Genomic DNA, 71,360 nt, shown 5'->3' on the forward strand with positions numbered 1-71,360 from the left:
TACTGGTGGCCTTCCCTTCATGAGGACGTACAAGAGTTCGTCGGCGTGGGGGCTTATACTACCTCATGGACTGGGAGTTGTATGGCTCGGAGGAACGCAGCTGGGTGCCGGCGCCCAACATCCTCAATCCGTCCCTCATCACCAACTTCCATAGGGACCATTCGAATGGGCCAGCACCCCTTCCCAGAGGCCAACCCCCTTCCAGGGGTCGCAGGACGGCTAGGTAAAGGGTACTGTCACAACCACACCTGCACCTCAACAAGCAGCAATTTGCTCGGATTAAGCACCTAGCATCAATCGGAGCACTCTGCTATAAAAACACATTTCAGCCTCTGCTCAGTTACAGAATCTCATTGAGACAACGATCACATCTGCGTTCTCCAACTTACCTCAACTTGCTTTTTCCCAAGTCCTTTCCCTCATCGTTCCCCAGTCCCGCTCCATATCTCTTTGGAAAATGGCTGCCCACCTTGCCTCCCGACCACAACTTCTGATCCTTGCCTCTGTCCTGTTCGTCAATCGACTGACTCTTTGCCCGTCCCCAACAACGAGAACGCGTCGAATCCCTTGGTTCTAAATAAATGATCCTGCACTTGGGTCCAGCCACCCCTGTGTCCTCTGTTCTCTATGACAGCAGGAACCTTTCAAAATATATTTAAACTAATTAAATGAGTACAAAACCACAAAAACTGTTAGCTTTCTTAGTTTAAAAAAAAAAAAAATCAGTTGCACGTGCTGATATAACACTAAGTGGTCTGAAGGGAAGCAATTTCATGTGTATACTCTGTATCAGAATATAATTTTCTGGTGGCTTTTTGGGGTTTCCTGAAATTTCCTTGTGATTTACTGTAGTAATATAGGTCTTGGGGGTAATCCTATTCGGTCTCTTTTTGGTAGTTTGTGTTTGGGGCTGCCACAGTGCCAATCCACTGCCTCTGAAATCATCTCTCCAGAAATTATTTCTTTGGCATCTAAGTACCTTCACGTTATTCGTACTGAATATTGTGAAATCTTCAAATACATGTCGCTTCCATTTTGACTAAGCATACACTTGTGATTCAGGTGTGTCAAGTAACCCAATCACTAGTCCACAGAGCTGCTCACAGAAACACAGCAGCCTTGTAACATATATGTGGTATCTGGAATAACAGGGTGTTGATGCTTGGCGTCTCCATTTTTCGTTGCAAAACCAATTTGATAAATTGTTCTGTCTAGATTGGTTCAATATTATGTAAATACATTAATGTGTATGTCAATGTGTACTCATAATTCTTTTAAAAAATACGGCAGTCAGTATTCAGTTATTTGATCTGCATTTCAATTTTATCTGATTTTTTTTTTTTTTTTGCTGTGTTAACCAATAACAGTAAACTCTAAGAATGGTGCTGTGGATGTCAACAAAGGGGTGGGAAGCAATAGGTTTTACATGTCAATGAATCTTTCCAAGTATGGCATGATGATGAAATTAAACCTTGTAGTCATAGCCACTGAACTGAAGATCATTGCAATCATGGAAATTTAAGGTATTTTGGTCAGTACACAAAGGTTAAGCTGCTTCCAGTATGTGAAAAACTTAAGACTGTAAATTCTTAGGTTTGTCAAAGTAAAACAAAAATTTTTTAATGATTCTATTTGTTCAGACAGGTTTGTTTTGTCAAATGGCTGAAATATAGTTGAACTGCCAGTATGTCACCCGTGTTGAACTACTGAAGAGTGTGAAAATGGGTTAAACAAAGGCAAAAAAATTAATCTGTAAATTTCACTGTCCAGCTGAAAGAAAACTCTCCTGGACTCCGCCTTCCATCTGTGCAGTTTGTGCAATAGCATGTGCAGGAGTTTAAAACTTGGAGATGTACATGAACTAGGTCCTTATATTAGAAAAATTCAAGTTATGGATTTTAGAAGATTTTCTGTTCATTTTAACACTCTGGAGTACAGCAATCCTGTGTAGAGGAAGCTAATGGTGAAAAATGAATGTCTTATAGTGAATTTTTAATCCAGTGTAGATTTCTATTTATAAAATATAACCTGTGAGTAAACTGGGGGATTTTTGTATTATGAATCTTTTATTGATCATGACATAAGGTGAAAGAGACTTTTGAATAATGAAGAAACTGAGCTGCGAACAGATATCCCGTCCCAGTTCTGTTTGTAAGGTGAGGACCCAACATACATGCAAACTGTTAATAAAACCTCACTGACACGAACATGTTACACAAGTGGCATTTAAAAACAAAAACAACTTGTGACAATGTTCTGTAATTACTCAGTCGTGCAGTGTTAATTAATTAAATGGCATTTTGAAAAATCAGAACCAACTGCACGAAACAGAGACAGCTGTTCCGCAAAATTAAACATATAAGTTCACCCAACAAAATGCAGTCATTGTACAATAAAGGGAAGTCAACAACTTTGACTGCACAAAACGCTCACCATCTGGGCTCTGTCTTTGGCAGTAATGGGTGGAATGTCTACCTTTCCATATTTCCCACTGGGATTTATTCCCTAGATGATTCAGTGACATCATCCACAGCTGATGCATATAAGCCAAAGGTTCATTTTTGGTTCCCTTTGCTGACTGAGATATACAGCCCTACACAAACAGAAGGAAAGATATTTTTTGTCAGATCTTTTTTCTGAATGACTTAATATAATTATACAAATACTGTATTTGAGGGCCCTAATAAAAATGCTTTGTGAGTGGAAAGTGTACTGTACATTAACAAAGAAAAAAAAACATTTAATTTAGTTCATAGGCCTGAAATTCTGCTTTTAACCCTGCGAAATGTCAATATGTATAGTCACTATAATCACAAACTATAGTAATATATAGCTTAATTGGGTGCACAGTTTTAACCTGGGATATTTCAATAGCAAGCAATGTTTCAAATGTCTGTATTAGCAAAATAGTTTCAGCAATGCTCAGAAAAATATTATTCATGTTTCCCACTGAAGAGATTAGTTACTTTAACTACTATTACTACCAAATGTATATGCTTTAACAAACTTTAAAATCTTCTCGACTGATTTTAAGTACAAATACTCTGTTAACCTTCACTTGATTTAATGAGACAGTAAGAGTACAATTGGAGTCACTGAAAACCTCCTCTCTGAACACATAAAACAAAGGTGAATACCTTTCTCTAGAAGAAATCAATTGTTTTGCCAATGAAAAAAGCAATATTTTACAATGACATCACAGACTTGTACACTGAAGGACAAGAGCTGACAACTGACAGTTGTAAAACTATAGCTGCATTATGTCCTTGGTTTCATCTATGGAAATTTCAGCACCTCCAGCTAAGAATAGGCATTTCAAAAGATTGCTTTGATTAGACATATTCCAGACTAAAGCCAGCTGAAAGAGCAATAAGTAATGTTGAATTTACAAACAAAGACCCCTCTGCAGTGGTTCCCCCCCTCTCTCCTTCAGCATAAACTGCCATACAGTCCTTGAAAAGCAAATATCTGTAGGGTATAAAACAGGCTGTTTTTCTGTCATCTCAGACTTGGAAAGATTTCTCAGGCTGCTGACCTTTAATTTTCAGACTAATGGATCTTTACCGGATTTTTAACTGAGCACAGGTCAGACTGTAGATTTAAACTACCATAAGAATATTGCAATAAAATCAAGAGATTCTATTTTTCCCACAAGAGTCCAAAACCAACAGACATTTCTGATAGAATACTGAAAATAAGGACTGAATACTTACCATGAAGGGGGTGCGGTGGCGCAGTGGCGCAGTGGGTTAGACCACAGTCCTGCTGTCTGGTGGGTCTGGGGTTCAAGTCCTGCTTGGGGTGCCTTGCGACGGACTGGCATCCCGTCCTGGGTGTGTTCCCTCCCCCTCTGGCCTTACGCCCCTGTGTTCCCGGGTAGGCTCCGGTTCCCCGTGACCCCCGTATGGGACAAGCGGTTCTGAAAGTGTGTGTGTGTGTGTGTGTGTACTTACCATGACTAAAAAAAGCATAGTGAAGAAAATACATCTACACAATGCAGCTCTTTTTTACTTAAAGTTGTCTTCCACACAAAACAACCTGGTTTTGTTTCAAACTGTGCATACAGACTGTGGGTAGCTCATAACTTCTTTCGGTAAATTTGCATTTACATTACATTTTGCGATTTTATGATACATCGCAATTTTGTGAAAACTGAGTGGTGATTTACTATAAAACATATTAACTGCATTGCATCATACTGAGTTGTTATGGATGTTTATATTACATTTATGTTTATTTATTTACCAGACACTTTTCTTCAAAGCGACTTCCAATGAACACTATGTAATTTTACCAGCCTACACAGCTTATTCACCAAGGTGACTTACACTGCTAGATACACTACGTACAATGAGTCAATCACCCATACATCAGTGAAACACACTCTCTGTCTGTCACTCACACGATACGTGATTTTGCAGTCACCAGTCCACCTGAACAGCATGTCTTTAGATGGTGGGAGGAAACTACCCAGACACTGTGAGGCAGCAACACTACTCGCTTATGCCACCATGCTATGATTTACAACGAGTCATTCATGATGTTGCCTTAAGACTTATGAAGAATCTGTTATTTAATTACTTTAATTAATATGAAATACAGAACAACTTAATCTGCATCTTCTGATAAATTTCCATGGGGAATTACAGCATGGCAATAGACTGCAAAACTTTTGCATCTTCTAGCTCCAAAACAGGGGTGCAGCGGTGCAGCGGGTTGGACCAGGTCCTGCTCTCCGGTGGGTCTGGGGTTCGAGTCCCACTTGGGGTGCCATGCGACAGACTGGCGTCCTGTCCTGGGTGTGTCTCCTCCCCCTCCGGCCTCATGCCCTGAGTTGTCGGGTTAGGCTCCGGTTCCCCGCAACCCCGTATGGGACAAGTGGTTTAGAAAGTGTGTGTGGCTCCACAACCTCATTATGCAGCGAAGCGCACACGTCACATGCAATGCTCCACTCTCACCTGCGGATGGCGCTGTTGCACTACCTGGTCACATTCTCCTTTTCAGTCAGATGCCTGAGTTGTGCGAAACCATATTTCTTAATGCAGCTCACATAATTTCAAGTTTTCACTGTACACAAAAATCATTGGATGAACAACTCAGAGCCCAAATTATAGCAGATTTGTTCGTTTATGTATTTACTTGCTTCTCTGTTTTCTATTGCAAGATCAATTGCGAAATGGATCCAACACTTGTCTTGTCGATGAACTTAATTAATACTTGAAAAAAAAGGAATTCCTGCCACGTAAGAACAAAACTTGGTGTCATACAATACATGTTTTAAAAATGTTTGCAAATGCGTGTACATGACGGTGCTAGTATCAGTGATGTCAGAGAATGTAAAACTGGTGTCTTGACGCTGCAGAAAACGCACTTTCATAACATTTTATTTAGCAAACGCTTTTCCCTCAAAGCGACTTATAATGGATACTAATGTAATGCACACCTTATTAACCGCAGTGACTTGCTAGATTATCCTCATCCGTACGTCAAAGGAACACCCTCACACTTATACACTGGATGAACCTGAGCAGCATGTCTTTGGACAATGAGAGGAAACCAGAGCACCCAGAGGAAACCCACGCAGACACGGGGAGAACATGCAAACTCCGCAGAGACTCGAACCCACGTCCTCACACACCACCCAGGCGATATGAAACAGCAGCGCTACTCGCTGTACTACCAGTCACCCCTTGAAGCAACAATGACAATGCTGACATTTGTTATGGCGTTATACTAGTTATAGGTCCATTTTTTTTTTTTTAGAGTACAGTACTGGGTGTTTTGTTGTCGGTTCCTGCTACTACTAATTCACTTTGCTGCAATCAATGATGGATGTACAGCATTACTATTTATAAAATTTGTAAATTGATTTTTCAAAGAACGAGAATGGGAAGTTATCGAATACAGTTTCGATAAGAACAGTAGTAATATGGAAAAACATTTCTTCCCAGGTCCTCGTTGATTTCGCTCTGCATTGTTACTTGGCAACTTGGTACCCTATGGATTTATTAATTCATTGCGTCCACACTTTTCATATTTCCTCTGTTCATCATTCTAGGACCAGCCCGGTATCTTTAAAAGTTGAGCAAAGTAAATATAAGCATCCCAATAAATAATGATGATGAAAAGCCGAATAGGGCTTTATGCTTTTCAACTGTTTCGTTACGTCACATCGATCCAATACGTCGCCGATAGTTCTTTCTGAGCGAAATATCCCGTATGTACGTTGTTTCAGTCTTTCGCGGAGCAGCAGGATCGAGGAGGGATGAAGATGTCAGGAACCGTTTCCCGCCGGGCCGTTAACATCGTAACACCACCGGTAGTGGAGAAGTCGCGGGACTAAATGAGTTCTGCAGGTTTGAGTGAGCTGTTAGCTAGTGTACAAAATTAAAAAATATATAGTAGCACGGAGCTACTATGGTTTTTTATTTCATAGCTGCAAAGTAAGTCGTTTTGAGTTGCAGAGGAATAAACCGGCGATCAGAATGAATCTCGAGAGGCTGCGGAAACGTGTGCGACATTACATCGATCAGGTACTCAGCTGCTGTTTTTACCATGCACTTTTACCTCGGTAGTCAAAAAAACAATGTACTGTAATGATGGTTATTTAATGTAGTTGATATCGTACTCTCTGCAGTCAAAGCTCAACGACTGGGTTGTTCTTCATTGATCATTAGAAGACATACTTAACCGAGGCCTTAAGTAATAGTTTTGAAACTGATAGACAGCTAAGTATATTTTAAGTGTAAACAGTGCTGTGATTTGTCCTGCTGTTGCATGATTAACACAAAATGTCTGAGCATCTTGTTGCTGGAATATGTGGCAAACTTCCCCTTGCTGTGTAATATGTTGTTATATTATGTCCAGAGAGGAATACAATTTGATTTTATATAAATGTCACATAATCAGGTAGATGAGTGAATCAAGTCTACAAAATATTAAAGGATTGTTGATTTCTGCATATCATCTTCACGTTTGATGGCTTGCCTTTACAGCAACAGTACCAGAGTGCCCTGTTTTGGGCAGATAAAATTGCCTCCTTGTCACATGGTAAGGAATTTTCTCACTTGTTTCTGCACTTGTTTTGTCCCGCTGTCCCTCTTCAGCTTGCACTGAATTGGTGTAATCTTACATTTACATGCTGTTCTGTGAGAAATGGCTGAATGTGAGCAAATGTCCCTATTGCAGAAGATCCCCAGGACGTGTACTGGCTGGCACAGTGCCTTTACCTTACAAACCAGTATCACAGGGCCTCGCATGCACTCCGCTCAAGGAAACTTGACAAGGTACACCAAAATGTGTAGATGGGACCTGTTTGGGTGCTCATAACAAACAGCACTATTTTTTACTATTACTATATGTGTGTTCTGTAACTAGTTTGCTTTGAAGTCTCATGAGACTTTTGTGCTTCTACTGTGGTTAGATTATTTTATGCCATATGCTGCTACTTCATTTTCTTTTGCTTCCTTTTAGTTGTATGGAGCATGCCAGTATCTGGCTGCAAGATGCCATGTGAGTATTTTGCTTTGCCAACTATACCTTTTGACTGTATAGTTGAGTAATGCACATAATGCTAGTCTTTGTTTCTAGAAACATTTTATGTAGTTGTGTGCATCATACTGTTCATATTTCAGTATGCTGCTAAAGAATACCAGCAAGCGCTGGACATTCTGGACATGGAGGAACCTGCCAGCAGGAAGTTGCTTGACAAGAGTATTAAGGAGGATAATGGGATTGGTGAGGGAGCCAAGGACTGGGGAATGTCTAGTGCTTCAGTGAGTCTGCTTTCACTTTTTGTGCACCCATTAGAGCCTAATGTAAGAACTTATTTTTGCAGTTTTTCAAAAATGTTACATTGTCTTCGTTTGCAGTGTCTAAAAAAATTCTTGTGTTGTCATTGTTGTTGTGTTGGATGGCTTGTAAAAGTATATTTTGACCTCTCTCTCACCAATTAAAAAAATTCTGGTTACAGTATCAAGAAAGATTTGGACTAGTTTATCATGATGAGTGAAAGCATGCAAAATTCAATGTGTGCATTAAATAAATGTAACACAAAATCCTTACTAAATAAAATGTTTCTGAATGGTAAAGTTGCAGTTTGCGAGATTAGATATTTGTCAGCACTCAAAATATCTCAAGGTTTTATTGTCTGTCTTGCATGTCATGGTGCTGATGCTCTCTCCAATCTTCTCTTTCAGATCAACAGCTCCATCTGCCTATTGCGGGGGAAAATCTATGATGCTATGGACAATCGACCCCTGGCCACAGCAAGTTATAAAGAGGCCTTGAAGCTTGACGTCTACTGCTTTGAAGCTTTTGATCTCCTAACCTCCTATCATATGTTGACAGCCCAAGAAGGTAAGGCTGAGAAGTGTATATTTGTGATGACTATATCTTTGTCTGATTATGCTTTGAAAACTAATTTAGAATTGGGGGAAATCACCTTGAGATAGTTAGCATAAGTTACCGGACACATGCTCATTCATTGTTTATATTTTTAATGCTTTACATCTTTCTCCATAGTTTTGTCCATTCTTCCATGTTCTGTGTCCCTGCAGAGATTGACTTCCTGGATTCCCTTCCTCTGAGCCAACAGTGTACAGATGAAGAAAAGGAACTTCTCCATTTCCTGTTTGAGAACAAACTGAAAAAGGTGGGCAAAAGACTGTGTCCTGCTGATTGCAAGATTTTTTTTTTTCTTTAATTACAGATTAATCTGTTTCATGATATTTAAAACCAATTTAAGAAATCCATTGTAGAGTATGCTTCCAGATAAAGCAAGCAGAGTGTATTCAAAATGTATTCATAAAAATTGCCTCAAAACAGCAGTTATCAAAGGCTCATGTTCCTATGAGTAGATAATGGCATATTTTAAAAGAAATGGTGTGATAGGTACAGTAATTTTCTTAGCAGTCTAACCAATCTTAGCCTGTATCTCGCCCACAGTATAACAAACCTAGTGAGGTTGTCGTCCCGGATACAGTGAATGGTCTCCAAGACAACTTGGATGTAGTAGTCTCTCTAGCAGAGAGGCATTATTACAACTGTGATTTTAAAACATGCTATCAGTTGACATCAATGTAAGTGACATTCTTCTCTTGATATCTAAAAACATCAGCATAGTAAATACTGAATCTATTTAAAACCAAGTCAGGCAAGCTATTAAAGGTATTTTAATGTGAAATTCATTGTTGTGTAGTTTCAGGAAGATATTTTTAGACCATGCCAAGTTACTTATTAAAGTAACATGATTGTTCAGTAACATTGTAATATATATTTCCTCTTTTTCAACCTTACAGGTTAATCTTACGGCTAATATTTTTTTTGACATTTTTTGTGTTATTCCAAGTAATCTTTTGAGTAGTTTCATTCAGGATTTTTGAATTTCAGTAGAGCTAATGATCAGAACAAGTAATTTTAATGCATCTTTCTCTCTTAAGGGTGATGGTAAAAGATCCATTTCATGCCAACTGTCTTCCAGTACATATAGGAACATTAGTGGAGCTCAGTAAGGCAAATGGTAAGACCAAGTACAACCTTGGTAATTACAAAAAAATAAGTGTGTGTCTATATGTGCACAAGTATGTGTATATGTTTACACCCACATTCTACATATATAGTTTTACCGAGTTATAGTTCCAGGCTGTTGTAATTGTTTACGTTTGCAGTTGTTTCCTCCTTACAGAACTGTTTTACCTCTCTCACAAATTGGTGGATTTGTACCCAAACAGCCCTGTAAGTACTGTTTCTCTTCATAAACATAATGTCTTTGTCACCTACAGAACTAAGTATTTAGACTTCCAAAAAGATCTGCTTTGTGTTGCTGTATTACAGCTACATTCCCTTCTGTGTTCTCACCCAAATGTCCCGTACAGTCTGAGCTTTATTATACATAACTATGGAAATGTTTTTTCCTTCACCCTCAAAACAACATCAGATATTTATCAAACATACAGTGCAAAAGCAGGTGTAAGTATATCAAACATATAGTATAGCATATGGTATAGTTTCACTTCCAGTTTCTCACAGGTCTCCTGGTTTGCTGTTGGATGTTATTACCTAATGGTTGGTCACAAAAATGAACATGCCCGAAGGTACCTTAGGTAAGGACATAAAACAGTAAGCATTCAAGTCCTGCACTTGTTTTTTTTTTCTCTTCGGAAACCTGGAATCAAAATTTATGATTGGATCGGACATGTTCTATTAAATTCTGTTATGATTATGATCATTATGACCACAGTGTGATTGCATGAAACTAATGCAGAGAAAGTCACACACGTAGGCTGCAGTGTTCTTCTAGTGGTCTTAAGTAATAGTAGCAATTTATTCATCCTTTTAGCAAAGCCACCACCCTGGAGAGGAAATATGGACCAGCCTGGATTGCGTACGGTCATTCGTTTGCAGTGGAGAGTGAACATGACCAAGCCATGGCTGCCTATTTTACGGCAGCACAGCTCATGAAAGGGTAAGTAGTGTCTGTGCCAAACTCATTCTTTAATGTTGGCTGTATGTCTGGGACCTAAATACTTACAAAGGTTAGCAGCAGCACCAGAAAAACAGACTGGCTCTTTTTCAGTTGCTTTTTATTCTCAGTGTCCTTTTGAAACCCCTGCTTTCTAGGTGCCACTTGCCCATGCTGTACATCGGCCTGGAGTACGGGCTGACCAACAATTCTAAACTGGCAGAGCGCTTCTTCAGTCAGGCGCTCAGCATTGCACCCGAGGACCCCTTTGTCATGCACGAGGTGGGCGTGGTGGCGTTCCAGAATGGAGAGTGAGTGGAGTTCATCTGCTGCCAATTCGCTGCAGGACACATCTGCACATCAGTATACTGCATGATAGTACATTTAGCCATGTAGAATATTTAGTGTTACATTTTTTTATAGTATTTTTGTTCTCATTGTATAATGCGCCATGTCATTCCAGCTTTAAAGCAGCGGAGAAGCTATTTTTGGATGCCTTGGAAAAAATTAAGGCTATTGGAAATGAGGTAAATATGTCCTTGTGAAAATACTGAGGAATGGCTTAATTACGTAGGTAATAATGGTTTGCCACTACTGAAGTTTGGTGTATTTGCCAATTAACATGGACATTAAAAAGTTGGTGGTACTATTTTTCATTGTGTTGGTTGTGAAGTAAGACTTTTGTATTCTCTCAGGTTACTGTGGATAAGTGGGAGCCGTTGTTGAATAACTTGGGCCATGTTTGTCGGAAACTGAAGTAAGTAACTCTGGATAAAGGACACAGATCTACAGTGTAGTGGGGATTTTGTATTGGTAAAACCTCCAGATATAACTGTGATTGTTTGTCTTACTATGTTTTTTTTGCACCTGCACGTCAACATTATTATTTCCTCATTTAACTTATTCTTTTTTCCAAACTTGTGTTTGTATGCTAAGGTACTTACACTGGTTTACCTAGTTGGACAGCTGGGTCATTTTTACTGGAATAATTCGGACTAAGCGTCTTAATCAAGGGTATGGTAGGAGCAGACACTCAAACTTGGATCCCTTGATTGAAAGGCAACAACTGTACTACATTGTGACACTGTCTGGAGCGTTGGAGAATCGAAGTACCACTCGCCAATCACACATGCACTACACATGTTCATTAAACAGTGCTTCTTTTAATTTCGTTTTTGGTCAGCCCAAATGCATGTTAGCAGTAAATGCTGTTTTTCTACATAACTATGTAAGAAGATGTAACAGTTACAATTCACAAGCACAACAGCTAAACACAATGACAAACTACCCATAATACCAGAGGTAAAAAAGCTACACTCAAATAATTACAAATTACAATTATTAGTCCATTTAAAAAAATGGAACTCAAAGGTCTTCATGGACATCCCTGCTTCTCTGTATTCAACAACTAGCAAGCCCTTAAGTGGTATTATGGAGGCAGATGGCTGTTAGTAAGAAGAACCCAGAAAGGTGTTTATTCAGGTACAGTCTACAAATTATCTGGTGACTAAAGGAACTCGTGGCGATTACATTGTAGAGGGGATGTGAGCCATTGTCCATAATGAACACTAACCACCTCTCCTGAGTCGGGGGTCACACCCTTGACAGAACCTGCTTGCTTTACAAGCTTGTTGAGCCACAGGGTCTCACTAGCAGAGATGTTTCCACGCTGGTAGAATGAGTAGAATTTTTACATACGTGACAGAACCTAACTCTTCTGAGAAAGCGCAGCCTGCTCTGTCCTTTCTTATACAGCTCCTCCAGGTACCTGTGCGGGTGAACAACCTTCATGTCTGCACTCTAGATGGTAATCGGGCACAAAGGCTGTTTAACAATGTGTGATAATACTGTATGGTCTGGAATTAGTTACAGTTGTAGCTATCACCAAGGACTTCAGTTGCAGTGAAATGACTGTATTAATGGTATGGTTTTCCCTGCAGAAAGTATGATCAAGCTCTGGAATACCACCGACAGGCTCTCGTGCTCATTCCCCAGAATGCTTCAACCTATTCTGCCATTGGATACGTGCATAGCCTCATGGGCGATTTTGAGAGTGCCATTGACTACTTTCACACAGTATGGATGTTTTTTCAGTTAGCATGGCATGAGGTGTTTAAAAACACAAAGTATTTTGTTGATTTTTACACTGCAAATCAAATCTAAATGTTTTGTTCAAAACAGGCACTTGGTCTTAAGAGAGATGACACATTTTCTGTGACAATGTTGGGACACTGCATCGAAATGTACATTGGTGACACAGAAGCCTACATAGGTAGGAATGTCATTGATGATTTGTTATGCCATGGCATTTTCTATAAGTATATTCCACTAAAATATCTAGGACATTGAGTGTCAGATTCATTGTTTTTAGGGACAGACATCAAGGACAAGTTGAGGAGCACCCTGAGCACTCCAGCACTGATGAAGCTACTTAACACGTCAGGGGACACCAGTGAGCATCGAGCACAGCCCCTGGAAGAAAGCGGCATCATGGCACTAGAGACCTCCTCGCCCAATTTGGACAAGCCTGCAGAGGCCTCCCTTCGCCGCTCCACACCTCTGGAGTTTGACATGTATGAGAGTGACATGATGCTTGAGACCTCCATGTCTGACACCAGCACGTGATGGCTGTGGGCCAAGATCTGGGCAAACCCAGAATCTGGCCCCTGGGTCAGTGGACTAACTTTAACCGAATTAAGAGGAGTGTAGGAAGACCAACTTGAATCCTGCCTTCATCTAAGTACACATCTGTATTAATAACCTGTGGATTTTTACCTTGAAAAAATAAAGTGAGATGAAATCGAGAAGCACTTTGTAGTTATCCTGATCCCTTCATTAAACAGTACATGCAAATTGTCTTGCATGTTTTTGTTCCTCAAAATTATATATTTGACATTAGACTTGTTTTCATTTCCCTTGTTGTGAATGAAAGGGTCCAGTGAATTTCTTACTAGTGGTCTCGAGAGTAATTGCCTTCCTCTTCTTCCCACCAGTAGCAGGAGGCACAGATGGGCATTTCTGTGACATTATGGATGCACAAAACACAACGTAGATACAGGGGGGTGACTGTGTGGCAAACTAGGAGGTGTGGATCGCTACCACTCTCCAGCATCGCAAGAGTATCGCACCGCATATGGCTTCCCCAGGAAAAAAAAAAAAAAAATCAAAATTCAAAGTACAGTTTCTACTGAATGTCTATCACCAACTCACCATTGTAAGTCGAGGAGCATTTGTATCTACATATTTCACCATTAATTCTTCAAAGCAAATGGCCTACAACACCATTTACATTATTCGCTTAGCAGGTGCTCTTCTTCAAAGCGACTTACAATGGATACTATGTAGTGTTACCAGCCCACACACCTTATTCACCGGGGTGACTTACACTGCTAGATACACTACTTACACTGGGTCACTCATCCATACATCAGTGAAACACACTCTCTGTATCATTTACCAGCAGATGTATTACAAGTTCTCTTGTTGAGGTACCTACACATTTTATTAAAAATATAACATTAATAACTTAAAAATGCCCATTTAACATCACCAACAGGGGACCTACTGTAAAAGCTGAACTCAGAAAGTAACCCTGGAACAGTTGTGCGTTAGGACCCCACATCTTGTCCTATGACCAAACAGCTATGCCATGTACCAGCTGAAAAGTCTGCTGCCTCGGATGTTTCATCACTCAGAATGCTCACCTGTATAAATAGGTGAATGAAAGGCATCAGCTAAATAAAATAAATGGTTCATGGCAGTACCATGTTACAGGACCTAAACCAGTTCACAGGCTCCGCAAACACTTGACCCAGCAGCTCAGTGCACATTCATTTGTGCTTTCAAAATGTAAAGAAAATTTCCTTTAAGAGTTTGTAGTGGGTTGGACCGGGTCCTGCTCTCCAGTGGGTCTGGGGTTCGAGTCCCGTTTGGGGTGCCTTGCGATGGACTGGCGTCCCGTCCTGGGCGTGTCCCCTCCCCCTCCAGCCCTATGCTGCCGGGTTAGGCTCCGGCTCCCCGTGAGCCCGTATGGGAAAAGTAAGTGCGTGCGTGGTGTGCGTAATAGCTCATTGGGTTACAAGGTTCAAAACCACTGAAATTCACCATCCCTTTCAAATTTTTGACAAGTCCCCATGCTGACAATTAAATCAACATCCTCTTCATTTGTTTTTTTTTTTTCCTTTTCTTGTTTTTTTCTTAGATTTTCATTTTAAAAACCTCGTGTCGGAAGCTAACCCCACTGATATTTAGATACAAAGGACAATTGTATCTCACTTCAGACATTTACTAATACAACCATGGAATGCAATTAAAAGTTTGAGAAAAACTGAACAATCATATAGATTTACTTTGGCTGATTCTCTGAACTTGTACAAAAGAGGACAAAAAGCTGACATTTTCTTAAATGAAAATATTTCAACTTGCAGGTGCCTTTTCTCTCAAATGCAAGGTGCCCTTACAGCACAGTACACGAGGGCTGTTTTCCGTTCCATGTCAGTAGCAGGGCCCCTGTGATCTGCGGACAAGTTCCCCTTCCTCCGTCAGAACGAGCCAGGTCCTTCAAGAAGAAACTTCATACCAGCGAAGCTAGTAATTCTTTAATATCACCATGTGTCACACTTTATCATATATGAGCAGAGTAACATGGTCAAACAGCTATAAACAGATGCTATTCTTGCTCTCTACAAATAAAGTAACTGAGTAAGTGGTGACAGAAATGCACTTCCTTCCCACACTTTTGACAGTATGTGAAACCAAGGAATATTTTCAATATATTTCACCTGCTGGTGAGTGTCACTACACACACACTGGTTGAAACCGCTTGTCCCGAACGGGGTTCCGATGAGCCGCAGCCTAACCCGGCAACACAGGGCGCGGGGCTGGAGGGGGAGTGGACACACCCAAGACGGGACACCAGTCTGTTGCAAGGCACCCCAAGCAGGACTCGAAACCCAGACCCATCAGAGAGCACAGCCCCGGCCAAACCTGCCGTGCCACCATGCCCCCCCAGTGTCACTACAGTACTCCCAGAGGTTAGTCTTCTCTAATGTACTTTTCTGACAACACAAAATTCCAAGAAACAAGGTAGGTGTGATTACAAGGAACATCTGGTTGCATAGTGGTTAGAGCTGCTGCCTTTGAACCCACAGGTTTGAGCCCTACCTCTGGCTGTAGTACCCTTGAGCAAGGTCCTTACCCTAAATTACTCCAGTAAAATTACCCAGATGTATAAAGGGGTAAATAACTGTAGGTAGATTACCTTTGTAAATTGCTTTGGAGAAAATCGTACATACATGGCACAGGATTTAAAGCATGTGACAGTGTGTCTCCTTTAGGGTACTGAAGGCTGGTGCCAAATACTGACTTAGATATTTCCAACAGCTTAAGTTAAAAAACTACATTTCAAGGCATTGCCTCAAGTGACAGGAACAGAGCAAGTAGAGGAATCAGAAGCTGGATCCCATTCTTGCTGCCACTGCTGTGTGTTACTTCACGGGTAAGCTTGACACACGTCTGCCGTTTATTGAGCATCACACAGAACTAACACACGATGACTGAAGCACCCAAACATCCCAGCGCAGTAACGCGGTGTCGCCAAAGCATAAACAGGACAGACGTTGGGTGCCAACGTAAGCGTCCTAGCTGTGGACAGCAGATCTGATCCAACCTTAGTGTTCCCACAATAATCGGCAGAACTGGGACGTTGGCTTTTTGCCGTCTGCAAACCGAACCCAAGGGTGTTTGAAGCCAATGTTTTCAACCTGTGAATAAACTCATTTCGTGCAGTGCCAGTAAAGGGAGTGTTTGCAGTGTCTGTCAAGGTTCTGCCGCCGCGCTCACATTCATTGTGCCCAACATCTTGCCCTTGCAGTTTCAGACATGAGAGCGGTAAACAGACCGCCCCGCTATGCTTCAGTCAAAGGAGGCTTTTCTGTGGCTTATCTGAGAAAATAATTCTTTATAATTAGTTGCAAAGTAGCTATTGCAGAGCGGTAGTGCCAACTGACAGCGGTCAAACAGCAGCACCGGCCTTGGCATAAACAAACCACTTTATGTAAGTTTATGAGGCAACAGGTTGCCACTTAAATTAATAAAGGCAACATTTTTTGAAAACACTACATCAATTTGATGTAATTTCTTTACTCTTAATTTTTTTAAAAAATACTCAGTGGTTGAAAACTGGTCATTTCTGTCATGTTTGACACAGCATAAAAACAATTAGCCAGGCAGGGTCGCAGTGGTGCTACGGAGTCTATCGATACTATCCCAGATGCAGAGAAGGTGAAGCAGCCTGCACCTTAGCGGCCTGCTTAAGGCTGGAAGCTATTCACAGATGAAGCATAATTTAGAGTCAACTAGTCGTCTCAAGTGCATATCTCAGAACTGCAGGAGGAAGGAAGCGCAGAACATGGTGAGAACATCAACAACATGTCACTGATCATGTCAGTGTGATGATGAGAACTGAACCGTCACACGGTTCGGTGATGAGACACCAGTGCGTTACCGTGATGCGCCATAAAAAAATATATATATTTTTATTTAGTAATTTGTATTTTAATGGTAACATATCGTCATACTTTGCTATATTTTCAAGCGATGGCCGCGAAATATCAACAAACCAAAGAAAAACCTAAGTGCGTCCCAAAAGTTCCTGCAAGTTGAAACTGCTTCCGGTCACGTGCTTGAGGCGTGCTCCCTGATAGGTGGACGTCGCATCATGGCGTCAAGCTCCCTGCCGACTGGTCCTGACGCTCCCTGGAAATTTGTGTGGATCCCGTACAACATCATGTTAAAAATGATGCATTTTTATTTGCAGTAAGATGCACAGTGCATTCAGTTAACCTTTTGCCTGTACTGAATACAGGGGAGGCTCAGAAGGGGTAGGTAAAGGAAGCACTTCTTGAAGCTATTGGTTCAATTTGTCTGATCTGCAGCTGCTGGTCATCATCAAATCCATCATGAATTAACGGAGTCAGAGCGACGTGTATTATATAAGTGTGGTTCATTCTGTCGACTCTTTATATACGTACTGGCCAACATATCGACTGTTTAATACCTGCTGAAACTAGATAGTCGAGTTCCTGTAGTTCCCCAGTGAGAAGCATGATTAAGTGGTGGTGATGTTAATGCGGATGATGATGATGATGGTGATGGTGGTGGTGGTGGTGGTGTGATTGATGCTGTGTCCTAGCTCCACCGCTTCTTCTTTCTGTTCTTTGTTCTTTAAAGGAGTACAGCACAGTCAAAAGTTTCCCCTTCCTCAGTACTGTATTGGTGTATTTTCTTATACTATAGTTATTTTTATTTATGAATTTTATTGTAAATAAAAACCTTCAGGTGTCTTCACTGATGTCACACCTGAGCCCCTGTGGATGATGATGATGATGATGATGTAAGAGCACTGTGTGTAAAAAGTCACAGGGTACATAAGAAATTAATAAGAATTATTTATGATATGCAGATGTGATGTATTTTAGGGTGAATGGAAAAACTGTACAAATTTGTATCATATCAAACTAGTTAAAATGATTCAGGGGTGGCACAGTGGTGCAGCGAGTACTGCTGTCATCTCAGCACCTGTGAGGGTTCGATCCACACTTGCTCTGTAAGGAGTTTGCGTGTTCTCTGCGTGGGTTTCCTCCCGCAGTCCAAAGTTATGCAGTCCGGATGGATTGGTGACGCTGAGTTGCCTGTAGTGTGGGCGAGTGAATGCATGCATATGTGGCTTCCTTGCAATGGACTGGCATCCCGTCCAGGGTGTAAGCCCTCCAGACCTGTGCCAAGTGCTTCCAGGATATGTTCTGATTCACCGCAACCCTGCTGAGTTCAAGCAATTAATTGAAATTGGATTGATGGATTTCAAACTTAGAAAATCATATCAAAATTGCTGTTGTCTATACTGTATGATGAGCACTCTATAAATCAGGAAATTAGTAGAATAGAGTACAACCTGTAGTTTTCGGGAAGTGAATCCACATGGAACTGTAATGTATCCTCAAATTAATCAATGTCATAGATTCACATCTTATTCTGCCCATTTTTCAGAGCATATCTGGGAAGTCTCCGCAAAAGTGTCGGAAAAGTACCGTAATGGATATCAAGAAGCAAGCGATCAATACCAGTGTGGTGGGACGCCATCTGCAGTGTGCCTTCTGCAGCTACCAGTGCAAAAGCAACGGCACCTACCAAATCCATGTTGGTACCTTTCACCCAGTGCACTGTGAGGAGATGGATCTTGGGCGACTGGGTAAGATAATTTTCTACCAGAGGAGTGCTAAGCTCTTCCACTGCCAGACGTGTTTCTTCACTGGGAAAACCTTTGCTCGTGTGTACGATCATGTCATTGTGAGCCATTGCTTTGCCGGCAAAAGTAAACGGAGTGAGGAGGGAGAACCTAAAGACTATCTTAGCGACAGTAATGACAGCAAGGATGTCCTTGATCACAATGAGGAAGAAAAACTGGGAATAAGCCACAATGAGCAGTTCGATTCAGTAGCTGTGGATGCAGAGTACAGCGAAGCCCCTGCAAAGTTTACTTCCCTGGACAGTGCCAAGACTGAGGAGGAAGAGGGTACTGATGAAGACTTCCGTTACTCGGTCTCCCCCAGTCACACTTTAAAAAGGAAGAGGGAGGTGGGTAGTGATGAAGAGCCCACCCTTGATGATGATGACTTTCCAGACTATTCTCCCTCCAAGGAGGAACATGAGGGGGCGAGACCTGAATCGAGAGCCGATAAGGCAGAGCTCTCTAAGTACTTCCGCCGCAATGGTGGTCGCTACTATTGCAACATCTGCAACTGGCGTGTTAAGATGAAGGGCTTCATGCTCCATCATGTCAGCAAGAAGCACGACATCCCCAAGCCGTATGTCTGCAAGGAGTGTAACAAGTCTTTCCTCCTTGAGAGTATCCTGAACAGTCACATTAGCATGTTCCACAAGCAGGGCATCTACCAGTGCCCCTACTGCTCCTTCAAGACCAACTTCTTGCGTGGCATACGCAGACACCTCAATCACTGCAGCTCCAGCAGGGGGGAAGGGGAGGTATCAGACAGCGATGAGCCCTTAGATGATCAGGACTAGCTTGCAGCTCAGATACCGCCACCTCAGTGTGGCAGCTGCTTGAGTTCCCACCTTCACAGATGTTATCAGCCTCTCGAAGGCCCACGTTTGTTCACTCAGCTGCAGCCCTAGGGGTGACCGTTAAGGCTGGTAAACCATTTCTTGAGGTGAAGAAAATTTACTTGGTCTGTGAGCAAAGGCTTGGAAGCATGAAACCCAGCATGGGTTTGTCTGAATGAAGACCGTAGTGAAAGTAACAGAAGAGTCTGCCTCCCTAAGGAATAAAATGGAATGACTGTAAACCTTATCTTATGAAATTTGTCTTTTTAACTCAGTTTATGTGTTTTAAATATTTACTGTATCGCAAACTGATCATCCTGATATTGTGTTATGTTACTGCATGTAGAGACTGACTTAAATGTATATTTGTCTTTGGAAGCTCAGTTTCATATTGCGACAACTGTACCAGTTTTCTGTGAACTTGTGCCATTTTTTGTCATTTGGATCTACAGCCAGCATTTTAAGTAATTAAACACACACACACACATACACATTTTCAGAACCGCTTGTCCCATACGGGGTCACGGGGAACCGGAGCCTACCCGGTAACACAGGGCGTAAGGCCGGAGGGGGAGGGGACACACCGAGGACGGGACGCCAGTCCGTCGCAAGGCACCCCAAGCGGGACTCGAACCCCAGACCCACCGGAGAGGAGGACTGCAGTCCAACCCACCGCGCCACCGCACCCCCTCACATTTACTAGACAGTACACAATCTCTAGTAAATTCACACTCATGAATTATATGAAGTGGTTGTTTTCTTCTCCGCAGTTTATTATAACTGCTGAAAATGTGTTTTCCACAGCAGACTTGGTTGACTTTAGATGTAAGAAAGCGGTATCACTCCAAAGGTTGGTGTTTCACCGATATAATTAATTGTTTCTAATCAACAGTCTCTGAAATACAGAGACCAACAGCAGTTGGGGGGAAATGAACTTCTTGTAGTTACACTGTGAAAACCTGTAAGACTCCACATCTTGTGTAGTTCCTCGGCATTACGTGTGGTTTCCTGTCCACAAACCAGGCGCTTATTTACCAAATGTTGAAAGATTTTATGATGTGTGATGAGCAAACTGTCTTAACCGTAGCAATTTTAGATGTATGGTAAAAAGGTGCTGCTAAAACGTATTAAACTTTTTCTTTTTCTTTTTTTTTTTTGTGTCCAGGAAAGAAAGAGGCACGGGCTGACTAGACTGCTTTGTTCATTTGTTAAAAGTGTTGTCCACACTGCAGAGGAGAACAATAACAAAAAATGAAAAGAATAAGGAGTGGAAAATGTTGTGTTTTTTTTTTTTTTTTTTTTTTTTTTTTTAAACAAGCATTGTTATTAGCAAGCTTTTACATGTTGCTTTGCAGTTCATCTTCCAGTGGGAATCAAAAAATGGAAATTATGTATTAGAATGCATTAACCTGGAAGTGTCATGTGAAGGAAACCAGTCAAACAGAGCTTTTGACAGATAATGTCTGTTTTCAAGTTCTGATTGAACAGATTCTTCATGGGTTGTGCTCTTCTGAACCCTCTGCACTTCTGCACATCGTGATAAAAATAGAATTGAAGTTGGAGGTGTGTCCCTTGTCTTGCTATATATCTTGTTTTTCAGAATGGAAAAAGGAAGTTGGTACAGAGCACATGGAGGGTGTATTACCGCTTTTGATTTAGTAGTTTTTGTCTTTTGTTTCTCTTCAGAAAAATACAGTGTTCATTGTGTGCCTGTAATTTTACAGGAAACAACTGCAACTTTAAGGTGAGCAGCGTGTCCCTTGTTGAATTTAATAGCGTCAGTACTAGTTCAGTAGATTTACAGCTTTTACTCTTCGTTTGCTGAATTTAAGTCTTAGCAACATTGTGCTTTTCATCAATGTGACTTATGAACTTAGGACAGGAAGATGTGGTTGTGATGTTGTCAGCGTTTGCAAAAAATACTTTTAAACAAGGTGTTTTTCCAGGGGAATTTTACATACTTTAAAAAAAAAAAAAAAACTGTATTATATCAAGCAAATTAAAAAAGTCTAATGAAAGCTTTTCGCTTATGAAATTATGATATTTTTGCTAAAGTTTTGCCAGTTTGATAAAACCAGCAGAAAGTCCACACTGTATAATGTGGATACCTGACAAATTAGAGGTTAGAGAATGCAGTAGTATTTTGGATGACTTATTACAACATTCATTACAACTTTTTTAACTGAAAAGTTTAAAATGTTTTAATTCCTATCATAAAATGTTAGTCTTGTAAGTAAACAACATCGTAGGTTCTCTGTTTTTTTTGTACAAGAGAAATAGATCAGTTTGTGGTATAGCCAAAAAATTTGTACCTTTGAGTTGCAGAATGAGATGGGGGAATTTTCACACATAAACACAGAACGTTAGTCATACGAAGCTAAAGAAGCAGTTTTACATTGTGATTGATGACTGTAACTGTGATTTTTTTTCAAATAAAACAATTTTAATTTCTGTTTTAGTCACTTGACGGTAACTGATCATGCTGGCCTTGTCTGCACTTGAGATTTCACAGTATTTCTTGCCTTACAGCCATAGTCATGACTTCAGGAGTTAGAACTATTACACCGGTTGTGCGTTTGAACGAGTACCTGGTGCACTTTTCATATGGGCTTAGAGTCTTCCGGCTGGCTCATGTTGTTGAGTGAGGTTGTTGAAGTCTATGTTTGGGACCCTTTGTGCAAAGAGAGTGGTGGAGGAGTGGAGGTGGTGGGTTTGCACAACACTAGCACACACAGAGCACGACGGTTAGTGGATGTTGTGCATGACTGGCCAAGGCTTTGGTCTAATATTTCTCTCCTGTAATTTCTCTTCAATGCACTCCATTTTGGGAGTTAGAAGTTTTAGACTGGTTTTATGATTCAGAGTATGCTTAGTGTACTTTCCAGGTTCGCTGTCAAGCGAGGTTGTTGAACACCCCAAAACTTAGTGGCCTTTAAGCAGCTAAAGCTGACGAATTTTTTGACTCTTTACAGGCTGTTAATGTGTGCTTAAAAGCATGGTGAACAGATGATGCAGAAAGTGTTAGGGACTACAGCGTAGTGTATACTGGGAGGCTGTTGAGGGTACGTTAAAGTGTGAACATTGCTTCAACGCAGAACGCATTGAAACACGTATGGTAAATTGCTTTGTGACCCAAACTGGGATACTTTAATTCAGTGAGACTTGTTTGAACACAGCCTTTTTTTTTTCCAGCAGAGTAATGTAGAATATTGAACAATAGACAGTTACTGAAACAGAGGTAGCAGCAGAAGCCACTATGTCAATGACAAGTCATTCACAAAGCGGAGTTGTAACAGACATCGAAAGGAGGCGCGAGTCGAGGGTTCAGACACAGGAATTGCTTGGATTGTTGTTGACGTGCTCATGTTGAAATATGCAGGTGTATTACATTAGTTTTGTTATCATTGTGTTTTAATGTATTTTCTTGCGTTTCAGTAACTGAAATCGACAGAATTTCAGAATGCATCATTTCAAGAACAACACCTCCTCCAACCTCTCTCAGAGTATTTCCAATGGTACTATAGAGATGTTGGGCAGTCCCCTCTTGACTCTTGGAATGCCAATTATCTACCTCCTGGTCTTCATCATAAGCACACCCTGCAACCTGGTTTCCCTCTGGATACTCTCTTGCTACACCACACACAGGAATCCCACAGTTGTTTTCGCCATCAACCTCTCGTTTACGGACCTCCTCTACAGTGCCTTCTTACCTCTTCAGGTAGTCTACCACTTGCGCGGGAACGACTGGCCCTTTGGACAAGTCATGTGCAGTGTGTCCACCTTGGTCTTCTACTGTAATATGAACGGCTCCATTCTGACCACCTGTGCCGTTAGCCTGGAACGTTACTGTGGCATTGTGCGACCACTGCACACCAAGCACTGGAGGACTGGTAGGAATGCAGTCCTCATCTGTTTGTTCATCTGGGCTTTGGTGCTTTTGGTCCACATCCCCGTGTTCCACAAAGACATCACCTTTCCTGTATTGCAGCTTAATGTCACTACATGCTTCGACATTTTCCCTAGACATCTTTTCTCATCGAAGCTCACGGCGTACCTCTACTTTGTCACGGTGCTCTTGTTCTTCTTCATCCTCCCACTTTTAGTGTTGACTGGCTGTTACATTTCCATCATCAGGAGCCTCTGCCATTCTCCACACGATGTCACCAAGGACTCCAAGAAACAGACGATACTTCTCATCCTGCTGGTGATGCTCTGCTTCGTCTTCTGTTACCTGCCCAACATCTTGATTCAGATCATGCACATGATCTACAATGCCAAGGGGAAGACCTTGTATGCCTATTACAAACTTTCTTTGGGCATAAATAGTCTGAGCTGCTGCATTGATCCTTTTATCTATTACTTTGCTTCAAGAGAATTTCGGCAGAAACTCCAGTGGAAACTGTGCTGTGTATCTGAAGAGCATGAAGAGCCATTAAACTCCAATTTCTCAGAGCAAAGGAGTCCGTCTGTGAGACATCCAGACCAAACCAGTACTCTGTTGTAAAATAATCTAGGCTTGCTGTTTTATGTAGGGGGGGTGCTGTGGTGCAGTCGGATTGGCCAGGTCCTGCTCTCTGGTGGGTCATGAGGTACATTATACACTGTTTTATGGAGTGTCAGTCCTGCTTTTTATGATGCACTGAAGGAGATATGAGAACAGGAACTCATCCTTTAGTGATGATGAATGTTCATCTGTATGTGCTACAGTCTTGCCTGTCTGCACCTCTCTACACACCCAGGAACAAACGTTCAAGCTCATTCACAGCTCTACCTCACTCCAGTGTATTTTCATAGGAGCCTCCTGGCATGAAATTTCAGGCACCCTAAGCTTTAGCTTTCTGTGCGACTGTTGCTAGCAGTTGCATAAATGTGTTAGATATATGCAAATTTTTAGGTACTCATAGTTGACTTGGATGTCAACATGGGAGGCGAATGTCAATTTCATTTAGAAATAAGTATGCATGAACTCTAGTAAGGGAGAACAATTACCTAAAAGGAATCATGGGTTACGCTATTCAACCCTGTGAAAAGCAAAAACTGTGAGAAATCAAGCTCTTATAGAAGATCAATGGGAATTGAGTAGTAAATAGATTACTAGTCTTTTTTTAACCAGTGTGGTAGGTAGGTTCAGTGTTATTGGCCTGAAGTATATAGGTGGTCTCCGATTTAAGATGGGGTTACGTTCCCCAAAACCCATCATAAGTCAAAAATATCGTAAGTTGAAAATGCATTTAATACACCTACTACACACCTCTGCATGACAGAATGGGAGATGCGGATTGCTGTCGCTGCCCAGCATCGTGAGAGAGTATCATACCGGGTATCGCTTGCCCGAGAAAACATCAAAATTTGAAGTACGGTTTCTACTGAATGTCTATCGCCAGTTCACCATCGTAAAGTCAAAAAAATCAAACATCAGGGACCACCTGTACTTCTATTTTATTGTGTATGCAGGCCACCACATGTATCTGCGTATTCTAAGCATACAGCCAGTCTGTTTAGAATACACAGACACAACAACATATACACAAAGGGGTCGCTATGGCCAACAAATGTGGCTGCAATGACCCCTTTGTGTGAGTCATCGTATGTGCTTCTGTTAATGAAATGTTGATGGGCTATCCGCTCTACAAGACCTATCAATGTTCTTTGTATCGTGTCCAACAAATATACTGCATGCTTTCCTTTTTCACTTTAGTCTTTTATGTTAGCACCTGTTAACATCTGTGAAAGAATTATGACTTAATATTAATTATATATGTGTCGCATGGCTGATGCTTTTATCAAAGAGCAACATTGACCTGCTGCAACTTTTAAATAATTTTATTTACTAGTAAAATCTATCAATTAACAACTGCGACTGTTACACCATTAGTTTTTCTTGAGTCCATGGTATATCTCATTGGTGTGCTTTTTAATAACAGGAACTGAAAGAAGAAGTTTTATAGCTGGACTGAGTACTTTGCTCATGGGCACTACAGCAGTAGCAGGTCTTGAATTAGAAACCTTCAGGCTGCAAGTCCATGTCCTCATTGCGACCCAAAATCATATTCCAGATGAAAAACAAATAGTCATTTGGCCTTTGACCTTAGAGTCAATGGTTTTGTTTTAATTCCAGTAATAAAGTGTTTTGCACGCTTCAGCTGTAAATGGGATTTATGAAACAGAAAATCGGTGTCTGCCGCACAGGGGAAGCAGGACTACAAGTTAGGGCATGTAATAAGATCTACTATAAAAGCACATGTATTTGTTGTTCAATCTCTGTAAGCAGTGCCTTTATGGAAACAGTCTTCTGCTTTCTAGCCAAACCACTGACTTCCTTTAAAGAGAAGGGTGTTGGTGCTCCCTTTACTGGTGAAACTAGTCATTGCTTGGTTGTATCAGGAGAGGAATAAACAGTGTATTGAACCCAGTCGACCACATTTTGTCATCAGTGAAAAGGAAAAGCTGATGGATGAATTCTCAGGGGCTTCCCCACCACCTTCACTCTGCTGTCAGCTCAAACTTGTTCAATCCACCTGTTGCTCATGCGGCCTGTGAAATGTGTAATGATTCGGTAAATCTCCCATCATCAAGCCCCATTGTACCGGTGACACCCAATTTACATGGCAACTCAATGCAAGCATCGCAGAGGCGTGTTATCAGTGTCTGCTGATTCCTGCAACAGGTTAATGAAAGCAAATCAAATGTCACGTAGCGATTCATCGTGCTTGATGATACGAGACCAGTTGGTAAGATCTTTTAAAAAATGTCACAGGAAATATGGTGCAGCAATCCCATCTGTCTCACTGCTGCAAAAGATTTGGGTAATAATTGCAACAGTCTAATATGGTTTCACTATGATGCTGAGAAAATCCAACCTTGACATGTAAGCGGGCAAAATCACAGCACTTCTGACTAAATTAAATGACACAGAAAAATCAGTTGCAATTGTATTTAGGAATATGCCTGCTGACACACTTATTTCTTTATTTATTACACTTTTTAAGATGTATTCTGAACTTTGAAATTTTCTGATGAAAAGATCTGAGGATATCAGAGGTAATAATCTGCTTGTGATGAGGACTGTAAAATGACGTTCTTCCTCTTACTAGTGAACCGTAATGAAGGCACCATTACTTCCTTATCCGCTACTTTCTTGAACTCTTGTCACATGTAGGTATATATGTGATTGTTAAAGGGTTAGTGTTCAGGATTGTTCAGTTTTTTTCTTAGTAACTTCATTACTATCTGTTACTTACTGTCTCTGGTTGTTGCATCTACATTATTATCAATAGTAAATAAAGCAGCTGAAGACATGAATCACAGAGATTGAGGCATATAAAAGAGACAATTATTTTACATTTACAGAACATGGCTACCTCCTACCAGCTTGTTAAAACTAGACTAGGGACAGGCTTCAGTTCATCGAACGGATCTGTTTTTTGTCTGTGCTATAAATGAAAATGCCATTTGTTTCCTTAAAGGTGATTGCGTTGACAAGACGTGAAGGAAAATACCACGTTGCGAGAAACGTGCGAACAGGAGTGGCCTGCTACACGGCTTGTGTGCGGATGAGATCTTCCAACTTGTAGCTGTGATTCCCTTAGAAAAGCACTTCTCACTCCATTTGTTGAACGAGTCTGTGCGTGTGTGCATTGAAAGGGAGTGAAGAGTGAAAACCATTAGAAACTGTTCACTTTTTAACACACCTCAGCGCTGTGTGTCGGGTCAGCAAACAATTCGGCTTTCTCCCAGTGTGGTTTTTTGTAGAACAAGGTGAAAGTATCACACAGAGCGTAGCATGTGGGTGAGTGATAGTTACATCAAATAACATTTATTTGTTTGATCAGTAAATAACATATAAAGTGAAAGTAAATATTAAAATCAAAGAATAGTAATTAAGAAGTTTTTTCACAGGCTCAAGGGTATTTTGTGGCTTGAGTAAAATTATTTGAAATAAGCGGGTTTGGCCGGGTCCCGCTCTCTGACAGGTCTGGGGTTCGAGTCCCGCTTGGGGTGCCTTGCGATGGACTGGCGTCCCGTCCTAGGGGTGTCCCCTCCCCCTCCAGCCTTGCACCCTGTGTTGGCGGGTTAGGCTCCGGTTCACTGTGACCCCGCCCAGGACAAGTGGTTTGCGTGTGTGTGTGTATTTTTATTCCTGCTTTATGCATGAAGTCATATGCGCTGTTTTCATTGAGCCAAAACCAGAAGACAGAGTTAAAGAAATTAGGTTATTATGGGAAAAATACAGAGGGCACCTAGTTGAATTTTGAATGTACCCATCAAGACTTTTATTCCACTTAACCTCACCAAAGCATTAACTTTATAAGTAATCCAGTCAGCCTCCTTTTGTGACCTCCAAGAAATTCACTGTAATATAGTTAGACTTTATAGTTAATAAGGTAATGGAAAAGCACATATGACAGAAGAAATTAGTAATATTCTATCCTCCAAGTGTCTCGCAACTCCATCTTCTGAACCCCGTGTTTAAAAATGAAAGTGCGTGTTATGAGGACAACATTTTAGTAACTGGGACGTTTGCACTCGTTGTGGTGAAGCTAAACCTCCACAACATTTAGCGTTTCGGGCTTAAGAGAGCTGCATGCTCTGGTTTCCACAGATATCTTCTGCGGTGACAACAGAACTCACCTCTGCAGTCTGAGTTCTGCGTAGACTCTTCCAATTCACCTCTTGTAACGGTAACGGTTGGTCGACTGTGTTTATCTGATATAAAACGTGATCACGTTGAACTTGGGAAGCTGTAACTCAAGCTATAACACTCCCCAGGATGAGACACCAGCAACTAGAACCCAGGGAGATGCTGTAGGTGACCTTAACCCAGGGGATCTCTTCTCTACTGACAAATAAAAACTCATAATATGACAAACATAATTGCTGTAATTTATTCATTCAGCTAACACTTGTCTCCAATCTTAATTACTACGTGAGATCACAGTAATTTACCAGTTTTGCTCTTGGGAGACAATTATGTGTCCACCTCTTTGGTGGACACATAATTCTGATGCATGTGTGTTTTCTGTCATGCATCCCGTACTGTTAGGCTACTTCATTACTCAGCTGTTCACGGGGAGTTTTGGTTTTGTTAAACGTTTTTTTTCTGTCTCGTCTTCTAGTGCTCTTTCCTGCTGAAACAAGTTCTCGGGATTCATTGCTCTGCAATGTTTTTTTTGACTTAAAACCTGGATAGCTTTGCCTTTCTTGCACTCTGATTTTAATATATATGATATGTCAGTCCTGGGGTGGCTGGTGGTGTTGCAGTTAGAGCAGCTTCCTTTGTCTCTGAGGGTTGCTGGTTCGATCGCTGGCTGTGGTGCCCTTGAACATGGTGCCTGCCCTGCAACTGCTCTAGTACCCTCTCCCAGCTGTGTGCCTGGATAACTAGTTGTGGTGCTGTGATGGACTGGTGTCCCATCCAGTGTGTGCCCTCCCCACCCCTTCAGCCTTGCACCCAACATCTCTGGGATAGGGTCTGGCTCTCTACAACCCTGCCTGGAGCAAGCGGTTGTTGAAATCGGTTGGGTTATATGTCAATCTATGCAAAATACATACAAACTTTAAAAAATAAATGGCTGAAGGTAATTAAAATATCAATATAATTTATTTGACCTTATCCAGTATTCTGGATATAACATATGTACAGGGGCAGCTGCTAATGTAGTGGTTATAACTGCTGCCTTTGGATCCAAAAGTTGTAGGTTCAACTCCCACCTCCAGCTGTAGTACCTTTGAGCAAAGTATTTACTTTAAATTACTCAGTGGTCTAAATGGGTCTACAGCTGTAGGTCGCTTAATGTTGTAAGTTGCTTTGGAGAAAAGTGTCAGGTAAATGAGTAACTGTGTAATGTACAGTGTGTATGCATATATAAGAGAGAAGCAAAAAACCTTCAGAGCAGATCTTTTTTTCTCAAATAGAAATCTCTGAATACTTTCTCTTTTAATGAAGCAAATCTGAGCTGTCACTTGGCATTTTGATTTGAGTCATTAAATCTTGAGCTCTACAGGTTAAGAGTTTCAAGAGGACACTGATTTACCATAAATTTAGGTCTGAAGGGACTTTTTAGCAGCTTTTCTCACAGGCAGCCCTTAACAGCAGTGAAGGTACTTAAGCTTCGGCACGAGGCAATGGTTAAACACGTCACACCTACAACATTTCCTTGGCAGTTTCGTGTACCCAACGCTTGCAGCGCCTTACGGACATCGAACGTCCGATCCTATTGTATTCACTTTTGCAGACTTTTTGATGGTTTGAGTTTCATTCACAGGTAAGAAAATGAAATTCTTAAATATTTACATACCAGATGTTTCCTTTTTGCAGAAATTAAGAGAATTCCATTTAGATGAGCAATAAGCATAAATTGGAGCTTCTGCATTCTTTAAATTTTATTTTATTATTGCTCTTGTCTCCCATGATTTTTAATCTGCAAAAAAATTGTAAAATTGATTTTATTTTTTTCTAAACCTGCTTTCCTTGTATGAGCAAAACCAGTAATATTTATTCTTCTTTAACAAAGTATTTGATATTATATTCTGACAACTGAACTGGCCTTTAAAATGTCAGGTAGGTTTTTGATTCTGAAAAGTAACATATAGTAACATATACAGTAACTCATAAATCTGTGTGATTAAAGGTTCACAATAGCATCCCTACCGACCATTCAGTCAATAAAACAAAGAAAGCAGTTGCCGTAGGGTCCGTTATTTGTTTGTTACTGAAAATAATGTTCCAGTGAAATTTCACTTATTTTTTTCTTATTTTAATTAATTATAATTTGGGCGTCTTTCAGGTTTCAGACCTAGTCACAGTGTCAAGATCATAAGTTATATATTTTCATTCTTTAAAAATTAAATTTTTATATTCTGGGTACTGCTGTGGAAAAACTAGAATCGGTGTATGTTTTCTCAATCATTTTCTTATTATTTGAGGCTTAGTAAGTGACTCACTACAGTTTAAGTGGTTTGTGTTTTTCACGGTCGCTCGTATCTGAAAGAAGATGTTATAAATGGACTTGATTTTAAAAGCGCTTCTCATCTAAACCGTGCTTCTGCAAAAATCGTTATAGTCGGCCGAACGTGCATTTTCGAGCGAAACTCCTGAATCTGCGTGATTCCAGATTCACGACGACACCCTTACCGATGATCCTGTCTCTTGTATTTTTTGTAGACTCCAATAGCCTCAGCATGTCCAAGGTTGACAACATTACCTTGGCCATGTTCCAGGACAACACTGCCAGCAGCATAGTGTCTGCTGTGTACATCGTAGTGGCGCTCATCAACTTCCCTGCAAACGGCCTCTGCATGTGGCTGTTGCTCTTCCGCACTTCCCCCAAGACCCCTACCATCATTTTCATGATTAACTTGACCTTCACCGACCTAGTCATTGGCTGCATCCTGCCCTTCCAAATAGTTTATCTGGTCAGAGGCTACAACTGGCCCTTTAGCTCCATGATGTGCAGTTTTACAACAGTCTTGTTTTACGCCAACATGTACTGCTCAATTCTGACCATGACCGCCATAAGCATCGCTCGCTATCTTGGCATCGTGCGGCCGCTGAAGTTCAAAAACATTACGAGAAATAAGGTAGGAGCTGTGCTCATCTGTGGGATCATGTGGGTAATTGTTTTGGCAGTACTGTACCCCCTGGAGAGCACTGACCTCACTTTTCACGTGGTCAGTCTCAACATCACCACGTGTTTTGACATCCTCCAAACGGGCATGTTACCAACACAGACACTCTGGCTCATTTACCTGGTAATCTGGTGCGGTGTTCTCTTCCTGATCCCCTTCATCATTACGCTGTTCTGCTACATCCGTATTATGCGGACCCTGGCCTTGAACAGCAGCGACTCCAAAGGGAGGGCCCTCCGGCTCGCCTTACTCGTCCTCTTCATCTTCATTGTCTGCTTTGCACCCAACAACATTCTCCTTGTGGCCCACAGCCTGCGGAGGCTGCTCTTTCAGGACTCCCTCTACATGGCCTATAAGCTGTCTCTCCTACTCAGCTGCGTAAACAGCTGCCTGGATCCCTTCATTTATTACTTTGCCTCAAAGGAGTTTCGTATGAATCTGAGGGAGGTGCTGGACCTAGATTCCATCAGCAGCCGCAGAGCATCCTTTCACAGAGCGACGTTCTTTTCCGGCCGCTCTATGTCTCAAAGCCGTGCCGACGGCGATGGCCAAGTCGGCTTTTCCGAGCAGGAAGCGACCCGTTGATTTGATCGGTGGAGGGAGGCATTTTCTAAAATTGCCTTGCACGATGCGAGAAATAGCTGAGAATTTCTCTGATTTTTAAATTCTGTGATATTTTACACGAGGTCACCTCATATCATCCGGTTTAATCAAATTTTTGGTGTTTTTTTATTCTCCTTCTTGAGTATTCAAATGTGTATATTTGTACACCATCTACTTTCACACATTTTTACAACCTCATTACTTGTTCTTCATGTGCCTTAAAAAGGTATCAAATGTATTGTTTGGACAGACAATTCTCCACGTGTACAATGAAGCCAAATGATAATAAATACCTGAAAAACTGTATCACTGAGCAAAACATGATGAATTCCTTTAAAACTGCATCACTGAGCCAAAACACTGTAAATGTTCTTCTGGTCAAGTTGAGTATGTGCGCAACAGTAATTTTGTGCTTATAATTTTTTTTTTTTGATTATAATCAAGCCTGCTCATTAGTCTGTGGGAAATTAAAAACGATGTGGATTTAGTGCTTTAGCTGAAAAACAGAGGCAAGTTGACTCATCTGTGCAAGACAACAGGAGCAAAACAACAGCCAAAATGTTCAGTTGGCATTTTTTACTTTCGGTATATGATTTGTTGGTTTCCTTCAGTGCCGTGATATGTCTGAAATTAAATAAAGCCCTGTGAATGAAATGTCCATGTATGAGGCAAATACTGACATATAGAAACTTTATTTTCTTAAGAGCAAAAAATGTAAATGTCTGTTAAATGTTCTTATAGTTTAAACCCAAAATTCCAAAAAAAAAAAAAAAAATTAAACTTCCTCCTTTAAATTAAAATTTCTGCAATCACTGTGTTTTTTTTTTCTCCCAGACTGCAGACCTGCTAGGGCAAATTTAATGTTAGTTTTCTTTTGTCTTGTGCCATTAAAATTAGTTCTAAAATTTGTTTTATTTTTTTTTGTTGCAAAATATTAAACACATTTATATGATATTTCTGAGACATTATATCTTGCTATAGCTTTCCTACCACTACCTTAGCTTTACATTGGGAGTATATGTTTTTATACCAACACGAAACAGGAATTTGCCATTGCATTCACTCATATGCATCTCAGTAATTTGTTTTCAATAAAGCACAAAACAATTCTGTAATTTAATACCTTATTTCTGTCACTATTTCTTAAATAGTGTAATTCTCTCTTTCTCTACATGGATATGGTGTGTCATAATAAGCCTGTAGGACCTCATTACATGCATCATTTATATATTGCTATTAAAGATCAGTTTAAGTTGGATGAGTGGAAGGAACAGAATCAATAAATAAAAAAAAACTGACATTGAGGATCAGTCAACACTCACTTTGACAGTTGATGTAGGTTTGGCGATGACACATTTGCTGAGTTTCAGTGTGATGACAGTCTTTCTCATCTCTGTCACAAATGTCTATATTTTGCTCTCAGACTCAATAATAACTAGTTTATTACAAAAATCTCTTCAAAGATATTGATTAGCATTTTTAAATGGAAATTCACTTTTTTTCCGTGCTGAGGCTCCTCACATCCTCACGCATGTTGCTGCTCTATGTCATTTTTATCATACAGTGTTTCTCTATTGCCCTAAACTAAAGCACCACAAACCCTGCATGACTGTAGTGTCAATGTTAGTGCCAGGTATCTGATTGCAGTTAAAAAGATATAACCTGTCTATTATTATACACATTTACTCACTGCAGTAACCAAGCTATTATACTGTGATATAAAGCAATATGCACATATCAAACATTCACTGTTGGATTATATCACTTTATGTTCTTTTAATAGTGGAAAAAGTGTGCCCCTTTAACAATTTCATATACTTTTTATCATTGTGATTATTTTGAATGTAATAATACTTTTGCATTTGCCTTTGCATTTGAACTGAAATCATTATAACTTGTCAAGGAGGTTTTTTAGGGTAAGTACACTGAAAATTTGAATAAAATTATTACATTTGAATTAAATTTACATTTACATTTATTCATTTAGCAGATGCTTTAGTCCAAAGCGACGTACATCTCAGCAAGAGTACAATTCATGCATTAAAGTAAGAGAAAAAGACATGGCTGCAGACATGAAAGTCTCAAGCAAACCTAATTTGTTACCTATCACTTGCTGCACCGAGGTTTATCATTGCAGCAAGTCATAGGTAACAAACTAGGTTTGCTTGAGACTTTATGAAGTTACGGTGCATGAATAACACCGTACATGAGCTGGAGAGATCTTGGGCGAAATGGGTACAGAAAAGGTGAGTTTTCAGACCCTTCTTGAATGTAGACAGAGCTTCAGCAGTTCTGAGTGAGAGGGGGAGGTTGTTCCACCACATCAGAGCCAGAACTGAGAGGCTTTGGGCTTTTGCTTTTGGATCTTTCATGCGCGGGATCACCAAGCGAGCAGAAGTAGACGAGCAAAGGGGTCTAGTTGCGGTGTCGCGGTTCATCAAGACCCGTAAATAGCTGGGAGCAGTTCTATCGATGCATTCGTAGAAATATATGAAATGAATATGAAATTTCAGGTTACAAAGGGATTTTAATGGTGTATCATGTTTGACGCATTTTACTAACCCTACTAAGAGCACCGTGCGACAGTAAAACACATAAAAAGCTGACAGAGCAGTGAATCATTTCAGCTACAATCAGAGCAACACAAATCAGACGCTTTTGAAACCAGAACAAGCTGTGGGTTTGATATGTACACATATTGATACAAGATGCAAAATGCTCCCACAGCACTTTTCTAACCAGCTACAGCCACTCTTGAGAAAATTATGCTGAAGAGTCTACGCACTGTGCGTCTCTCTCTATCTCTCTCTCTCTTGCTCTCTCTTTCTTTCTGTCTCTCTCTCGCTCTCTCTCTTGCTCTCTCTTTCTTTCTGTCTCTCTCTCGCTCTCTCTCTTTCTCTCTATCTCTGTCTCTCACTCTCTCTCTCACTCTCTCTTTCTCTGTCTCTGTCTCTCACTCTCTCTCTCGCTCTCTCTCTTTTGCTCTCTCTCTCTCTCTCTCTCTCTCGCTCTCTCTCTTTCTCTCTATCTCTGTCTCTCACTCTCTCTCTCGCTCTCGCTCTCTCTCTCTCTTTTGCTCTCTCTTTCTCTCTCTGTACATGTCTGTGTGGAAGGAGGGGGGCACAGGATGAGTTTCAACTTTAATGTATATTTCTTGTTATTTTCTGGCAATCACAAAATAAGATTATAAATGCAGAGGTACTTAAATTAACCATATAAATTACAATTACATGTATTTATTTAGCATTCACTTTTCTCCAAAGCGACGTCCAATGAACTCTATGCAGTGTTATCAGCCCACACACCTTATTCACCATGGTGACTTACACTGCTAGATACACTACTTACACTGGGTCACTCATCCATATATGAATGAAACACACTCTTTCGCTCTGTCACTCACACACTGTGGGGGAACCTGAACAGCATGTCTTTGGACTGTGAATTAATTAATATTAATTATTAGAAAATAAATATGATAGAAAATAATAATAGAAATTCATATGAATAATTTCACCTCTCCTGCAAGACTTATTCTTTGCCTAACCAAGGATTGCTACCTTACTAAATAATCTAGGCGCAAACCTGAATCTTTAGTAATCTCTGAAAGTCACATGAAAACTGAGATTTTGTAAAGTTTTCTTCTCCGTGTGTTAGACAGCTACAGCATTTATGTAGCAGTCCATCGTGGGTATGAATGAGTTGTACTACAAAGAATAGAACAAACATTTTTAAAAAGGTGATCATTTTCAGTAAGCCACCGAAAGCATAACCATAACTGTAAGTTAATTTTGTTTCTTTGAGTCAAAGTGGCATTTCCCAAAATTTTACAGATCATGGCTACATGAGCCGATGATGCTCAGACTGCGGTCTCTTGTGTGCACCACTCCTACACTTACGCTTGGTGCAAACTGTTGTGCGAGCCGGCTGGTCAAGAGAGACACTTCTGAGGGATGGCATGCCAGTAATGTAAAGAGAGTAAATACAGGTCATGAATTTTTAAAAGCTGATATTCAGTCCTGCACTCCACTTCCAAAAGAGCCTATATTCTCAATAAACTTTTAGCACAAGTTGTCACTTTACATGTTCAGGGTGCTTGTTAAGCCTATTTGTTTACTGACCTGCTAAAAGAGCATTCTACTATCAAAGCTGTGAAAGGAGAGACGTATTCCTAGAGGACACACTCCATTTCTTTGTTAAACCCCTGCAACAAAGTTTCTTAAGCTAATGCATCACTTGGATTTACTAACTTACAGTACCGTCACATTTCTCGACAGCGGAGAACCAGTAATCAGACAGCTCAGATTAATCTTATCACTGTTTTCTTTTTCCACTGTTAGCACTGTAAATTGTGCATATTTTTAGAAAGTATTTATATTTTTTTGTACGTTTTCAGAAAGCTGGGTTTGCAGTTTCGCTCATTTACTGAAGCATTTTCATTTTCTTTGTCTCTAGCGTGAAATACATCTATCAGTGTCCCAAAAAATGTAGTAATTATGATAGTTATTTAAAAGTATTGTAATTTGTACCAATTTTTATTTTGGTATCGATTTCCTGGTGATGTCACACAACCATTTTAAAGGTATAAAATACTTAGAAACAAAATTTTCAAATTATTGTATATTAGTATAGATTCCGGCTCAGAACCCATTAGGTCGGGTCCAGAGGCTGTCATGTCAAAACGCTATGATAACAACAGGTTTTTTGGAACGGGAACTTGGCTGTGACTTTAACAGAGGGTCAACAGACAGACCGCAGCGATTAGTCACGTAACATCTGATAGGCCGTGTTGCGTTTCCATCAGTCTCACAGATCTCCAGCTGCAGCTGGGCCTCATCACTCCTAAGTGCCCGCAGTTTTGTTTACTAGCATTTCGCAAGTGACTTTCAAGTATTTGTAATGAAACTCGTGCAAGTCAATCAACTTAAGTAGGATCAAAGGCCAATGCCATTTCTTAAAATTGCTCTAAAGCTGCACAATCATCTGTAATGGGATCCTCTCTGCAGGAAGGCAAGTTGTACTGTACTTGTCGGATAAATATACTTACCTCCTTCTTCACATGGGCTATTATGCTGAACTATTTTCCACGTAAAATTTAAGACAAAGTAAACATCTTGGTATTTCAAAAATAAGGGCTCCATTGCAAATACTTCCACATGTTTGTCATGTTTGATACTGAGCGTAAGTAAACATGTGAAATAATGTTTGCAGCATTATTCTACCTGCACCATGCTGCAAAAACAAGGAAAATTTGAAATGTCGCGGTATAAACGATGTAAACTATAACTAAGCCAAGAACGGTCAACAAGTAGCGGTCAGGTACTCGAAAGTCCCTGGTTCGACTCCCACTTTTGCTGTAGTATCTTTGAACAAGGCCCTTAGCCTGAAATGATACAGTACAAATTTCCCTGCTGTGTAATGTATACAGAAAAAGTGGCTTACATTTACATTTAGATTTATTTATTTAGCAGACGCTCTTCTCCAAAGTGACTTCCAGTGAAGTCTATGTAGTGTTATGAGCCCACACACCTTATTCATCAAAGGTGACTTACACTGCAAGATACACTACTTACGCTGGGTCACTCATCCATACATCAGTGGGACACACTCTCTCTGTGTCACTCACACACAGCTTAACATAGTAAGTCTCTATGGAGAAAAGCACAAGTTAAGTGCATACATGTCAACTGGGGGGTTTTACTTCTGTAACCGAGAAAAGAGAGAAACTCAGTATGAATGTGTGTCCGAGACCCTGCGATGGACTGGCATCCCGTCCAGTGTGTCCCCTCCTCAGCGTTGCCGCACTGCCGGGACAGTGAGAAGTGCACCGCACTGGCCACTAGAGGGCAGTACAATCAAAGAAAGAGATGCTGGCCGCGAGTCCAAGTTAGTCCGCTGTGAAAAGCCTTTTTTTTTAGATAAAATTACAGTATAAATATGATGTTTAATCACATGTAACGTCAGTGAAGTTGCGAACATCGTAACAGTACACTTCTAGGAAACTGTGGCCAGAACAGTTCTTTTGTGTGGATTAAACACACATTGAGACTCTAGCGCAGAAGTATTACATGAAAAAAAGGTGTGTGCACGTGTTTGGCTTGTCATCTTTAAACCGTCAAATTTTACAAATCTATCACCGCAGATAATTGCAAGGACTTTTTTTCCCATTTATAATTACATTCAAAAATGCCGTTGACATATAACTAAGTCATTTAGATAAAATGGTTGTACTGTTTTACTTACAATTTCAATTAAAAAGTATGAGACACTGGAAAAAGTGCCTTCCGCTGTGAAAGGAAAAGGACATAGCAGATCAGTGCATTTTAGTTATCACTTTGTACTATTATATTCACAGCGCTGATAATCGGCAGTTAACTTTTTTGGCGGCCAGACACACACACACACACACACACACATCTTCAGAACCGCTTGTCCCATACAGGGTCACGGGGAACCGAAGCCTACCCGGTAACACAGGGCGTAAGGCCAGAGGGGGAGGGGACACACCCAGGACGGGACGCCAGTCCGTCGCAAGGCACCCTAAGCGGGACTCGAACCCCAGACCCACCGGAGAGCAGGACTGTGGTCCAACCCACTGCGCCACCGCGCCCCCTCGGCGGCCAGACAGCAAGAGCAAAATAAAAATAATATTTCTGTGACAGGTGGCGCAGTGGGTTGGACTGGGTCCTGTTCTCTGGTGAGTCTGGGGTTCAAGCCCCACTTGAGGTGCCTTGCGATGGACTGACATCCCGTCCTGGGTGTGTCCCCTCCCCCTCCAACCTTGCGCCTTGTGTTGCCGGGTTAGGCTTCGGTTCACTGTGACCCCGCCCAGGGCAAGTGGTTTCAGTCACTGGGTGTGATTTGTGTAACACGTATGAGCTGTTCATATTCAGAGAAAGAAAGTGCAAAAATATATATTTGTCTTCTGCATTAGCTGTGATGTAACACGTTTTTGTCGGTCAATAGAAATAATTTTTCAACATGATTTTGTTGCTGACACTGTGACAGCATTTTCCTACAGTCCAGTTACACACACACACACACACACACAGACGGAGAGAGAGAAGGTGGGAGGAAGCATCGCGGTAGAGCGTCTGAACGCACACACGTGCGACAAGTTGAGCCGAGGAATTTCGTCACGCTGCTCTGCGACGAAGCTCGTTTCCACGAAGGGGAGAAGCGGTGGAAAGCCTGACTCTCCCGTCAGCGACGCCGGGTCTGCGCTGCACGTTCCCGACAGCCTGCCCTCCGTGCGCGCGCACCCGCCGAAGGTACTTTCTGCGCGCGCGCGCGCGTGTGTGTGTGTGTGTGTGTGTGTGTGTGTGTAAGGTTGGTTGTACTACTGTATCCGCTCCCCGAATCGCGTGTTCTCAGTAAGGAAGGTCACTGACTGACTGCTCGCTGCGCTGTTTAATTTTAGTGTCCCGTTATTTCCGCGCCTGCGGGGGGCGTAGATAGAATCAATAGATGGACCTACGTTATAGTTTATAATCCGCTGTCTTTACTTTCTTTTACTACAGTCTCACATATGATAGCCGCTTTATTTTAGCTGTCATTTTCAAGAGCTATACTATACAGCGTTTTGAACGACATGATGGGTATGTATGAGTTATGTACGTATCTGTGGGTATATGATTTTGTGTGTGTGTGTGTGTCTGTGTGTATTTCTGCATTTTCACCTACCAAAATATATATTATAATTTAACAACTCACCTTACTCGTTAAGGGCTGAAAATAATTCCCATAGGCGCAGCGGGTTTGGCTTCGTTCTACTGTCCGGTGGGTCTGGGGTTCGAGTCCCTATTGGGGTGCTTTGCGATGGACTCGCGTCCAGTCCTGGGTGTGTCTCCTCCCACAGCCTTGCGCCGCGTTATTTCGCCGGCTTGGGCTCCGGTTCGCCGCGACCCCGCTCGGGACAAGCAGTTTCAGTCTGTGTGTGTGTGTGTGTGTGTGTGTGTGTGTGTGTGAATTCCCATAATTAACTCGCACCATATCTTTCTTCTGTTCTATGAGAGATTGTGAGTGAAATTACAGTACATGATGGACACAATATTAATTATTATACACTGTTTCACTTTGTTAGCGTTTATGGCGACCTGTGCGTTAGTACCCTAAGTACAGTAAAAACAGTGTGTCCTCACTGTGCTAAACCTGTGGAGAGACTGGGGCACCTAAAAAAATGTCTGATCAAAACAGTTCTGATCAAAGTGTCATGGGTTCATTCATGTCAGTTTCATGTCATATGTAATAGATACTCCTTTAGTTCTGGATACAGTTGCACTCTCATCAAGGTGCGTGAGTGTGTAAAAACGACATGGTGTGTTGTGTACACTTACTGGTTTAGTAAGAGTCCAAATTGGAACAGTTAGCAACACAGTCGTGTCTAATTAATCAATTGGCTTCACTGTGTCATACAGAGGTGTGTATCTTGTGTCCCAGCAGCATGATAACACATTTACATTTACATTCATTCATTTAGCAGACGCTTTTCTCCAAAGCGACGTACATCTCAGAGAAAATATGATTTGTACATTACATTAGCAGAAAGAGAGACATAGTTGCAGACGTGTGATTCTTAAGTAAGACCTCGTCTTTTTTCTTTCCACTTTATGCACCGATGTTCATCGCATGAGTAGGTGCACAAAACTCAGGATGGACGATCCCTGATCACCTTCCTACAATTTACAAAGCGGGCAGAAGTAGACGAGCGCAGCAGTCTGGTTGGAGTTTAGCGGATGATCGAGTCTTATAAATAGTTAGGAGCATGTCTATTCATGCATTTGTAGCAGTAACCAGGGTCTTAAATTTGATCCGGGCAGCTATAGGAAGCCAGTGCACACATTACCCTGTAGTGAGAAAGTTCACCGTCTCACTTCTGGTACTCGCTTGTCTTGGTTAGGGTCATGGTGGTCCAGAGCCTATCCTGGAATCACTGAAAACAAGGCTGGGGGAAGACACCATTGACAATACACCTGTCCACTGCAGGGTGGTCTTACACTCTGACACTCACACTAGAGGCAATTTAGGGTGTCCAGTGTACCTGAACATGAGAAGAACATGCAAACTCAACACAGACTGTGGGGGATTCAAACCTATACCCAAACAGCTCAGGCCCTGTGAGGAGGCAGTGCTACCCACTGTGCCACTGTGCTGCCCTAGTGAGTAAGTTAGTCGGTGAAATAAAACCCGAGAATACAATAACGGAGAATGTACAGGAAGGATTTAGAAAAGAAAAAAAAAAAACTAGTGTAACAGGTTGAGTTTGATGGGAGGTGTAGAAAGTCAGGTGGTAGAGGTGGGATATTACTTTCACAGAAGTATAATCAAAGTCAGTAGAACTAAAAGCATAATCAGAAATGATAGTCTTCCCCAACCTTATGAATATAATGCATTCTTGAAAAAACACTTTGTAACATCAGTTCTCATAAATCAAAACCATAATTACCATTCACTTCCGCAGTAAAAAAAAAAATCACACTTTGCTCAGCACCAAAACCTTCACCCATGTATGATAAAATGATGCCGAATTCCATGAAAATTGACAGTTTCCTTAGTAGTGAACATTCGTTATCATGAAACAACATAAGACAGTTTGCCATCATCATTTACTTTGTAATACTCTGTCTACTTGTGCTCGTTCAGCTCCTCCGTAGCTATTATATACCGTAAAGTTAACAAATGCTCACAGACAAAACATACATATATATAATGAACTAATGATTATAAATTGCCTGTAGTGTGTTTGTGTGTGTTTGTCACACTTCTCTGGAGAAGAGATGGGAGAATGAGAAAAGGGAGTTTTAGAGCAGTGTATTTAACACCCTAAGTCACCTTGGATAAAGGTGTCAGCTAAACACTAATAAATCGTTGTAAGTTACTTTGAAGAGATGCGTCTGCTGAGTGAATAAATGTGAATGTGCTAGAGCCCAAATGTCTCGTACCGCTCAGCTGCCAGGAGGCACGCAAAATCCGTATTCGGTCCCCATACACGTGAAGAAATGCTTTCTAAGCAAAAGTAGGGATATTACATAAAACTCCTCATCAAGCTGGATTCTGGGAGCTCGAATGGGTGTCTCGGGGTATGACTGCGTACTGTATTAAAAGAAGCCCACTAATGAAATTGTCTGAGTACCTCTCAGTTAATTGTTCTGTTTTTAAGTGGATACACTCAGCTTAAAGATGGGGGGCACAGCGGGTTTGGCCGGGGTCTGCTGTCTGGTGGGTCTGGGGTTCAAGTCCTGCTTGGGGGTGCCTTGTGGTGGACTGGTGTCCCGTCCTGGGTGTGTCCCCTCCCCCCTTGCCCTTGCACCCTGTGTTGGTGGGTAAGGCTCCAGTTCACCGGGACCCCACTCAGGACAAGCGGATGTTGATTTTGCTTTAACATTATTGAATATCATTAATTGTAACTATTTGCTTTTGTCATTAAATGAACAGGGTTCTTTCTTTTTCCTCTCAGTCTCTCTCTCAGATATGTTTACTCTACCATTTTTGCTGTTTTGGGCTATACAAATTACCAGCTGTGTTCCTGGGCACCAAAATAATGGTATGGGATTATTCTACAACTGTTCATTTTGTTTTAAGTAGCTTCAGTCAAGTTGAAAACACTGAACTTTGCCATTTTAGAGGTTTTCACTAGGTTTGTATTTTTAAAAATTTCAGTGACTCCTGCAATAGATACAGTATCAACAGATGTATTTATTTCTGGGACCCCAGTTGATGAACTCATCATTTCCGCTTCGAACCCAGAGGACTATCTGTATGACTTTGAGGATGACGAGTTTAAGGTTACAACTGCATTTTTTTTTCTCTAAGTATTTAATGCTTTTACTGCACAGATTAGTTTCTTAACACATCTATTCATTCAAAATGTCTATTTTTATTAAACATGTTATATACTTCACTGTATACTGTACATGAGATTAATATATGGAAATACTTCACAGATCTGTGTAAAACTGCATGTGAACCAAGCTGGAAGTGGGTGTATGGGTGGAGCCGAATATATCAGTAAATCTGAGCACGATACAATAAATGTGAGTCATATTTATGGGAATGTAACACTTCCACAAGGTAAGAAATTGTTTGATTCTTTAAATTAATCAGTAGAAGTGATCATAGTATAGCAGTGGTAATAGTAGTAAAGTAGTAGTAGTAGTGCTAGGAGATGGAGTACCATTAGTAAATGAATGAAAGTGTGTAACAACATAAGAGCTGCTTGCTTTTACTGCCTTGTATGTTTACTTTGCTAAAGTGCCAATTAGCCAGAGCATATAATTAAACGCAGATTTTCTGCAAGAGCCATCTATTTAAATATAGCAATGCAGAATATGAACAGCATTCAGCCTAGTCCATGTAGAGCAGTGTGATATGTGATATATTAAAAAAGAAGCAACATTGTGCATTTTCAGGTGTGCGTGCTTTCCTTGTGAGGAATGTGTCCTGCATAGTATATAACACTGACAAGTTAAACTGCACTTGGGTTACACTGGACCTACCCGCTGGCGCCCAACACTCTGTCACTGTCACGTAAGCCACCCTTCTGTCTATAACCATTTCTTTTACAGCCTCTAGCCGTTGATGTTGTAGTGTATTTCAAATCAAGTCTTTTTCCCCCAGGAAAGATGACACTGTCACCACCTATGACTGTTTCACAAACTCACAAGGCAACATTTTTGGGTGCCATGCCAATATTGATGAAGATGTTGAAGATGTGACTGTACATATCAATGTGTCCCTCCCAAACTTTTGCTATATTCACTCTGAAGTGTTTGAAAAAGCAGACATTGGTAAGAAAGATAAAACAATTAAGACTATTAGAATGTTAAACATCAGTAATTAAGTATGGTTAATTCTACTTTCTTTTTTTCAGACAAGCTCAATCCCCCACACAACGTAACAGCATCAGTGGTGTCAGACAGCCTGATTATTAAATGGGATGTTCAGTCAATGCTCTCTCCCTTTTGCTTCTACTACCAAATAAACATCAATAATGAGGTAATGTTAAGGAAACCCTTTTTCATTTGATTTTTCTTTAGCCGGCACTTTTTTGCAAAATAATCTACCAACTTTATTCATGCTTACATAGCCGGATGCTTATAATAATAATTTATCTTTGAAACAGTAATAATTCCAAATAGATACAGTGCAATTTTCTAAATTTACTAACCACCCTTGAATTGTTAGTCAATTTGAAAATTTGAACTGAAACATTAATGTAACGTAATGAATTCTTAAAATGGATTCAGAAACTATTGAAGCTGAGCAGAACTGCCTTTAATCTTTAAAGGAAAATATATGGAAAAAAAAAACAAAGGGGAATTTTATTTTTAATTATTTTTAAAATTGAAAAGGAGAACAGCATATGGTGATGGACGGGTAGTGGAACAAACATAGAACGAGAGTCCTGGGTCCAAACAACATGTATGCAAGGTATATTCCCAGCAAACTTACGTGGGGTATACCCTAGTGACTGAGAACAGCTCATAGTATTTGGTAGAAACAGGAGGAGATTAATGACAGGCGGGCAGCATGGTAGCACACTGACTAGTGCTGCTGCCTCACAGCACCTGGGTGGTGCGAGAGAACGTGAGTTTTGTTCCTGCTGAGTCTGTAGGGAGTTTGCATGTTCTCCCCGTGTCTGTGTGAGTTTCCTCTGGGTGCTCAGGTTTCCTCCCACAGTCCGAAGGCATGTTGCTTTCCGAAATTGCTCTTAGTGTGTGAATGGGCAGATGGGAGAGTGTGTATCTACCCTTTGATGGATGGGCATCCCATCTAGGGTGTACCCCCCCTTGCCTCGTGCACTGTGCTACCAGGATGGGCTCCTGATCAGGGCATGTAATTTTTGTACGTCGATGGACCAGTGATTGACCTCATCATAGAAGAGCAGCTGTGAGCAGTCCTAAATGGACAGAAAAGGAAGAAGGAAAGGCCTTTTGACAGAAGACCAAGTGTATTACCACTTCTTGAGAATGTTAAGAATAAAAAGAAAGTGGAAGGAAATGCCTCATCATATGCACAACAGCTATATTCCTGGTAACTGAAAATGGGTCACAGTCAGCAGTGGAAGGCAGTTCATCATCAGAGGAGAGTAGTGCTGGGAGGAAGCATAAACCCTGAACATTGTGACTGTTGGCACTCTGAGGCACAACAGGCTGGTGGGCAGCACAGTGGTTAGTGCTGTGGCCTCACATTACTTGGCTTGTGTGTTTGACTTCCGCTCAGTTTGTATGAGATTTGCATGTTTTCCCATGTTACCATAGCTTGGAAAAGGGTGAACATGAGAAGACGTGTTTCGGGTGAACTGATGATTTGAAATTGCTTGTAACGTGTCTGCACATAAGGGGGATGCGGTGGCACAGCAGGTTTGCCTGGGTCCTGTTCTCTAATGGGTCTGGGGTTTGAGTCCCGCTTGGGGTGCCTTGTGATGGACTGGTGTCCTGCCTTGGGTGTGTCCCCTCCCCCTCCAGCGTTACCCCCTGTCCTGCCGGGTTAGGTTCCGGCTCCCTGCGACCCCGTGTGGGACAAGCAGTTTCAGATGATGTGTGCGTGTGATGTCTGCACATGTATATGGGTGCGTTGACATTGCTTTGGTCTTTATACGGCTCGGTGACGGTAGACTACAGTCCAGCGTGTAACGTTGCGAGTCGCACAGCTAAACAGTACCTAGTAATCGTCGTGCTTTGTTTCGCCTGCTTATTGGATAAATGTAAATGTAAGGGTAGTCTGAGACAGAACGTGTAAAGTGAAGAGTGTGGGTTCTGGGCTTCCTGTATCGTCAAAGTGTTCGCAAGGGAAGTCAACGCATTCTGCTATGCAGAAACCACCAAAAGGATCTATTTGCGTGCACAGTGGTGCAACAGTTTCTCTTAATTTTGTCCTTATATCTGTATATCTCATTTCTCTGAAGTTTATGACTATAATCTGGGTATTTAGTCCATGTGCTTAGAAATTGCATGTAGCAATACTGCTCAGTTCATCTTTTACAATCATGACCTGTTTCACAGTTTCTTGTTCTGTGCTCGGTTTCAAACATAATTTCCTGTACAATGGACTCCGTGTGTTATGATATACCATAAATATATATATTTATACCTCTTTGTGTTGACCGTGCTCATACTGCCACTTTTTCCAGTTATGCAACGTAACGTGGAGGTTGAATCTTCATAGTTGTTCAAAGGTACTTAGAGGTATTTTGTACTCTGCTGTTTGCTTTTTTGTCATTGGAGCTGCATAGTGCGTCAGCCTTTTGTTCGGTGTGATTCAAGAAGCTCTTGTATTTTTTTAATTTTTTTTTTCCCGTTTTTTTGCAGTTGTTAATTATTGCTGAGCTGATAAATGCCATTGCAAGTTCCTGTTTGTTGCGGTCATTTAATGGCATGTCTCTGTTCCAGCTCTTCAACAGCACTGAGGACAAAGAGTACACCGTACCAAACATAAACCTGCGCCAGAAATATCTGATTAAGGTCAGAGTTACCAAGACACCTACCTGCAGGGTTAACAATATTTGGAGTGACTGGAGTGAACCGGTAGGTAAGTATTATGTGCATACAGCACTAATAAACATTCTGTGTACAATGGCTGGAAAATGGAAAATGTATTTACTTTTCTGTGGTTTCACATATTTTCTCAGTACTTTGTATAGTAAGACTTGGATTGTCAAAATTAAGATCACTATGGTAAGAACAGTTAAAGTGTGCATCTGCACCTGAAAGTAGTTTGTCCAAGTCTGTACCGTGTTTGCTTTGAGCGAAGTTTCTCTCGGATGGCTTTCGGACAGCTTTCGTGGTGCTTTTCTGGGTTTTACCGCAAATTGCAGCACATTTCATGACAGAATGCTGGCATAAAACAGGTTTGCTATTGACTGCTTAATGTGCAGGTTTGAGGCAAGTGTGGTACCCTTCATTTGTACCAGAAGTCCCGTCAGGTGGTCACAGTATTTTTGCAGAACATCTTGTTGGGAAACGCCTTGTTGTACTCACTTGAACTTTGCTCTTTGAAACATCATTGTAGTTGCAGTGGTCAGAAATGCTTCCGTCATTACTGGTCCTTGTGGAGAGACAGGCTGATCTAAATAGTTTCTGGGCAGTGCAATTACCTTTCCATTTCGTGATGATTTCTACACTGCCATCATCGGGGATTTTCTGAGATTACGCCATTTTTTCATACTTCCCCTGATCCATATCTGTCAATAACGCCATTGTTCATTTCAACACTTTGTTTGCCTGTAAGACTATCCTTCACATGTGAATTATACTACACATAATGAGAATGTGACGTACATAAAGCAAAAAATTTTGTAACGGCAACACTTAATATACCCGATGAGGTACTTAGTTTCTGTCAATCAATATATATACTAATATCGGTTCATCAAATGGGATTTTTATATGTATCTAAGCCTTTTAGCTACTGTATTGCATGTCAGAGCCTGCAGTTCAGTCAGTGTCCAGATTGCACATCCTGTATGTACTCTGCTTTAGAAGTGATAAGAAATATCCATTTCTTGTTCCATTAGAAGTGATGGCAGCTAAAGAGCTGGCTGTATTAAACGGCCTCAAGATTGCTGTCATTTCCCTCGGTATACCGATGTTTCTTCTCGCTGTGGTGCTGCTGTGTCGGTGGCCCAGGTAAGAAGAAAGCCCTGCTGTTTTGCCCTGATTTCTGTTTCACCTCCTTATGTGGAGTAAAATGTCGTGTCAACCACATGTATGCAAAAAAGACGGACAGGCACCAGTAGGATTCCTAGGTATTGCTCTAGCAAGTTGTGTGTTGTGTGCTTTTTACACGGCGCTGTAGATGAGATGTTAACACTTGCGTGTTACAACTTTTGACCGCAGTAAACATTACTAGGGTTCTGAAAAATGTGTCATACCGAATACGTTCTTGCTCAGCCGTGTCAAATGAATTCAGATACTAGAGTGACTCAAAGTCGTTAGCGCGTACGCAGTTTATTTGAAGATTTAACATTATCCATTGTACTGTTGGTTGACTTTTAATAGTCCATTTGTGTGATGGGTTTAGTTTACTTACAAATAAGGTATTGAAAGCTATGGACTGAAGCTAGATGTGTTCACAGCTAGAATATTCAAGTTAAAAAGGTTGCACTTTTAATTTACTTTAATGTTTTTTTCACTCCAAGGATAGTTGACAAGCTGTTTCCTCCTATCCCAAGACCATCTGTAAAGATGAAACAACTTCTGGAAATACAAGAGAGTTTCCAGGTAAATAAATCTGTTGCAAGAATTTAATTTTATATCAAGTCACAGAGGATAAAAAAAGTATTTATACCGAACGAATTGGTGATTTATGGCTGGACTTTTCGGAATAATTCACAGCACTGTCATTTTCTCAGTACACGCTTAAAACTATTTAATTGGTTTACTGTAGCAAATGCAGTGATGACTGCAGTGTACACCTGACCAGCGTGTACTGTACTCTGAAGGCTGAAGATCAAATCCCATTTCTGCTGTAATACCCTGGATCATATTACTTCCCCAGATTTCTTCAATACTATTGTAGATGTGTAGAAGTAAATCCTTCTGTGTCTTGTGTTCCAGGTCGTGCAGCCAAAATATACCGAAGAAGTAACTGAAATTGAAGATGACTATGGCAACTAATGTGTGAAGAGAGCTACCTGCCTGAGTGGACCAAACGTCGCTGGATTCCAGGAACGGTGCTCAAAGTTCCCTTCAGTCAAGGCAGAAAAAACGAATGTTTCGACGGAGCTGATTGTAATGGACCAAACGTGTCAATTTTTCTTATCGAGCCAAAGCAGAAGCTGAACAGACTAGCATTGTTGGACTAAAATTTGAGTAATTTTTAACTCAGTAAATAGTACTAGAAATTATTTTCTCTTGCTGCCAAGGGATTTCCTATTTTAATACCATTCTTCCTAGTTTTGTTACCCAAGCAATGTTGATCTTAGTGTTTGAAGGTGAAACTTGATGGTTCTGGCTTCCTCAAAGGCCAAGGCAGTAAGAGAGCTTACTTAGCTGAGAATTTCCAACCCATCCTCTTGAGACTTTTTCTGTCTGCTTTCATCGCCTAAGGACACTGCATGAGACTGGCCTCTATAGCCGGAATACCATCCTTGTTGAATTTCCATTTTCATTCCCATATTTTAATAATGTAATATATCATGACAAAAGCAGTATTCCACTGTACAACACTGTTTGCTATACTGAAGGCTTCAAGGTCAAAATGTGATTTTCACGTTTCAGAATAAACTTGTTTACCTTAAAGTGAAGAAATAGTTACAAACAACGCCTAGTGCACAGAAGGACGTACCTTAATGCAGGGTGACAATAAACCAGCAGTTTGAAGAGGCCTTGTTCCCAGTAACACTAACTTATCAGTTAGTGTTACATTTTTTAGAATCTGTAAATATTGTATAAGAAGTATGCACCATTGTACTTGTTTCGCCAGCATGTAGAACAGTTTTCCCTCAGGTCTGTTTTAGGAACACACACACACACACACACACACACACACACACACACACACATTTTCAGAACCGCTTGTCCCATACGGGGTCACGGGGAACCGGAGCCTACCCGGCAACACAGGGCGTAAGGCCGGAGGGGAAGGGGACACACCCAGGACGGGACGCCAGTCCGTCGCAAGGCACCCCAAGCGGGACTCAAACTGCAGACCCACTGAAGAGCAGGACCCCGTCCAACCCACTGCGCCACCGCGCCCCCTGTTTTAGGAACACCGTATTTTACAATAACAAAACCATGCATAATGAAGATTGGGGGATTTCCACTGATCTATAAAACATGATAACATCATCAGCACAGTTTATGGGTGGGGGAAGTTTCCAGCATGCTGTCATGTGTGCTGCTTTTCTTTGATATCTCAAGCAAAAATGTTATCTAGCAAATTACAGGTTTGCCAAGAAAACGGTTTTTAAGGTTATGTGTGGCAGTATTGACGCAATGTAATATTTCATGCAGTCCTTGTGCTAAGAATGAGTTGGCACTGACGGGTATCGTAACAATAGAAACAGTAAAAAGTTGAAAGAAGAAGAGAAACGGAACAAAACTGGGAGTGCTGGAGCTTTGTTTTGTCCGGTTATTTTTCTGCAGAATACAGGAACTGGTAAAACCGTTTCCTTTTGCTGGTTTTGGCAATGTCTTTTAGTGTTATCAGTTACTAGAAGTTAATGGAACACGTGGTGAAGTAAACTGGAGTATATAGATGCCACATGAACAGATGGGTCTGACATCAGACCTGACCTCTATAAGAAAGATACTAGAAAAGGTAAAAGATTGAGAATGCGCATCATTACGGTATATACATGTATACATTATCACAGCAACAGAGTCTGTCATAGAGAAATCCTTTATATAAAAGTTACCTATTCATAGTATGTTCAAATGCAAACTGATAATGTCTACGAATTTGGACACAATTTCCACCAAAACACTTGTCAATTGATCTAAATTGTTTTACTGTCCATATTAGCAGTGTAAGAGGAAATAAAATGTTTGTCTGAACCGGCTTGGCCTGAGTCACAGTGATAGTATCAGGACGATAGCCGATGTGGCTTGGGAGAGGAAGGGAGTGGTTCATCAGCTTCAGAATGTCATGGTGAAGTGTTATTTTGATTAGATTCTAATAGTGCTCAACTGTTCACTGTAACAGTTGTTTATGATATGGTTTTTTTATGTCTTGTTACAAGGCTGTATGCTAAATTTGTTTCAAAGTTTTAAATGACATCTTTCCAACCAGTATTTGTGTATTCTTTTCGAATGTTTCTATATAATTTCTTGAATACTCCTTTTAGTTTTGACAAGTTCAAGCAGGTTAGACAAGCATGTCATCAGGTTGCTAAGGTAACAAGAGTAAGTTGTTACAAGTATGATTATCGTGTGAAAAATCATTGATACATGATTACCGAACAAAGGGCGGTACTGTTTTTGTTATGATATCACTCATAAGAGATATGTATGGTTAAAACAATACTAAATATAGATTTAGTTGACGAACATATCCTTGGTTGTCTTATGCATAACATTAATTGTTTAACATATGTAAAAATGCTTTGTGAGGTCAAAGATACCAACATCATGAGCGGAGTCACTTTCCAGCTCTGTGCATGCCTTGTGAGAAAGGTGTGCCAATATGCTACGGAATTGCCATCACTGGGTGACTGCATATACACAACACTCCGCATCACTTTGTTGAGAATAGTGCTTCAGAGAAATAAACTCAACCGAAGGGAATTGTAAAACATTTCGAGATGTTTTGCCTCATACGTTGTATGTGTGCTTTGTCCTCTTTAGACATGTGGTTGTATCATAAGAAAGAAAGCTGGCTTACAACCAGACTGTCTCAAATCTGTGAAATATTTCATCAAACCGCAAAACTCATCAGAAGGTGTGCCTCAGTCTTGACTGGCGGCATACAGGTGAGCTGTGAATAAGTGATTCCTTTGATGGTCCTCCAGGAGGTTGCTGGAACATCACTGGCACTGGAAGCAATGTTTAGGTGTATGACACGTGTCATGTGCTAATCCTGTCGTCAGCATGTGGGGAATCAAACTGAGCAAACACAAAAAGCAGATGCGGGCCCTGTTGCCCAGATTATGCCAAAATTTGTGATATCTGCCAATGGGGGGAAGCCCTGAGGAGACGTGTTTAACACACCGTCGCTGTTCAAAGGGGGAGTTAATATGCACCCCGAGGGTGTGACAACACTACACCCATCGTGTGTTTTGATAATAAAATGCTCCGATGCTCCCTGTGAGCAAAAGGTTTCAGGAAATTCTGCAAAGGCACCTGCTTGAGATGGATAACATCAGTGTCAGCCGATGTCAGAATGTAATGGAGATACATTCACAGGGGTGGTGAGAGCAGCCATCAACTGGACAATGAGCCACTGGCATTCTGGGTGGTAAGGGAAGTTTTTAAACAAAAAATTCATTCAGGATTTCATTTACTGCTCTCACATTGTTAACATAATAATAAAAAAAAAAAATGTACAAGTCAAACTGGTCTCATAATTGGTTTTTTACATTCAATCCAGCTAACGTCCAAATCTGAAATTAGAAAAAAAAAATAAATTCTCACTTTACGATTTAACCATTCGTGAATACAGGCAACTGTTTTCTTACTCACCAACTAATTTTCATGCAAATACTTCAGCAAAAAAAGTATTTTTTTTTTCCGTATCCTTAATGTTCTCAGATGATTTCTGTTCTGATTTCTGCATCTTGAGTAAATAGTGATAACACAAGAGTGTGAAAGGACAGTCATGAGTTTGTTGTGGAATTAAAAATTAATAACTGAGACTAGAATATAAAGAAAATGCAGCCATGTTGCAACAGGAAACAGAAAACACTTTTCTTCTTCACTGACCTGCCCAGTGGCTAATTTACATGGAGGCGGAGCTAAATCCTTTCAGACTACATTTAATTATGGTTTCATGCACGCTCGCCAGCCCTTCCTGAACCGATCATCCACCCTGCTGTATTTTTTTCCCTTTGGCTGAGAGCAGCAGCTCAAAGGGCTAATTTACCAGGAACCAGTGACAAGTCCAATAATGAAGCAGAGAGGAAGGGGCCTGCAGTTCACTCCACACCGCAGACGCCACACATGGCACTTGGTACTAGCAGAGTAAATGTTGCAGTTTACTGAAATGCATCAGTACTGCACTAGCACTAAGCAAGGTGTTCAAAGGTGCATAATAACTAATAATTCATTAAAAAGAGTACAAAAAATAGTGATCTCCACAGCCCATTCCAGGCTGCACTGATGCGCCAAAGAGGAAGCTTTTTCTCGTGCTTTGTAGCCTATGTGTACATCTGACACTCTGTAGCTCAGACACGTTATTCCTGATTCAGTAGTGTCAGTTAATGTGCCATGTGCTGTATTAGATGAAGAGAAAATATTAAAACCAATGGAGAATTGAAATAGAAGAGTAAATTATTTTAAACATATTTTGCTGATATAAATCTCTTCAAATCAGACCGATTTAACGTTTGCCCAAGATCACAATTTTGCATGAAGTAACGAGGCCATGTTAATGCACATGGTGTAAGCAAGTTTCAGTTCAGTCTTTCTTTTCAATTATACTCAAGTTAACCCACCCTCAGCCACAAACTTTTACCTCGACATACACCGTAATGCACTTGTAAAATTTCAAAGGCTTTCTCATTCCTTGTTACAGTACACTTCTTGCTCGAAAATGGAGGTACCGAGGGATCCGTATGTAATTTAACGCTACACTGGCACCCAGCGCTTCAGCACTAAAGGAATCTGTACATTTCAGTTAAAGTTATTAGAAATATAAGCAAATCTGTTTGCTCCAAATACATTCCAGGAGAGGTTTCTGAGCAGGATGCTCAAATGAAGTTCAGGGTGAATTTCTATGAGATGTACATCGCTTTTGAGAAAGGTGTCTGCTCAATAAATGAATGTAAATGAATAGTACAGTTCAGAATCAAAAGCAACAAAATGGAGCCCATGATTTGAAGTCAGTGGTGTGTGTATGTGTGGCTGAGTAAGTGTGTGTGATTACCACGCAGGGTGTGGATGGGTGTTTGCCTCATGCAAAATGCTGCAGATCAGGTTCCAGACCACTATGACCCTGCACTGGACAAGTTGCTCCTGACAATGGATTGAAAAAAGCACATGATAGAAAAAGTTTGAGTTATACAAATTGACTTCCTTTACATTCAAAGTGTGAAACTAAAACACAGGTTATAGCGGAAAAGACAGTATCCTATCAATATTTAGTCCCTGTGCTATGGAAGCTTCAATTTAAAGAAAAACAATTGCCTTACAAAGTGCCTGTACCCATGAACCGTTAAAGAATCTGTCACATTTTCTAGATAACAAAATTGTCAGTTTCATTAGTCAGACTGGGAATCTGAAGAAAAAGTGTGAAAATGACCACTAAAGAGCATTTAATAGAAGTCTGAGACAAAGTCATCCAATTGCCTAAAATGAAAGGCTTCAGAATCATACCCAAATGATTGCACGTATGCTGGTGGTCACTGTTGGTTCATTTATTCAGAAATTGAAGCTACATCATATTACCCAGACACTGCCTCGATAGGTATCATCAGAATTCAGCGTGGAAACGAGGAGACCTGTGAAAAAAGCCACAGAGAAGCCAACCATTAGCCTAGAGCAGCTATAGACTTCAGTAGAAAGAAGCTGAAAAACGGCAACTCAGTCAACCACATGAACAACTTAGAAATAGTTTACCCAAAAAGGACCCTCTTAAAGCATTTCTAGAGTTTCCCAAGAAGCATGAGAGTGACCCACCTTCCATGGGGGAAAAGGTCTTTTGGTCTGATGAGACCAATTTTTTGGCTAGAACTCTAAGCGCTCTGCATAGCACAACCCATCAGTGCCCGTGCCTCAAGAAATACATCACACAGTGACATTTGGTTTAGTTTTTTTTTTTTTTTTTCTCTCTTACATATATTTTAAAAAATTACATTTTTTCAAATTACATAAAATGTAAAACCTTAATTTTTTTGAAAGATGTATTTGAGTGCTTTGAAATGAAATATGAGAGATCACAGAGTTCAGTTTACCACTTGTGATTCTGTGAAAAGAGAAAAATGGCCATGGTCTGAGTACTTTTGCAAGGCCCTGTATGAACTGGTGCCTAAGAACAAAGAGGCCTTATATCCACAGTAAAGCAGGGCAGAGAAGCAGTACAGTGGACGACAGAGGAAGTGGATTTTATCAACCTGAAAGGGGCCAGCTGGGCAGCAATTGTATGAAATGTTGTAGTATGTTACTCAGCAGCTCTCCACAGACACTGTGGGGACGTTTTCTCCATCATTGCAAAATGTCAGGGAGTGGAAAAATACCAGATATTTGGCTGGTGTAGTGTTGCAGCTGTTTCTTCAATATGTATTACAGAAAAGATGTCTCATGACGCTATAATGTGCCTTGGCAGAGTATGCGCTAATAAACTCTTGCTTTTATCCATGGATTGCCTTGTATCTGTCTCACATAAAATAGGACTATTACAGTTTCTACAAACTGCGGGAAAATATTGTTTGTGGTATGTAGATGATCAGTGGTTCCTATAGTACATAAAGCTGCTCTCTTTCTTGGCTCTCCCTTTCTAAAAGAATCGGCATCTGTCTGTCATCTGGGGGGCTGAAGGGTGTTTATCCCAAATCCCTTTCACTCCATAATAAATGAGTTGAGACTTTTCTCACGGTCATTAACCCTATCATATCCACTTTAACTTGAAATGTATCAACTTGCCAAGACATTAGCAACATAAATCCTTTCTTGGAAATCCCTCTCAAAGTTACATCTGCCAAATGCCTTGAAACAAAGAGCAAGTGCAAGACTAGGAATTGATCACTACCGGATCCTGAAATCTGTCACTTCTTTTTAAGGTTCCGGAGGCATTATGGTACAGTGCAGTGGATTGTTACCCCGCTTAGGAAGATGTTGCCCACATGGCTGAGGATGCAAAGTTTCTGGACTTTGACAGCTAGCAGCAGCAGTGCTTTACCTTGAACAGGTGGTTAACATCCCAGCTCTGCTGTACAACTGCTGCCAGTAGAGTTTACACTGACACCCTCTACAGTGGCAGAGATTAACCTCGGAGCATACTGTATCTTGTCAGCGTATGGCACATCCTTGGCCCATGATCAAGAGTGCTTCACACCTTTCTTCACAATGAATGAGGCATGTAGGGTCATTGTGTACATAACATGAAGCAAGGTTGTGCACAGATGTCTCTGTTATGAGTTTAGGAGGTTTAGCATAAATCCCTATGAGTCCATTCTTAACTGTTACATTTACATCTACATTTATTCATTTAGCAGATGCTTTTCTCCAAAACGAAATACATCTCATAGAAAATACAATTTGTGCATTACAGTAGGATAAAGAGTTTATTTTCTTCACCATATGCAGAGATTCAGCACTTCTGAGTGAGAGGGGGTGGTCGTTCTACCACAACGGAGTCAGAACCAAGAACCTCCGTGCTTTACCTTTTATGCACGGGACCACCAAGCAGGCAGATGTGGAAGAGTGCAGCAGTCTGGTTGGGGTGTAGCGAATGATCAGGTCTCATAGATAGCTGGGAGCAGTTCTACTGATGCATTTGTAGGCCAAAACCAGGGTCTTAAATTTGATTTGGGCAGCTACGGGAAGCCAGTGCAGAGAAACGAGTAGGGGAGATACATGGGAACACTTCGGCAAGTCAAAGACTATTATCTTTTACTAATACATCAAGGTTGTACTGGCTTAGTAAATCATAAAGTGCCAGTTACCGTTCATTTTTTATAATGCAAGCTGTAGACAGTCAATATAATAATATGCTGAATGTAAGAACGGACTTATGAACTTATAGTGGATTGTTAGTAAACCCCTGTGCGATTCCATGACAGGTACAAAAGCTGGTACATAGCACATAAACAACTTATTAAAGCCTATCCATATGGATGTTTCTGATGCATAATTTATATAAACTTCTGTAACGTTACAACTAACATCAGAAAAAAAGTTCATAGACTTCACAGTTTTCAGTGCTGTTCAAAGCCTTCGTTACGAACATTCAATTCTAAGGAAAAATTGCAACGATCAAGGTGTTTTCTATTTTGAATATTTGACAGATTATTTTTTCTGAAGCCTCTTTCTCAGATTTATTAATTCACTTCTGTGGAAAACATGAAAAAGCATCACTGAAGTTTGTTCTCAGCCCTTTCTGAAAGCAAAATGTATTTATTGTACTCTAATTTGCTCTTTGTACCCAAACAAAGGTGTAATAGCGCAAAACAACTTAATAAAAAAATAATTTGTGTCTGGTTGTCGTCATTACTGTAGCTGAGCCAGCAAGAGTATTGCGCATTCCTCACTAAAGCACCCCATCTGGTGTTTGGATGAATTTTGCCTTTCATATTTCATGTTTATTGTTCTGTTGGGACTGATGTAGTTAATATCAGCTTTCAAAATGACAGATTATCATCACTAGTTAATCAGCACTATTAGAAGATAAATATCAGTAATTTAATCACTACAGTAATTTCTTTTACAATAACACTATTGACAGATGTAAATGATTAAGTAATTAGCTCACATCTCTCCAGATTACAGTCCCTCCGAGTTTAGTGCGTCTGGTTCCTGATGATTACAGCATTTACCCGAAATGTTTTTTCTTGTAAATATGTGAAGTGATTTGCTCTTGGCCAAAACCATAAGTATTAAAATCATACATCCTTGAATGACCTACTTTGTTCCCAGTTAGAATTAACATTTTCTGTTTTCCTGGACTGTCAACATTTCTTTTATTAGACTGATATTAAAAATGATGTGTAATTGAAAACTTTAAACTCGGTTTACTGTCTGGTATATCTGCATATCTACTCCACATCCCTTTCCTGGGCTGTAGGAGCGGCTTTATGATGGGAGTCTAAAGTTAAGCATTTTTATTTACGGAGCAATTTGTCATTTAGTGTTAATTTCCTAAACAAGGCAAGAAAAGGGATCCTGTGGAAAAAAGTGAGGGGACAACACAAAAAAAAAAAAAAAAAAAAAAAAAAAAAAAAAACGCACAGAACCAGGGAAATTGCTTCCATGTGTGCCCTGCTCCCGAAGCGGGCCGCAGTGGGCCAGAGTTGGCCAAAGCAGAACTGCACTTGACCTGCTGAGCAGCAGCCAATTTTAGAGGGCCTGTTCTTTAATGATGGCCTAATTTTTATTGGCACTCGACTAACTTCAAAGCCATTCGGGGCTGCCAAACACTATTTTGCTGGAGGTATTTTCAGGTGCACTGCAAATAGTCCATAAATAATTTCCCCCATTAGTCGTCCGCTCCTCCCAGATCCACGAGCGCGTGCGGTAGGAGTCGGTCGTCCCGTACCTTTCGTTTGGGAGCCTAACGACGGAGAACGCCCCTGCCACATTTCGCAAGTGCTTGAAGCAGGAGTTTGGGGATCTGTCATTCACTGGGCTAAAGAAGTCACCATTACAGGATTACTGTTTTAAAACAAGCCAAAGCACAGAGGGGAATATAACCCATACCTCATTGCACCTGACAGCGCTAAAAGTCTGAACGGTATAAAAATGATTTACGCAGTGCTGTAATGGAATGCGTGGGCTGTCACTTAACAGTGCTTGTTGGAGCCTGGAACTTTCACTGACTTCCACATGCAAAATAATGCATTCATTTGCTAAGAAAGAATGTAGTACTTCAGCACGAGACTTTAAATTCCCCACTTTCTTTTTTTCCCCTCAGACTTTCGAGTTTAAAATCCTGAAATAAATGTATTATATGTTTTAGTGCAATGTTCTTCCTTTTGAAATTTTAAAAGATTGAGAACTTCTTTTAAAAAAAAAAAAAAAAGGGATATTCCAGGGAGGGGGTGCGGTGGCGCAGTGGGTTGGACCACAGTCCTGCTCTCCGGTGGGTCTGGGGTTTGAGTCCCGCTTGGGGTGCCTAGCGGCGGACTGGCGTCCCGTCCTGGGTGTGTCCCCTCCCCCTCCGGCCTTACGCCGAGTTGCCGGGTAGGCTCCGGTTCCCCGCGACCCCGTATAGGACAAGCGGTTCTGAAAATGGGATGGGATGGGGGGATATTCCAGAACATTCTTTTTGTTGGCTTTATAAGCTGTTAAAAGTTTGTTCTGTTTTTCTAACTACTCCATAAAGCTGTAACCCTTTTCATAAGTAATTCCAGGCAGGAAGTGGACCACAGATGACATGGAAGTTGCTGGAACTGACTCTACACCAAACATAAATTTCAGACAGAAATACTCGTACTGCGTGCTGTTACTATGTTTTTTTCTTCCTTTTTTTTCCCTTTTAAAATATTACTATTGTTCTTTAATTGAATTTCCTGCCCTGCAGCAAACTGCAGCCTTTGAAGGGGAAGAAATGGAACACTTGTTTTATTGTAACCAGGCCACGGCTTAGCAATAAAGCACGGACATAGCGCTGAACACACGAAATACTTAATACGTACACAGGCCATAAATCATGATTTCCAGCAACAGTATCCGATTACGCTCAACTAATTGTCGTTACTTTCTCTGAACCTTTAGCTGTAACCATTGCTCGAACACTGTAATTAGGATTTATCTAATAGAAAAACACCGAAAAACCAGGACAAGCAGTCAGTGCAAAAACAAAACAAGTCGTGTTACTTTCATGCTCGAGATCTGGAGGGCCGCGGCACAGCGTTTTGTCGCTGACAGTTATCTGCGGATTAACTCTTTCTCACTGAATAATTAGACAGCCTTGCTTCAACATCTGCACCCACACATCTTATTCTCTGTTACCCAGGTCTGATGGCACTACTCTGATCTCTCTACATCCATTGCAAAGACCCGCATAGAGCCATTTGCACATATCAGTCTGCTGCAAGCTGTACGCTGATCACAGTCAGTGTTTCCGCTAGTCTGTTAACCCATATAGCTCTCAAAGTCACAGGCGGCATGTGAAAAAAGCATTAAAACATTTTTAAAATGTGTCAGAAGCTGTTTAAAAGTCACATGCGAGTACACAGGGAACTCTGTGGTCTTATTAACCTGTTCCAGATCCAACTTCAGCACAACAACATTAACACCGAGACAAAGAGGCTTTTAATAGCATACAGTCCAAGGCCTATTATTAACTCATACTCCTGAATTTCAAATTCCATCAAAAGCTTTGAAGATTTTTAATGAATTTCAAATTAATATTTTTTGGGAAAGAATAAGTGAGTGTAATCAGTGCTGAACTAGAATAAAACTAAACAGCTGTTTAAGTGGCATTTTATTATCAGAAAAATCTGGTCCTTTCGTTAGCTCATAAGGGAAATAAAATGTGTTCCTAAATGACTATAAATGAAATGTGTTCTAAAATTGCTATAAATGTCAGTTGCAAGCGAGAGATTTTTATGTCTTGAGCCGCATGGAGGTCGGACTGCAAGACTGGCTACACAATAAAACGCAACACAAGTGAAGAGATCTTGATATCTTGAGACTATTCTTTATTCTTACAAGTCAGAAGTGCACTGGGGGCAGTTCTGGAACTGGAGAAAAACATTAAATGCTTAAAGGATAATTTGAGGTCTGCTCCTTTTACTCTGGCAGTGCTGTCGCAAACACCTTGTTTGCAGTTATGTGCATTTCCCAAATAGAATTCTGTGGGTCAGTTGTTGCCCCATTAGCATTTTTTTTTCCCCAAAACATGTACATTAAGGGTTGAAATATACATTATGAACGTTTTCCAAAAGCTAATTTTTCTGGATTGAATTCTCTAGTACCGGGGGGAATTAGAATACCAACAAAACTACCTCCCTTGCAATGTCCTGAAACATCAGTTTTGTTCTTGACACATTAAAATGGCAATGTGGACATGCAGTCAGAATCAAACTGTTGGCCAAGATAATGGTATTTTTTTTAGAAAACGGCAAAGCTGAAAAATGTAACTACTGTCATACCTAATCAGCGATAACGTCTGTAATTTGACCTCAGATATACATTTCTTTTTGCTGGCAAAGAAATTACTTAAATCATTGGATGTCAGTGCAAAATCACTTCTTTGTTTCTTCTTCTGCCAACAGATTATTGCATAAAGATTTTTTCCCCAAAGTGAACAAAATTGCATTGACCTTGTCTACCCATTGCTTCCATATGCAAACACTTATTTCTCTTGCAAATGGAAATGAGACCCAGAATCACAACAAGGGAGGCCATGCCACTGACCGCAGACATTCCCCTTTCGACGCAGATGGAAGATGCCCACCTGAGTTCAGCTTAACCCTTCCTTCAGTGGAGCAGACCTTTGAATTATAGCTGCCATTTTGTTTGATATGTTTTGATTTGTGACAACAAAACATGGTAGTTCAGGCTTTTCAATGTCCGTTAACCTTCTCAGGGACCAGTCTTTTGAAGGAGAGCACCTGTCACTCCACAATAAAGGGGTGAAAGTGATCATCTTAAAGGGAGTCAGACCAGAGACACCACAGGGGCTTCCTATCAATGTGATGTAATTGAGGATCTACAAAAAAAAAGGTTGAATAAGAAATAAGAATAGGGGAGTCTATTGAAGAACCACAAATAAAATTAAAATTTACAAGACAGAAATTACACAACATGTAAACAGTATATGGAGATCACATTAAATGATTCAATACTGGCAAAAAAAACATTACTTTGATTTAAAAAAAAAAAATGCAGATGAAGTAGGATTGCATTTATATTTAATCACACTACACCTGCCAGTGACAGCAACTGAAACCCTGCACTAGGAGAATGTTTATTGGAGAGCACTGAAGAGTGCGGAGCCTAGTATTTTCTAGTTACTTTCATGAAAAATTACATTTTGTATTTAAGCTGAACATCCAGATTAGCGAACCATGATGTAACACCATATTGCAAAGTGTTATTGGATTGTTGCGCAATAAAGCAAAATAATTATTCTCCGCTATACTTCAAAAAGCCCTCAGCGAAGACATTTAAAACATTAAGACAGTTTTTTGACATGTGAGCACAGGCTTTCAACATGCACATTACAAACCAGTACATGATGAATGGAAACTCCTTGGCACACACATGGGCTCACGCGTGAATCGTCAGCCTCTCGTGACCCTCAGTCCTCTGTATCAACTCTTGTGAAACCTCTTCTGTCAACGGCAGTTTTTTTATACAGTATGTTGTACCAGCAAATTAAAAACTCATAAAAATACTCCGATTCATCCATTACTCCCCATGATGAATTGCTCCAACCAGATGCTGAAATATTTAAAATAAGGGGCCCCTCTGTGGCGTGTAGTCGTATTCTCATAAATAATTCTTTTTCTCACACAGAATGTTGCCGGTGCAGTTATTGATCCCAGCGGTCCAATAGCTGGCTGCTGCACGAGTCCATTGCATCCTCCTTTGCCTCCAGCAAGTTAAAGCCACCCCACCTTCTCCCCCTAAACAGGCTTCATCGCATTACTTATAAACCTACTCAGCTTGTTACACAAAAACAGCAAGTAGATGTTTGGGGGGAAAACATGAGGAATAGTCAAGCACTAACTTGTTTCACTTCATGTTTTCGAACCCAAAGTAATGGCAACCAGGTGAAGGCTCTTGCTGTAATCAAGCAACGAGTGGGCGGCTTCGAGATTTGCAGCCCGCTGCCATGACTGCCTTGCATGTGGGGTTCATTAGGAGCTAAGAGGAAAAGCAGTCAGGAGCAATTGCTTTCCCGCTGCCATGTCGAACACAGAATATCTTAGGACAGCTGATGGCAGGCATCGGGAAAGGAGCGTTTTCTTTTTCCTCTGCAAAGTCTACTCGTCCTGAAACGGTACATTGACGGCAGCGGCATTTCAGCCCATTTGTGTTACGGTTCACTCAGAATGACGAAGTCTCACACTGCCTTGACCTCACTCGCACTCACTAAAATGCAGAGATTCTACAAGTTCACTTACGTCGTATCGCAGCTTCCCTGTTTAGGAGGAAAAATTACTTGACCTCTGTTAATCCTGGCTTGTGGGAAATGAAAGAATCACACAATCAGTCACTGGAAGCTGATTGCAGATCAGCGGGAGGGTCAGTACGGAGTTATTTCATCGGTTACAGCAGGTGAAATGACTTGAATCACGTGAGGACATTTCCGTTTCCGGAGCCCGACTGGTACTGACCGCGGTAATGTGTGGACAAGGCACTCGTCAAGATTAAGCGTAATAAGCTTAATCACCCTGCACCTACTTTTATTAAAAATTTCCTTTTATTGCAAGGGAGGGTATGCACTTCTGTCTTATTGCATAGGTTCTTTGGAAGCTGGGTTGGAGTACACAGTTTTTCTCATTTATTACCGTTTTTATCCATGCGTTCCTTCATTCTGTTTGACATATAGCTTTGACGTCCATTTTCCCACTCAGGTTCTCCCTCATATGTTATCTCGTATATGCTGATTTTTAACAGCAGCCCTTTTTTGTTAACGCAGAACAAAGTAATCTGTCACCACTAAGACTTTTTACCCTTGTGTTAGAGCAAACTTTGAGGCTGGGCTTCCTGTGTTCAAGCTGAACACTGTCTGTTCATTGTTGAGATGTCTTCACAAAAACTTCATTAGTACCACTTGTGACAGAGGTTTTACATTTTTATTTGGAGTACGCTGTGCTGCGAGGGCTCTGCCTCTTAGATGCAGAGGTACGTGAGGAGTAAATACCGATGAGCGAGTGAAGTGAGATTCGGAGAAGCAATTTGAAATAAATGGCTTATTTTCAATGTGTTTTTCTCCAGTATCTACTGTTAAGATGTTTCTGAGTGCATATGATTTATTTAAGGAGCCTTCACTGTTTTAAGTGGAAATATCATTTAAGTACATATCTTTCCCCCAAGAGGGGTTTAAATTCTCCTCAGCTGGACGCTGGAAACCATAAGATTGTTCAATAGCGACACATCTGTGCCATAAACTAGATCTTCCATAGTGATCATTCCCAGTCTTTGGTCTCTTGTGCCTGTGCAGCTTTAGATGATCAGTGCTGGGTGCATTATTATGGCAATATTTTACTCATCACTTCAAAAGCATACACTATAATATATTAATACTTGATATAAAAATAATGTGTTACATAGGGTGTCTAATCTAATGTAACTGAAAATATGTTTCAAGTCTGCTACAAGAAGTGTTACCTTATTACTTAGATTTAAAAAGGATTGTGTTACGTTACTTTCTTTCCCTGAAAGCAACAACAAACTCAGTAGATGATGATGCATCTTTCATATATGACTGAGAGCTAGTTCTGTCTTCTGCTGTGTTCCTTACTCCGCAGGTGGCGCATGGTCAACCCCGAGTGACCTGAGAATTAAAACTGCTCAAGGGGACTTTCATAGCACCTGTTTGCCATAGAGCCCAGATCCACTTCTGCTGAAGGCGCACTTAAGCAGCAGAACCCAGCAGGCATTGCTCTGTACATGGGAGACACAGGAGATACCCCTCCTTTTCTAAATGTATGGGAGGAGGTGACTAAGGTGTTCAGTGGCCAATATTCAGAAATGGAATGATTCTTAACTATTTAAAACATATTACACACTTTATTATGTATGACCCCATTCATGAATGGCTTTACATGGGTGCGGGGGTTCAGCTGGCACAAACTATGGTCTTTACTGAACGAAGCACCTCGGTCCCTTACAGCTTCTGTACAACAGTGATGCTTCCATGAGCTGTCACTTCTCGTCTGCATACAGACTCCGTTGTCTCTGTGGGCCGTGTGAAGGAGCATCCTCTGTTCACAGAGCCTCTGCGGGATCTGCGAACTTAAAAAGGACATATTCTCAAAAAATGCAGAAGGGGGAATGAGACACCCAGATGTTTTCTGTGACACTGACTGTTTTTAATATCATCAACCATTGAAGCTGATTAAGGATAATTAACACATTATTATATTATCTTCTATATTAAATTAATAGAAGTATTCAAAACATATTAGATAATGGTGTATATGTACAATAAAATTAAAATATGTAATGAAATAATAAACATGATAAAATAATGTATAGAAGTATATATACTTCTATATATATTTTGTATATAATTGCCATAAAAATAACCTAAAAAAATGTATGTATGTATGTATTTAAAATTGCAATAAATACACTTTTTTCAGTCCTACAGTTGTGGGTGCTGTCTTACTTTATTCCACTTGTTTCAGAAGGATAGGACATGTCACTTTTTTAGTTGCTGAGGTGAGCAAATATTATCTTTCAGACATTAGAAATGTGCAATATTTTCATCTATGCCATGCAAACATATCAGTATTCATATGATTACCTGTGCTCTCAGTTTAGCAGAGTAGCATTATTCGTTATTTAAGCAGTTAGTATTTTCCATGTTTTTTCCCACATCAATGTGCTGCAGTTGTGATCTGACTCAGATTATCACTGAATCGAGAAGCCAACACAACCTTATAATATAGCAGGCTCATAAACAGCGGTTTCAATAGGCTGCCGAATTCTTTTCTGCATACAGTACTGAGTAACATTTATCTGGCATCATCTACGTGGGTCCTGACACCTCCCATGCTATTTGCACCTGTGACATAGCTGTATCACATCTTCATAGCATTGCACTGTGCTAAAGCAACCATGCATTTGTTTTTTTTCCTGTTTCTGATACCAACTTGCAAATTTTTCACATATGCAATATAGTTCTTGGACCTCATATACACAGAAGACAGCTGCACGAAGACAAAGATGTTTGAGGTTCAAAAACTTACTTCCTCCTTCACAGTGCACAGTAAAACCTGGTGCGTTACTGGAAAGTACCATCAGATTACTCAACTGTACAGTCTGAAGATCATTTCGTGGTTTCAGGTTTTTCACCTTTTGCCTCAGTTAATTTCAGATTGATTTACTCCAGAGCAGTATCTGTTCTGGTGTTAAAAACTTGAGCTCATTTCCACCAAGCAGACCTCTAGGAATTTACACTTTCAATCATCAGTAGAGTTCACTGTCAGAAACTTTCTGAGTGTCAAGGGATTGCTGGTAAACTGTGACTTTTTTAGCTATCTGTGCAGCAAACCAGTTGATGAAAAGACAAATTGCTCTGCACTGGTTCAGATTTATCACAAGCTCTTGGAAGTTGAAATAATATTTTCCCCTTTTTCCAACCAACAAGTTAGAGTATGCTCATTCAGCTGTCTACCATTTCTGTCTAGGATGCCAGTCTGGCTACCACATGCAGTAAGAAAACAGCCACGGGGAACATAGAAAGTTGACTTTTTTCACACCAGGCAGAGAAGTGTATTTCTGGAAACCTTAAGCAATGCAGCTGCTCATTCTTTCACAAAAAAAGAAAAAAAAACACAATAAAATGGCAGTCACACACCTCCCCCTCTAATAAGACTGGTACAATTAGCTGGAGACGCTTTCCCACATGCTGCAGGAGAATGGGCCAAGTGAGAGGGCCCAAGGTCGCTGGAAGGACACGGGCCAGCATGAGGTTACGGCGTCTGGCTACAATTAGCTGCATGGAGAGTCGGCGATGGTGCTGCAGGGAGCTGTGGTCTCTCCATCACTTGCAATTACTCAGTGAGGGATTACTTGTTTCAAGAGATATAAGTGGCTACATTTTTGGAATCGCAATACATGGTTTGAGAAGAGAGCGTAGCACAATGGTTTTTTTTGCTTTCTTTTCAGGAAAAGCTTATTTATTTATCCTAACTGTAAACAGTGATTCATGAAACCTTCATAAACACGGAATGAGGCCTTGTCCAACATTTGAGCAATTTTATTAACTCTCAGTTTCCATTATAGCAAAAAAAAAACAACTCAAACTCAAAATCAGAACAATTATCTGAAGAGCGGTTAATTTGGTTAACTGTTTCACTTTGTCCAGTTGAAAGACCTACAAGAAATGAACCGGTTCAGACAAGGTTGTGTGATTTAACTCTGGAAGTGTTTCATATACTTCACACATCAACATAATTGTCCTCACGCATATCCAGACGATTATTTGATTACACCAGAGAAGCAAAAGCAGCTGGACATGTAACAATCGACCAAAGAAACCGCAGTCATTGTCTTTCTATGCCTCTGCTTCAAGAGTAAAGCAAGAAAAACTGCTAGTGAGGTCACATGAGGCTTTTTCAACAATTAAAACCTTTTAGAGAACCTTCAGATCACTGATAGATAGTTATCAGCTGTGATTTAAGATGACATCATGAATATAAATCTGTCATTTACTACTTCGGATGTTTAAATAGGTGTTTGAGGGCTCTGAAATTAAACAGAAAAGATCTCCATTAGATTTGCCCAACTTAACTGCTTCCAGTCGCCCTGTTACATTCAATAATTTTTTTTTCCATTTTGCCTAGGTTTTGAATAAAAAAATCAAAAGAGAAAAGAAGGCAACCCTATGAAGCTGCCTAGAGCGCATGAGACAAATGAAATCCACTGCAGATAAAAAGGCTGACATGTGTCCGAGCACGTTCTCTGTCAATTATGCATAGCACAATATTTCCGGACTCTTAATTAAATCACGCTGTCTCAGACTTGTTACTTTTAATTTGCTGCATTTGATTTTTGACATCTGTACCATGGTGTCATGAATTATGCAGTTGGGGACCTTATTTGTGTGTGTTATTAAAACTAATTGCCTCCAAATTTAAAAAAAATGCACCTTGTGATATTTCATTCCGATGTTCTGCAACAGACATAATTATCTGAGAATTAGTTGCTGTTGCTCATCTTGCATCAGAGATTTTGTGATTCATTTTAATGTAAGAAACCCCTGGTTTTCCATATGAACAGATGTACTGGTCTTACTTGTTCTATGACCTCTGTTTCCAGATGTAAAAATCAATTTTAAACACAACTTCATAGTCCTGCGGAAACCTCAAAAAGATAAGACATTTATTTATTTTATTTATTTAAAATATTATCATTACAACATTTTTAACTTTGTACCTTTTTTCATTTTTGTAATCTATTTTTGAATATAATTTTTTGTACTAGATTTCCGGTTGAAATAAAAGATGAATCTAAATATTTTGTGCTACTTAAGGTTTCATTGCATTTGTAAGATGCTTCTCTATATCTGTAATCATTTGCAAAGCGAAAATTACATTATTACTAGCTACTGGTATCATATTTAACCAAAAAAAAAAAATCTATATTTTCCTAAGGTACAATTATTACTGCTAGAAAAAGGTGTCTATGAAAAGGCAGAACATCAGCCCTAAAGTCACATTCTTCAACATGCTGCCTGTGGGGGACACTGAAACTCCACATTGAGGTTTGCCTCTGGCATCATCTGCTCTTAGCATCACTGGAGATGTCTGGAAGTCATTTCGGATCAATTCAGAGAAAGCTTTAGTGCTTTTAATGCTCAAGCAATTCAATAGGACAGCTTAATTTCTCCCCTCTTTTTCCTCTCAAAAGAAGCATTTGAATCCCCAGAGGACTTATGGGCAGGTTCAAAGCCTGTTGTTAAAAGACATACTGACACATTACCTGTGGGCACTATCTGTAAACTATGTGGAAAAGAGGCCTATTCAGATCCCTGTAATTGATTTACTTGTTGGTAACCCATGAGCCCGGAAGTTCTGAGGAGAACAAGTTTTAATTCACATAAACATGTTTTCCTTATCATACGTCATATCAGACACATCTCGCCACACTTTGCAGACAGATCACAGTCTCCGGATTTACGCAAATGTCAAATAAATCTCACCGCAAAATATGAAGTGTATCAATTTTGATGCGAGAGAATTGCATAACTTTAGCTGAGTACTTTGCGCTGTGAAATAATGTTTCAAATCAGTTTGGTTCACTTCACAAGGCACCATTAAACCAGTGTATCAACTTATTCGTAGCACCAAACTTAAAATATCAGTTTTTTTATTGCTTGGACATTATAAAATAGGTTGGAAACTTGAAGTGAATCTGTAGGTTACATACGAATGATCTTTACCATGAGTCCTTGTCCTCAGCATGCATTTAGAAGGGGGTTTCTTCTGCTGCCCCCCTCTTACCCTGTTGTCAGGTTCACACCGGTTGATGCTGTTGAAGAGTGAGAGCCAGTTAGAGCCAGACATACTGAGACAGTAATAGAGAGGATTAGGGGAGGTGTACAGAAGATGAAAACCCTCGTAATGAAAGGGGACATTTGCATATTTGCTTCTTTCACAAGACCCGTCAACATTTTCAGTTCTATTTTCTGCTGAGAAACCCCCCCACCATACTTTTGAAAAGATGTAATCCTACCCAACCCATCCCCCTACAGGCCACCATGCTTTTTTATATAAGAACTACAGTCCTGCCTGCAAACATATGGATAGCATCTGTTTTCACCTCAAAAATATGTATTTTGTTTTTATTGGATAAGCCATTCCATTTCTAATTATGTATAAATTAGAACCCATTTAAACATACTTTTCTTGCACATTGAAATCACAAGCACATACAAGTGAAATCTTCATTGCAATAACAACATAAGAATGTTATGTTTCAGATAAGCACATAGTAGACATAACTTTGTTTAAAATATAAGTGTTATGTGAACATTGGGAAATGTTATATAATAGTATAGTTTTACATTAGAAGTTTTTCAGGTAAGGAGTGATCTCGAGATCCTGTATTTAATTTAACAAAATACGCTCCAGAAATTTAAAGTGATTATTGTTGTAAAGATCCGCAAACAGTCTTTGCACGTGGTACGTGACTACATTTGAGTGCTTGTCCTAGCTTTGTGTGCATTGCTGTCCAAAAGTTCTTCATCATGACAACATCATTGTGCCTCAGGCTTGGCTCAGATCACATCCAACCCTCTTTTTCTTTTACTACTGGAAATGTTGCCATGGTTCCCATTGAACAGATTGGCTCACAATCATTTGCTTCCAATTTTTTTCAAATTATCTAATGTTTTTTAATCAATAACCAAGCATTAGAGTGATGCTATCTGAAATCTGTATCAGAATGAGACACTGAGGCCTACTTATTTAAAGGTGAATGAATGAAAATATCATAATAGTAATTTGAAAAAATTATGATTTCATTTTCACTGAACTGATAACATATGAGTTTAACTCAAAAGCCATTTTAAGTGAGGCTTATCTATTAAAATAACAGAACAGTCAAAAATCGTATGGTCTTTTTTCTGCAGTCATAAAATATATATTTAAATATATGTAAATATAACATATGTATATTTATATATTATAAATATATATATATATAAATATATGTATATCTATAAAAACATCTTCTTTGTCAAATTATTGCCAAGTTGACGAGTCTTTATTAATCCTAAAATGGCACTAAAGTTTAAATACTCCATGAAGGTTGTTGGTCAATCAATATCTCAAAACTTATATTCTGCACATTTTTTTCAGGTGTAAGTGATTATATTACGTACATATTTGCTTATCCAGCATTCCTATTAGCACAGCACAAACAAAAATCTGATGGCCTCTGATGATATATCAGACTTTCAGTCAGTTAAATGTTGTGAAAAGTGCTTAATATTATTACACATTACAATACCACTACTAGTAATGTTAAAGACTGCAGCACTAAAATATGGAATATGCAGTCAGCTGTGAATGTCCAGGGCTACTCTGGTCACTCTGGTCACCGTCACCAGTGACATTCAACTGTAGTTTCATGAGAAGTTAGGTACACAGCTGGACTCTCAGTTTCACTGATGGAAAATGTGCATGTGGAATAAGCTCTAAATTAGCAGTCTGTTGGACCTGATGATCGGCCATTCGGGGCTGTCAGCTGGGCTCCGTCAGCCCAACCCTTAACCTCCCCCGCCGCCCCCACGTGATCAGCGCTGAAACCATTCCCATGGGCTGGAATAAGGAGACTGACAGAAGAGCCTTCATCCCCCAGTCCACCACTGCTCTCTGACCCTGTCTTATACAAGGCATGACCCTCTGTCCACTTCAAGTAACACATGGAATCAGACGTTCCTGATGGAATCGCACACTTTAAGGGATTTCCAGCAACAGCAGGTCACTACAGGTTGTGGTTTTCAGTGATGTTGATTGTTTTTCTTTTCACTGGTTAGACCAAGATTTAAAGACTTGAGGGCTACATGAAAAAGCTCAGGTTTGAACATGTTGTAGTAAGGAGGATTTATGAGAACAAAATGTTTTACATTCTCAGCCAAGAAACACTTAGAGATGCTGATCTGGTTTCAGATGAGCAATGAGTCATTGGCTATTACTCATTAACTGACAGGTATGAGTTGGCTTCCAGAGATCATTTGGCAAGTGAACCGACCTGGATTAGACTATTTGCTTGTTTTTTTTGCAGGATGCTACAACACATGATTATCAAGGTGTTAACAAAACCTTTGGAGGAGCCAACATGCCCCATAAATGCTTACACAAGAAAATAAATTACATTAGGTAGACCGTCAATACAGTAAAGTAGATAATATGCAGTGTTTTATGCAGCGTTTTTTTTACACAGAGATTTATGATATTATGAGACTAGTACTTCATATAACTTTAGAGGAACTGAATACTTTCCACAAAACATCCAGAGCCTGTGAGAACCTTTGCAACGTTAGAACTTAAAACAATGTGTGAAGAGGGTCATTATACAACTTGTCAGGTAATTGAAGAACAATAGTAATTGTTGTTTATCCTTTGTCTGGTAGCGACCGTCACATTCCAAACATTTCTTTCGTGTAACATTTATGTCAGACATATATTTAGGAACCTCGGATTGCGATTCACCAGTGGAAGGTAATTGTCTTCACTGACTGCACATTGCTGTTAATTAGCAACATCAGACCTACACTCTAGGTAGCCCTGAATTCCGTTTAGTGCAGTGTTTTCTAGCTTTTTCACAGGTTCCAACATATTTTAATTGGGACATCAAGGTGCATGGAGTCAGAATGTTTTTTTCTTGCGTCAACATAATTTCCATGTCACGTAGAAATGTTTACCTCTCCCTGCTGCAGGGACTATAGTGTGAAAGACTCCAAAGAGACAAATCACAAGGCTCACTGCACATATCAGACTGGGGTGCTGAGCTGTGATAATCCCCTCTCTTACCTTCACTTACTGGGAGGTTAAGCCATAAGTCGTAGAGACAAAAACATTGACGGGTTACCGGTAACTTTC

At 40.4% G+C, this 71,360-nt stretch overlaps 5 protein-coding genes across 7 annotated transcripts; all 5 read left to right on the forward strand.

The window, feature by feature from the left end:
* Nucleotides 1-6,235: 6,235 nt before the first annotated feature.
* Nucleotides 6,236-13,307, forward strand: cdc16 (cell division cycle 16 homolog (S. cerevisiae)). The gene is made up of 18 exons (XM_018729199.2): nucleotides 6,236-6,533; nucleotides 6,996-7,050; nucleotides 7,189-7,286; nucleotides 7,474-7,512; nucleotides 7,635-7,775; nucleotides 8,199-8,358; nucleotides 8,559-8,653; nucleotides 8,947-9,080; nucleotides 9,441-9,520; nucleotides 9,686-9,735; nucleotides 10,030-10,103; nucleotides 10,340-10,465; nucleotides 10,621-10,773; nucleotides 10,926-10,989; nucleotides 11,158-11,219; nucleotides 12,403-12,538; nucleotides 12,644-12,734; nucleotides 12,834-13,307. Exons 1-18 carry the CDS (start codon nucleotides 6,486-6,488, stop codon nucleotides 13,085-13,087), a joined length of 1,860 nt encoding a protein of 619 aa, XP_018584715.1. The 5' UTR covers nucleotides 6,236-6,485; the 3' UTR covers nucleotides 13,088-13,307.
* A 3,878-nt stretch (nucleotides 13,308-17,185) lies between these two features.
* Nucleotides 17,186-19,721, forward strand: LOC108920454 (chromosome alignment-maintaining phosphoprotein 1-like). The gene is made up of 2 exons (XM_018729213.2): nucleotides 17,186-17,343; nucleotides 18,509-19,721. Exon 2 carries the CDS (start codon nucleotides 18,554-18,556, stop codon nucleotides 19,541-19,543), a length of 990 nt encoding a protein of 329 aa, XP_018584729.1. The 5' UTR covers nucleotides 17,186-17,343; nucleotides 18,509-18,553; the 3' UTR covers nucleotides 19,544-19,721.
* Nucleotides 19,722-20,874: 1,153 nt separating this feature from the next.
* Nucleotides 20,875-24,766, forward strand: LOC108920453 (P2Y purinoceptor 8-like). The gene is made up of 2 exons (XM_018729212.2): nucleotides 20,875-21,326; nucleotides 23,018-24,766. Exon 2 carries the CDS (start codon nucleotides 23,043-23,045, stop codon nucleotides 24,084-24,086), a length of 1,044 nt encoding a protein of 347 aa, XP_018584728.2. The 5' UTR covers nucleotides 20,875-21,326; nucleotides 23,018-23,042; the 3' UTR covers nucleotides 24,087-24,766.
* Nucleotides 24,767-29,391: 4,625 nt separating this feature from the next.
* On the forward strand, nucleotides 29,392-32,556 carry LOC108920503 (P2Y purinoceptor 8-like). Its single transcript, XM_018729284.2, has 2 exons — nucleotides 29,392-29,847; nucleotides 30,747-32,556. The coding sequence occupies exon 2, from the start codon at nucleotides 30,764-30,766 to the stop codon at nucleotides 31,793-31,795; it is 1,032 nt and encodes a 343-aa protein (XP_018584800.1). The 5' UTR covers nucleotides 29,392-29,847; nucleotides 30,747-30,763; the 3' UTR covers nucleotides 31,796-32,556.
* Nucleotides 32,557-38,862: 6,306 nt separating this feature from the next.
* Nucleotides 38,863-49,323, forward strand: LOC108920439 (interleukin-5 receptor subunit alpha-like). Of its 3 annotated transcripts, none has more exons than XM_018729192.2 (11): nucleotides 38,863-39,084; nucleotides 42,270-42,356; nucleotides 42,473-42,597; nucleotides 42,757-42,883; nucleotides 43,222-43,339; nucleotides 43,430-43,599; nucleotides 43,683-43,807; nucleotides 46,204-46,342; nucleotides 47,328-47,439; nucleotides 47,952-48,033; nucleotides 48,370-49,323. In XM_018729192.2, exons 2-11 carry the CDS (start codon nucleotides 42,284-42,286, stop codon nucleotides 48,427-48,429), a joined length of 1,131 nt encoding a protein of 376 aa, XP_018584708.2. In that variant the 5' UTR covers nucleotides 38,863-39,084; nucleotides 42,270-42,283; the 3' UTR covers nucleotides 48,430-49,323. The 3 variants fall into 3 exon arrangements, with proteins under 3 accessions (XP_018584708.2, XP_018584707.2, XP_029113575.1); XM_018729191.2 differs by lacking the exon at nucleotides 38,863-39,084 and adding an exon at nucleotides 39,149-39,411; XM_029257742.1 differs by lacking the exons at nucleotides 38,863-39,084; nucleotides 42,270-42,356 and adding an exon at nucleotides 39,149-39,411.
* Nucleotides 49,324-71,360: the final 22,037 nt, after the last annotated feature.

The sequence above is a fragment of the Scleropages formosus genome, chromosome 14 (assembly GCF_900964775.1).
Source record: "Scleropages formosus chromosome 14, fSclFor1.1, whole genome shotgun sequence".
Taxonomy (NCBI): domain Eukaryota; kingdom Metazoa; phylum Chordata; class Actinopteri; order Osteoglossiformes; family Osteoglossidae; genus Scleropages; species Scleropages formosus.

Bases quoted from the DNA above. Each gene is read 5' to 3' on its own strand.
- cdc16 (XM_018729199.2), top strand. From the start codon at position 6,486: ATGAATCTCGAGAGGCTGCGGAAACGTGTGCGACATTACATCGATCAG. The intron at 7,513-7,634 runs GTGAGTATTTTG...TTCATATTTCAG, and splicing joins ATCTGGCTGCAAGATGCCAT to TATGCTGCTAAAGAATACCA. The intron at 8,359-8,558 runs GTAAGGCTGAGA...GTGTCCCTGCAG, and splicing joins TATGTTGACAGCCCAAGAAG to AGATTGACTTCCTGGATTCC.
- LOC108920454 (XM_018729213.2), top strand. From the start codon at position 18,554: ATGGATATCAAGAAGCAAGCGATCAATACCAGTGTGGTGGGACGCCAT.
- LOC108920453 (XM_018729212.2), top strand. From the start codon at position 23,043: ATGCATCATTTCAAGAACAACACCTCCTCCAACCTCTCTCAGAGTATT.
- LOC108920503 (XM_018729284.2), top strand. From the start codon at position 30,764: ATGTCCAAGGTTGACAACATTACCTTGGCCATGTTCCAGGACAACACT.
- LOC108920439 (XM_018729191.2), top strand. The intron at 46,343-47,327 runs GTAAGTATTATG...TTGTTCCATTAG, and splicing joins TGACTGGAGTGAACCGGTAG to AAGTGATGGCAGCTAAAGAG. The intron at 47,440-47,951 runs GTAAGAAGAAAG...TTTCACTCCAAG, and splicing joins CTGCTGTGTCGGTGGCCCAG to GATAGTTGACAAGCTGTTTC.